Source organism: Stenella coeruleoalba, assembly GCF_951394435.1.
Source record: "Stenella coeruleoalba genome assembly, contig: scaffold_77, whole genome shotgun sequence".
Taxonomy (NCBI): Eukaryota; Metazoa; Chordata; class Mammalia; order Artiodactyla; family Delphinidae; genus Stenella; species Stenella coeruleoalba.
In genome coordinates, this window is record NW_027646156.1 from 400,148 (window position 1) to 467,437 (window position 67,290).

Genomic DNA, 67,290 nt, shown 5'->3' on the forward strand with positions numbered 1-67,290 from the left:
GGGGACGGGTGAGGGTCTGGCTTCGGGGAAGGGTTAGGGTTATGTTTCGGGCTAGGGTTAGGGTTAGGGGACGGGGACGGTTTAGGGTCCAGGTGAGGGTACGGCAACGCTTTAGGGGGAGCGTGCGTGTGAGGGCGCGAGTTAGTGTTAGCGTACGGGTTAGGATTAGGGGACGGGTGAGGGTCAGGCTTCGGGGAAGGGTTAGGGTTAGGGTTCGTGCTAGGGTTAGGGTTAGGGGACGGGGACGGTTTAGGGTCCAGGTGAGGGTACGGCAACGCTTTAGGGGGAGCGTGCGTGTGAGGGCACGGGTTAGTGTTAGCGTACGGGTTAGGATTAGGGGACGGGTGAGGGTCAGGCTTCGGGGAAGGGTTAGGGTTAGGGTTCGGGCTAGGGTTAGGGGACGGGGACGGGGACGGTTTAGGGTCCAGGTGAGGGTACGGCAACGCTTTAGGAGGAGCGTGCGTGTGAGGGCGCGGGTTAGTGTTAGCGTACGGGTTAGGATTAGGGGACGGGTGAGGGTCAGGCTTCGGGGAAGGGTTAGGGTTAGGGTTCGGGCTAGGGTTAGGGTTAGGGGACGGGGACGGTTTAGGGTCCAGGTGAGGGTACGGCAACGCTTTAGGGGGAGCGTGCGTGTGAGGGTGCGTGTTAGTGTTAGCGTACGGGTTAGGATTAGGGGACGGGTGAGGGTCAGGCTTCGGGGAAGGGTCAGGGTTAGGGTTCGGGCTAGGGTTAGGGTTAGGGGACGGGGACGGTTTAGGGTCCAGGTGAGGGTACGGCAACGCTTTAGGGGGAGCGTGCGTGTGAGGGCGTGGGTTAGTGTTAGTGTACGGGTTAGGATTAGGGGACGGGTGAGGGTCAGGCTTCGGGGAAGGGTCAGGGTTAGGGTTCGGGCTAGGGTTAGGGTTAGGGGACAGGGACGGTTTAGGGTCCAGGTGAGGGTACGGCAACGCTTTAGGGGGAGCGTGCGTGTGAGGGCGCGGGTTAGTGTTAGCGTACGGGTTAGGATTAGGGGACGGGTGAGGGTCAGGCTTCGGGGAAGTGTCAGGGTTAGGGTTCGGGCTAGGGTTAGGGTTAGGGGACGGGGACGGTTTAGGGTCCAGGTGAGGGTACGGCAACGCTTTAGGGGGAGCGTGCGTGTGAGGGCGCGGGTTAGTGTTAGCGTACTGGTTAGGATTAGGGGACGGGTGAGGGTCAGGCTTCGGGGAAATGTTAGGGTTAGGGTTCGGGGTAGGGTTAGGGTTAAGGGACGGGGACGGTTTAGGGTCCAGGTGAGGGTACGGCAACGCTTTAGGGGGAGCGTGCGTGTGAGGGCGCGGGTTAGTGTTAGCGTACGGGTTAGGATTAGGGGACGGGTGAGGGTCAGGCTTCGGGGAAGGGTTAGGGTTAGGGTTCGGGCTAGGGTTAGGGTTAGGGGACGGGGACGGTTTAGGGTCCAGGTGAGGGTACGGCAACGCTTTATGGGGAGCGTGCGTGTGTGGGCGCGGGTTAGTGTTAGCGTACGGGTTAGGATTAGGGGACGGGTAGGGTCAGGCTTCGGGGAAGGTTTAGGGATAGGGTTCGGGCTAGGGTTAGGGTTAAGGGACGGGGACGGTTTAGGGTCCAGGTGAGGGTACGGCAACGCTTTAGGGGGAGCGTGCGTGTGAGGACGCGGGTTTGTGTTAGCGTACGGGTTAGGATTAGGGGACGGGTGAGGGTCAGGCTTCGGGGAAAGGTTAGGGTTTGGGTTCGGGCTAGGGTTAGGGTTAGGGGACGGGGACGGTTTAGGGTCCAGGTGAGGGTACGGCAACGCTTTAGGGGGAGCGTGAGTGTGAGGGCCTGGGTTAGTGTTAGCGTACGGGTTAGGATTAGGGGACGCGTGAGGGTCAGGCTTCGGGGAAGGGTTAGGGTTAGGGTTTGGGCTAGGGTTAGGGTTAGGGGACGGGGACGGTTTAAGGTCCAGGTGAGGGTACGGCAACGCTTTAGGGGGAGCGTGCGTGTGAGGGCGCGGCTTAGTGTTAGCGTACGGGTTAGGATTAGGGGACGTGTGAGGGTCAGGCTTCGGGGAAGGGTTAGGGTTAGGGTTCGGGCTAGGGTTAGGGTTAGGGGACGGGGACGGTTTAGGGTCCAGGTGAGGGTACGGCAATGCTTTAGGGGGAGCGTGCGTGTCTGGGCGCGGGTTAGTGTTAGCGTACATGTTAGGATTAGGGGACGGGTGAGGGTCAGGCTTCGGGGAAGGGTTAGGGTTAGGGTTCGGGCTAGGGTTAGGGTTAGGGGACGGGGACGGTTTAGGGTCCAGGTGAGGGTACGGCAACGCTTTAGGGGGAGCGTGCGTGTGAGGGCGCGGGTTAGTGTTAGCGTACGGGTTAGGATTTGGCGACGGTTGAGGGTCAGGCTTCGGGGAAGGGTTAGGGTTAGGGTTCGGGCTAGGGTTAGGGTTAGGAGACGGGGACGGTTTAGGGTCCAGGTGAGGGTACGGCAACGCTTTAGGGGGAGCGTGCGTGTGAGGGCGCGGGTTAGTGTTAGCGTACGGGTTAGGATTAGGGGACGCGTGAGCGTCAGGCTTCGGGGAAATGTTAGGGTTAGGGTACAGGCTAGGGTTAGGGTTAGGGGACAGGGACGGTTTAGGGTCCAGGTGAGTGTACGGCAACGCTTTAGGGGGAGCGTGCGTGTGAGGACGCGGCTTAGTGTTAGCGTACGGGTTAGGATTAGGGGACGGGTGAGGGTCAGGCTTCGGGGAAGGGTCAGGGTTAGGGTTCGGGCTAGGGTTAGGGTTAGGTGACGGGGACGGTTTAGGGTCCAGGTGAGGGTACGGCAACGCTTTAGGGGGAGCGTGCGTGTGAGGGCGCAGGTTAGTGTTAGCGTACGTGTTAGGATTAGGGGACGGGTGAGGGTCAGGCTTCGGGGAAGGGTTAGGGTTAGGGTTCGGGCTAGGGTTAGGGTTAGGGGACGGGGACGGTTTAGGGTCCAGGTGAGGGTACGGCAACGCTTTAGGGGGAGCGTGCGTGTGAGGGCGCGGGTTAGTGTTAGCATACGGGTTAGGATTAGGGGACGGGTGAGGGTCAGGCTTCGGGGAAGGGTTAGGTTTAGGGTTCGGGCTAGGGTTAGGGTTAGGGGACGGGGACGGTTTAGGGTCCAGGTGAGGGTACGGCAACCCTTTAGGGGGAGCGTGCGTGTGAGGGCGCGGGTTAGTGTTAGCGTACGGGTTAGGATTAGGGGACGGGTGAGGGTCAGGCTTCGGGGAAAGGTTAGGTTTAGGGTTCGGGCTAGGGTTAGGGTTAGGGGACGGGGACGGTTTAGGGTCCAGGTGAGGGTACGACAACGCTTTAGGGGGAGCGTGCGTGTGAGGGCGCGGGTTAGTGTTAGCGTACGGGTTAGGATTAGGGGACGCGTGAGGGTCAGGCTTCGGGGAAAGTTTAGGGTTAGGGTTCAGGCTAGGGTTAGGGTTAGGGGACGGGGACGGTTTAGGGTCCAGGTGAGCGTACGGCAACGCTTTAGGGGCAGCGTGCGTGTGAGGACGCGGGTTAGTGTTAGCGTACGGGTTAGGATTAGGGGACGGGTGAGGGTCAGGCTTCGGGGAAGGGTCAGGGTTAGGGTTCGGGCTACGGTTAGGGTTAGGGGACGGGGACGGTTTAGGGTCCAGGTGAGGGTACGGCAACGCTTTAGGGGGAGCGTGCGTGTGAGGGCGCGGTTTAGTGTTAGCGTACGGGTTAGGATTAGGGGACGGGTGAGGGTCAGGCTTCGGGGAAGGGTCAGGGTTAGGGTTCGGGCTAGGGTTAGGGTTAGGGGACGGGGACGGTTTAGGGTCCAGGTGAGGGTACGGCAACGCTTTAGGGGGAGCGTGCGTGTGAGGGCGCGGGTTAGTGTTAGCGTACGGGTTAGGATTAGGGGACGGGTGAGGGTCAGGCTTCGGGGAAGGGTCAGGGTTAGGGTTCGGGCTAGGGTTAGGGTTAGGTGACGGGGACGGTTTAGGGTCCAGGTGAGGGTACGGCAACGCTTTAGGGGGAGCGTGCGTGTGAGGGCGCTGGTTAGTGTTAGCGTACGGGTTAGGATTAGGGGACGGGTGAGGGTCAGGCTTCGGGGAAGGGTTAGGGTTAGGGTTCGGGCTAGGGTTAGGGTTAGGGGACGGGGATGGTTTAGGGTCCAGGTGAGGGTACGGCAACGCTTTAGGGGGAGCGTGCGTGTGAGGACGCGGGTTTGTGTTAGCGTACGGGTTAGGATTAGGGGACGGGTGAGGGTCAGGCTTCGGGGAAAGGTTAGGGTTAGGGTTCGGGCTAAGGTTAGGGTTAGGGGACGGGGATGGTTTAGGGTCCAGGTGAGGGTACGGCAACGCTTTAGGGGGAGCGTGCGTGTGAGGGCGTGGGTTAGTGTTAGCGTGCGGGTTAGGATTAGGGGACGGGTGAGGGTCAGGCTTCGGGGAAGGGTCAGGGTTAGGGTTCGGGCTAGGGTTAGGGTTAGGGGACGGGGACGGTTTAGGGTCCAGGTGAGGGTACGGCAACGCTTTAGGGGGAGCGTGCGTGTGAGGGCGCGGGTTAGTGTTAGCGTACGGGTTAGGATTAGGGGACGGGTGAGGGTCAGGCTTCGGGGAAGTGTTAGGGTTAGGGTTCGGGCTAGGGTTAGGGGACGGGGACGGGGACGGTTTAGGGTCCAGGTGAGGGTACGGCAACGCTTTAGGGGGAGCGTGCGTGTGAGGGCACGGGTTAGTGTTAGCGTACGGGTTAGGATTACGGGACGGGTGAGGGTCAGGCTTCGGGGAAGGGTCAGGGTTAGGGTTCGGGCTAGGGTTAGGGTTAGGGGACGGGGACGGTTTAGGGTCCAGGTGAGGGTACGGAAACGCTTTAGGGGGAGCGTGCGTGTGAGGGCGCGGGTTAGTGTTAGCGTACGGGTTAGGATTAGGGGACGGGTGAGGGTCAGGCTTCGGGGAAGGGTTAGGGTTAGGGTTCGGGCTAGGGTTAGGGTTAGGGGACGGGGACAGTTTAGGGTCCAGGTGAGGGTACGGCAACGCTTTAGGGGGAGCGTGCGTGTGAGGACGCAGGTTTGTGTTAGCGTACGGGTTAGGATTAGGGGACGGGTGAGGGTCAGGCTTCGGGGAAAGGTTAGGGTTAGGGTTCGGGCTAAGGTTAGGGTTAGGGGACGGGGACGGTTTAGGGTCCAGGTGAGGGTACGGCAACGCTTTAGGGGGAGCGTGCGTGTGAGGGCGTGGGTTAGTGTTAGCGTACGGGTTAGGATTAGGGGACGGGTGAGGGTCAGGCTTCGGGGAAGTGTCAGGGTTAGGGTTCGGGCTAGGGTTAGGGTTAGGGGACGGGGACGGTTTAGGGTCCAGGTGAGGGTACGGCAACGCTTTAGGGGGAGCGTGCGTGTGAGGGCGCTGGTTAGTGTTAGCGTACGGGTTAGGATTAGGGGACGGGTGAGGGTCAGGCTTCGGGGAAGTGTTAGGGTTAGGGTTCGGGCTAGGGTTAGGGGACGGGGACGGGGACGGTTTAGGGTCCAGGTGAGGGTACGGCAACGCTTTAGGGGGAGCGTGCGTGTGAGGGCGCGGGTTAGTGTTAGTGTACGGATTAGGATTAGGGGACGGGTGAGGGTCAGGCTTCGGGGAAGGGTTAGGGTTAGGGTTCGGTCTAGGGTTAGGGTTAGGGGACGGGGACGGTTTAGGGTCGAGGTGAGGGTACGGCAACGCTTTAGGGGGAGCGTGCGTGTGAGGGTGCGGGTTAGTGTTAGCGTACGGGTTAGGATTAGGGGACGGGTGAGGGTCAGGCTTCGGGGAAGGGTCAGGGTTAGGGTTCGGGCTAGGGTTAGGGTTAGGGGACGGGGACGGTTTAGGGTCCAGGTGAGGGTACGGCAACGCTTTAGGGGGAGCGTGCGTGTGAGGGCGCGGGTTAGTGTTAGCGTACGGGTTAGGATTAGGGGACGGGTGAGGGTCAGGCTTCGGGGAAGGGTCAGGGTTAGGGTTCGGGCTACGGTTAGGGTAAGGGGACGGGGACGGTTTAGGGTCCAGGTGAGGGTACGGCAACGCTTTAGGGGGAGCGTGCGTGTGAGGGCGCGGGTTAGTGTTAGCGTACGGGTTAGGATTAGGGGACGGGTGAGGGTCAGGCTTCGGGGAAGGGTCAGGGTTAGGGTTCGGGCTACGGTTAGGGTTAGGGGACGGGGACGGTTTAGGGTCCAGGTGAGTGTACGGCAACGCTTTAGGGGGAGCGTGTGTGTGAGGGCGCGGGTTAGTGTTAGCGTACGGGTTAGGATTAGGGGACGGGTGAGGGTCAGGCTTCGGGGAAGGGTCAGGGTTAGGGTTCGGGCTAGGGTTAGGGTTAGGGGACGGGGACGGTTTAGGGTCCAGGTGAGGGTACGGCAACGCTTTAGGGGGAGCGTGCGTGTGAGGGCGCTGGTTAGTGTTAGTGTACGGGTTAGGATTAGGGGACGGGTGAGGGTCAGGCTTCGGCGAAGGGTCAGGTTTAGGGTTCGGGCTAGGGTTAGGGTTAGGTGACGGGGACGGTTTAGGGTCCAGGTGAGGGTACGGCAACGCTTTAGGGGGAGCGTGCGTGTGAGGGCGCGGGTTAGTGTTAGCGTACGTGTTAGGATTAGGGCACGGGTGAGGGTCAGGCTTCGGGGAAGGGTTAGGGTTAGGGTTCGGGCTAGGGATAGGGTTAGGGGACGGGGACGGTTTAGGGTCCAGGTGAGGGTACGGCAACGCTTTAGGGGGAGCGTGCGTGTGAGGGCGCGGGTTAGTGTTAGCGTACGGGTTAGGATTAGGGGACGGATGAGGGTCAGGCTACGGGGAAGGGTTAGGGTTAGGGTTCGGGCTAGGGTTAGGGGACGGGGACGGGGACGGTTTAGGGTCCAGGTGAGGGTACGGCAACGCTTTAGGTGGAGCGTGCGTGTGAGGGCGCGGGTTAGTGTTAGCGTACGGGTTAGGATTAGGGGACGGGTGAGGGTCAGGCTTCGGGGAAGGGTTAGGGTTAGGGTTCGGGCTAGGGTTAGGGTTAGGGGACGGGGACGGTTTAGGGTCCAGGTGAGGGTACGGCAACGCTTTAGGGGGAGCGTGCGTGTGAGGGTGCGGGTTAGTGTTAGCGTATGGGTTAGGATTAGGGGACGGGTGAGGGTCAGGCTTCGGGGAAGGGTCAGGGTTAGGGTTCGGGCTACGGTTAGGGTAAGGGGACGGGGACGGTTTAGGGTCCAGGTGAGGGTACGGCAACGCTTTAGGGGGAGCGTGCGTGTGAGGGCGCGGGTTAGTGTTAGCGTACGGGTTAGGATTAGGGGACGGGTGAGGGTCAGGCTTCGGGGAAGGGTCAGGGTTAGGGTTCGGGCTAGGGTTAGGGTTAGGTGACGGGGACGGTTTAGGGTCCAGGTGAGGGTACGGCAACGCTTTAGGGGGAGCGTGCGTGTGAGGGCGCGGGTTAGTGTTAGCGTACGGGTTAGGATTAGGGGACGGGTGAGGGTCAGGCTTCGGGGAAAGGTTAGGGTTAGGGTTCGGGCTAGGGTTAGGGTTAGGGGACGGGGACGGTTTAGGGTCCAGGTGAGGGTACGGCAACGCTTTAGGGGGAGCGTGCGTGTGAGGGCGCGGGTTAGTGTTAGCGTACGGGTTAGGATTAGGGGACGGGTGAGGGTCAGGCTTCGGGGAAGGGTTAGGGTTAGGGTTCGGGCTAGGGTTAGGGTTAGGGGACGGGGACGGTTTAGGGTCCAGGTGAGGGTACGGCAACGCTTTATGGGGAGCGTGCGTGTGAGGGCGCGGGTTAGTGTTAGCGTCCGGGTTAGGATTAGGGGATGCGTGAGGGTCAGGCTTCGGGGAAAGATTAGGGTTAGGGTTCAGGCTAGTGTTAGGGTTAGGGGACGGGGACGGTTTAGGGTCCAGGTGAGGGTACGGCAACGCTTTAGGGGGAGCGTGCGTGTGAGGACGTGGGTTAGTGTTAGCGTACGGGTTAGGATTAGGGGACGGGTGAGGGTCAGGCTTCGGGGAAGGGTCAGGGTTAGGGTTCGGGCTAGGGTTAGGGTTAGGGGACAGGGACGGTTTAGGGTCCAGGTGAGGGTACGGCAACGCTTTAGGGGGAACGTGCGTGTGAGGGCGCGGGTTAGTGTTAGCATACGTGTTAGGATTAGGGGACGGGTGAGGGTCAGGCTTCGGGGAAGGGTCAGGGTTAGGGTTCGGGTTAGAGTTAGGGTTAGGGGACGGGGACGGTTTAGGGTCCAGGTGAGGGTACGGCAACGATTGAGGGGGAGCGTGCGTGTGAGGGCGCGGGTTAGTGTTAGCGTACGGGTTAGGATTAGGCGACGGTTGAGGGTCAGGCTTCGGGGAAGGGTCAGGGTTAGGGTTCGGGCTAGGGTTAGGGTTAGGGGACGGGGACGGTTTAGGGTCCAGGTGAGGGTACGGCAACGCTTTAGGGGGAGCGTGCGTGTGAGGGCGCGGGTTAGTGTTAGCGTCCGGGTTAGGATTAGGGGACGCGTGAGGGTCAGGCTTCGGGGAAAGATTAGGGTTAGGGTTCGGGCTAGGGTTAGGCTTAGGGGACGGGGACGGTTTAGGGACAAGGTGAGGGTACGGCAACGCTTTAGGGGGAGCGTGCGTGTGAGGGCGCGGGTTAGTGTTAGCGTACGGGTTAGGATTAGGGGACGGGTGAGGGTCAGGCTTCGGGGAAAGGTTAGGGTTAGGGTTCGGGCTAGGGTTAGGGTTAGGGGACGGGAACGGTTTAGGGTTCAGGTGAGGGTACGGCAACGCTTTAGGGGGAGCGTGCGTGTGAGGGCGTGGGTTAGTGTTAGCGTACGGGTTAGGATTAGGGGACGGGTGAGGGTCAGGCTTCGGGGAAGGGTCAGGGTTAGGGTTCGGGCTAGGGTTAGGGTTAGGGGACGGGGATGGTTTAGGGTCCAGGTGAGGGTACGGCAACGCTTTAGGGGGAGCGTGCGTGTGAGGGCGCGGGTTAGTGTTAGCGTACGGGTTAGGATTAGGGGACGGTTGAGGGTCAGGCTTTGGGGAAGTGTCAGGGTTAGGGTTCGGGCTAGGGTTAGGGTTAGGGGACGGGGACGGTTTAGGGTCCAGGTGAGGGTACGGCAACGCTTTAGGGGGAGCGTGCGTGTGAGGGCGCGGGTTAGTGTTAGCGTACGGGTTAGGATTAGGGGACGGGTGAGGGTCAGGTTTCGGGGAAGGGTCAGGGTTAGGGTTCGGGCTAGGGTTAGGGTTAGGGGACGGGGACGGTTTAGGGACCAGGTGAGGGTACGGCAACGCTTTAGGGGGAGCGTGCGTGTGAGGACGTGGGTTAGTGTTAGCGTACGGGTTAGGATTAGGGGACGGGTGAGGGTCAGGCTTCGGGGAACGGTCAGGGTTAGGGTTCGGGCTAGGGTTAGGGTTAGGTGACGGGGACGGTTTAGGGTCCAGGTGAGGGTACGGCAACGCTTTAGGGGGAGCGTGCGTGTGAGGGTGCGGGTTAGTGTTAGCGTACGGGTTAGGATTAGGGCACGGGTGAGGGTCAGGCTTCGGGGAAGGGTCAGGGTTAGGGTTCGGGGTAGGGTTAGGGTTAGGGGACGGGGACGGTTTAGGGTCTAGGTGAGGGTACGGCAACTCTTTAGGGGTGGCGTGCGTGTGAGGGCGCGGGTTAGTGTTAGCGTACGGGTTAGGATTAAGGGACGGGTGAGGGTCAGGCTTCGGGGAAGGGTCAGGGTTAGGGTTCGGGCTAGGGTTAGGGTTAGGGGACGGGGACGGTTTAGGGTCCAGGTGAGGGTACGGCAACGCTTTAGGGGGAGCGTGCATGTGAGGGCGCGGGTTAGTGTTAGCGTACGGGTTAGGATTAGGGGACGGGTGAGGGTCAGGCTTCGGGGAAGGGTCAGGGTTAGGGTTCGGGCTAGGGTTAAGGTTAGGTGACGGGGACGGTTTAGGGTCCAGGTGAGGGTACGGCAACGCTTTAGGGGGAGCGTGCGTGTGAGGGTGCGGGTTAGTGTTAGCGTACGGGTTAGGATTAGGGCACGGGTGAGGGTCAGGCTTCGGGGAAGGTTCAGGTTTAGGGTTCGGGCTAGGGTTAGGGTTAGGTGACGGGGACGGTTTAGGGTCCAGGTGAGGGTACGGCAACACTTTAGGGGGAGCGTGCGTGTGAGGGCACGGGTTAGTGTTAGCGTACGGGTTAGGATTAGGGGACGGGTGAGGGTCAGGCTTCGGGGAAGGGTCAGGGTTAGGGTTCGGGCTAGGGTTAGGGTTAGGGGAAGGGGACGGTTTAGGGTCCAGGTGAGGGTACGGCAACGCTTTAGGGGGAGCGTGCGTGTGAGGGCGCGGGTTAGTGTTAGCGTACGGGTTAGGATTAGGGGACGGGTGAGGGTCAGGCTTCGGGGAAGGGTCAGGGTTAGGGTTCGGGCTAGGGTTAGGGTTAGGGGACGGGGACGGTTTAGGGTCCAGGTGAGGGTACGGCAACGCTTTAGGGGGAGCGTGCGTGTGAGGGCGCGGGTTAGTGTTAGCGTACGGGTTAGGATTATCGGACAGGTGAGGGTCAGGCTTCGGGGAAGGGTCAGGTTTAGGGTTCGGGCTAGGGTTAGGGTTAGGGGACGGGGACGGTTTAGGGTCCAGGTGAGGGTACGGCAACGCTTTAGGGGGAGCGTGCGTGTGAGGGCGCATGTTAGTGTTAGCGTACGGGTTAGGATTAGGGGACGGGTGAGGGTCAGGCTTCGGGGAAGGGTTAGGGTTAGGGTTTGGGCTAGGGTTAGGGTTAGGGGACGGGGACGGTTTAAGGTCCAGGTGAGGGTACGGCAATGCTTTAGGGGGAGCGTGCGTGTGAGGGCGCGGGTTATTGTTAGCGTACGGGTTAGGATTAGGGGACGTGTGAGGGTCAGGCTTCGGGGAAGGGTTAGGGTTAGGGTTCGGGCTAGGGTTAGGGTTAGGGGACGGGGACGGTTTAGGGTCCAGGTGAGGGTACGGCAACGCTTTAGGGGGAGCGTGCGTGTGAGGGCGCGGGTAAGTGTTAGCGTACGGGTTAGGATTAGGCGACTGTTGAGGGTCAGGCTTCGGGGAAGGGTTAGGGTTAGGGTTCGGGCTAGGGTTAGGGTTAGGGGACGGGGACGGTTTAGGGTCTAGGTGAGGGTACGGCAACTCTTTAGGGGTGGCGTGCGTGTGAGGGCGCGGGTTAGTGTTAGCGTACGGGTTAGGATTAGGGGACGGGTGAGGGTCAGGCTTCGGGGAAGGTTCAGGGTTAGGGTTCGGGATAGGGTTAGGGTTAGGTGACGGGGACGGTTTACGGTCCAGGTGAGGGTACGGCAACGCTTTAGGGGGAGCGTGCGTGTGAGGGTGCGGGTTAGTGTTAGCGTACGGGTTAGGATTAGGGCACGTGTGAGTGTCAGGCTTCGGGGAAGGGTCAGGGTTAGGGTTCGGGCTAGGGTTAGGGTTAGGTGACGGGGACAGTTTAGGGTCCAGGTGAGGGTACGGCAACGCTTTAGGGGGAGCGTGCGTGTGAGAGCACGGGTTAGTGTTAGCGTACGGGTTAGGATTAGGGGACGGGTGAGGGTCAGGCTTCGGGGAAGGGTCAGGGTTACGGTTCGGGCTAGGGTTAGGGTTAGGGGAAGGGGACGGTTTAGGGTCCAGGTGAGGGTACGGCAACGCTTTAGGGGGAGCGTGCGTGTGAGGGCGCGGGTTAGTGTTAGCGTACGGGTTAGGATTAAGGGACGGGTGAGGGTCAGGCTTCGGGGAAGGGTTAGGGTTAGAGTTCGGGCTAGGGTTAGGGTTAGGGGACGGGGACGGTTTAGGGTCCAGGTGAGGGTACGGCAACGCTTTAGGGGGAGCGTGCGTGTGAGGGCGCGGCTTAGTGTTAGCGTAGGGGTTAGGATTAGGGGACGGGTGAGGGTCAGGCTTCGGGGAAGGGTTAGGGTTAGGGTTCGGGCTAGGGTTAGGGTTAGGGGACGGGGACGGTTTAGGGTCCAGGTGAGGGTACGGCAACGCTTTAGGGGGAGCGTGCGTGTGAGGGCGCGGGTTAGTGTTAGCGTCCGGGTTAGGATTAGGGGACGCGTGAGGGTCAGGCTTCGGGGAAAGGTTAGGGCTAGGGTTCAGGCTAGGGTTAGGGTTAGGGGACGGGGACGGTTTAAGGTCCAGGTGAGGGTACGGCAACGCTTTAGGGGGAGCGTGCGTGTGAGGACGTGGGTTAGTGTTAGCGTACGGGTTAGGATTAGGGGACGGGTGAGGGTCAGGCTTCGGGGAAGGGTCAGGGTTAGGGTTCGGGCTAGGGTTAGGGTTAGGGGACAGGGACGGTTTAGGGTCCAGGTGAGGGTACGGCAACGCTTTAGGGGGAGCGTGCGTGTGAGGGCGCGTGTTAGTGTTAGCATACGTGTTAGGATTAGGGGACGGGAGAGGGTCAGGCTTCGGGGAAGGGTTAGGGTTAGGGTTCGGGCTAGGGTTAGGGTTAGGGGACGGGGACGCTTTAGGGTCCAGGTGAGGGTACGGCAACGATTTAGGGGGAGCGTGCGTGTGAGGGCACGGGTTAGTGTTAGCGTACGGGTTAGGATTAGGGGACGGGTGAGGGTCAGGCTTCGGGGAAGGGTTAGGGTTAGGGTTCGGGCTAGGGTTAGGGTTAGGGGACGGGGACGGTTTAGGGTCCAGGTGAGGGTACGGCAACGCTTTAGGGGGAGCGTGCGTGTGAGGGCGCGGGTTAGTGTTAGCGTACGTGTTAGGATTAGGGGACGGGTGAGGGTCAGGCTTCGGGGAAGGGTCAGGGTTAGGGTTCGGGCTAGGGTTAGGGTTAGGGGACGGGGACGGTTTAGGGTCCAGGTGAGGGTACGGCAACGCTTTAGGGGGAGCGTGCGTGTGAGGGCGCGGGTTAGTGTTAGCGTACGGGTTAGGATTAGGGGACGGGTGAGGGTCAGGCTTCGGGGAAGGGTTAGGGTTAGGGTTCGGCCTAGGGTTAGGGTTAGGGGACGGGGATGGTTTAGGGTCCAGGTGAGGGTACGGCAACGCTTTAGGGGGAGCGTGCGTGTGAGGACGCAGGTTAGTGTTAGCGTACGGGTTAGGATTAGGGGACGGGTGAGGGTCAGGCTTCGGGGAAGGTTCAGGGTTAGGGTTCGGGCTACGGTTAGGGTTAGGGGACGGGGAATGTTTAGGGTCCAGGTGAGGGTACGGCAACGCTTTAGGGGGAGCGTGCGTGTGAGGGCGCGGGTTAGTGTTAGCGTACGTGTTAGGATTAGGGGACGGGTGAGGGTCAGGCTTCGGGGAAGGTTCAGGGTTAGGGTTCGGGCTAGGGTTAGGGTTAGGTGACGTGGACGGTTTAGGGTCCAGGTGAGGGTACGGCAACGCTTTAGGGGGAGCGTGCGTGTGAGGGCGCGGGTTAGTGTTAGCGTACGGGTTAGGATTAGGGGACGGGTGAGGGTCAGGCTTCGGGGAAGGGTCAGGGTTAGGGTTCGGGCTAGGGTTAGGGTTAGGGGACGGGGACGGTTTAGGGTCCAGGTGAGGGTACGGCAACGCTTTAGGGGGAGCGTGCGTGTGAGGGCGCGGGTTAGTGTTAGCGTACGGGTTAGGATTAGGGGACGGGTGAGGGTCAGGCTTCGGGGAAGGGTTAGGGTTAGGGTTCGGGCTAGGGTTAGGGTTAGGGGACGGGGACGGTTTAGGGTCCAGGTGAGGGTACGGCAACGCTTTAGGGGGAGCGTGCGTGTGAGGGCGCGGGTTACTGTTAGCGTACGGGTTAGGATTAGGGGACGGGTGAGGGTCAGGCTTCGGGGAAGGGTTAGGGTTAGGGTTCGGGCTAGGGTTAGGGTTAGGGGACGGGGACGGTTTAGGGTCCAGGTGAGGGTACGGCAACACTTTAGGGGGAGCGTGCGTGTGAGGGCGCGGGTTAGTGTTAGCGTACGGGTTAGGATCAGGGGACGGGTGAGGGTCAGGCTTCGGGGAAGGGTTAGGGTTAGGGTTCGGGCTAGGGTTAGGGTTAGGGGACGGGGACGGTTTAGGGTCCAGGTGAGGGTACGGCAACGCTTTAGGGGGAGCGTGCGTGTGAGGGCGCGGGTTAGTGTTAGCGTCCGAGTTAGGATTAGGGGACGCGTGAGGGTCAGGCTTCGGGGAAAGGTTAGGGTTAGGGTTCAGGCTAGGGTTAGGGTTAGGGGACGGGGACGGTTTAAGGTCCAGGTGAGGGTACGGCAACGCTTTAGGGGGAGCGTGCGTGTGAGGACGTGGGTTAGTGTTAGCGTACGGGTTAGGATTAGGGGACGGGTGAGGGTCAGGCTTCGGGGAAGGGTTACGGTTAGGGTTCGGGCTAGGGTTAGGGTTAGGGGACGGGGAAGGTTTAGGGTCCAGGTGAGGGTACGGCAACGCTTTAGGGGGAGCGTGCGTGTGAAGGCGTGGGTTACTGTTAGCGTACGGGTTAGGATTAGGGGACGGGTGAGGGTCAGGCTTCGGGGAAGGGTTAGGGTTAGGGTTCGGGCTAGGGTTAGGGTTAGGGGACGGGGACGGTTTAGGGTCCAGGTGAGGGTACGGCAACGCTTTAGGGGGAGCGTGCGTGTGAGGGCGCGGGTTAGTGTCAGCGTCCGGGTTAGGATTAGGGGACGCGTGAGGGTCAGGCTTCGGGGAAAGGTTAGGGTTAGGGTTCAGGCTAGGGTTAGGGTTAGGGGACGGGGACGGTTTAGGGTCCAGGTGAGGGTACGGCAACGCTTTAGGGGGAGCGTGCGTGTGAGGACGTTGGTTAGTGTTAGCGTACGGGTTAGGATTAGGGGACGGGTGAGGGTCAGGCTTCGGGGAAGGGTCAGGGTTAGGGTTCGGGCTAGGGTTAGGGTTAGGGGACAGGGACGGTTTAGGGTCCAGGTGAGGGTACGGCAACGCTTTAGGGGGAGCGTGCGTGTGAGGGTGCGGGTTAGTGTTAGCATACGTGTTAGGATTAGGGGACGGGTGAGGGTCAGGCTTCGGGGAAGGGTTAGGGTTAGGGTTCGGGCTAGGGTTAGGGTTAGGGGACGGGGACGGTTTCGGGTCCAGGTGAGGGTACGGCAACGATTTAGGGGGAGCGTGCGTGTGAGGGCGCGGGTTAGTGTTAGCGTACGGGTTAGGATTAGGGGACGGGTGAGGGTCAGGCTTCGGGGAAGGGTCAGGGTTATTGTTCGGGCAAGGGTTAGGGTTAGGTGAAGGGGACGGTTTAGGGTCCAGGTGAGGGAACGGCAACGCTTTAGGGGGAGCGTGCGTGTGAGGGTGCGGGTTAGTGTTAGCGCACGGGTTAGGATTAGGGCACGGTTGAGGGTCAGGCTTCGGGGAAGGGTCAGGGTTAGGGTTCGGGCTAGGGTTAGGGTTAGGTGACGGGGACGGTTTAGGGTCCAGTTGAGGGTACGGCAACGCTTTAGGGGGAGCGTGCGTGTGAGGGCACGGGTTAGTGTTAGCGTACGGGTTAGGATTAGGGGACGGGTGAGGGTCAGGCTTCGGGGAAGGGTCAGGGTTAGGGTTCGGGCTAGGGTTAGGGTTAGGGTTAGGGGACGGTTTAGGGTCCAGGTGAGGGTACGGCAACGCTTTAGGGGGAGCGTGCGTGTGAGGGCGCGGGTTAGTGTTAGCGTACGGGTTAGGATTAGGGGACGGGTGAGGGTCAGGCTTCGGGGAGGGGTCAGGGTTAGGGTTCGGGCTAGGGTTAGGCTTAGGGGACGGGGACGGTTTAGGGTCCAGGTGAGGGTACGGCAACGCTTTAGGGGGAGCGTGCGTGTGAGGGCGCGGGTTAGTGTTAGCGTCCGGGTTAGGATTAGGGGACGCGTGAGGGTCAGGCTTCGGGGAAGGGTCAGGGTTAGGGTTCGGACTAGGGTTAGTGTTAGGGGACGGGGACAGTTTAGGGACCAGGTGAGGGTACGGCAACGCTTTAGGGGGAGCGTGCGTGTGAGGGCGCGGGTTAGTGTTAGCGTACGGGTTAGGATTAGGGGACGGGTGAGGGTCAGGCTTCGGGGAAGTGTCAGGGTTAGGGTTCGGGCTAGGGTTAGGGTTAGGTGACGGGGACGGTTTAGGGTCCAGTTGAGGGTACGGAAACGCTTTAGGGGGAGCGTGCGTGTGAGGGCGCGGGTTAGTGTTAGCGTACGGGTTAGGATTAGGGCACGGGTGAGGGTCAGGCTTCGGGGAAGGGTCAAGGCTAGGGTTCGGGCTAGGGTTAGGGTTAGGTGACGGGGACGGTATAGGGTCCAGGTGAGGGTACGGCAACGGTTTAGGGGGAGCGTGCGTGTGAGGGCACGGGTTAGTGTTAGCGTACGGGTTAGGATTAGGGGACGGGTGAGGGTCAGGTTTCGGGGAAGGGTCAGGGTTAGGGTTCGGGCTAGGGTTAGGGTTAGGGGACGGGGACGGTTTAGGGTCCAGGTGAGGGTACGGCAACGCTTTAGGGGGAGCGTGCGTGTGAGGGCGCGGGTTAGTGTTAGCGTACGGGTTAGGATTAGGGGACGGGTGAGGGTCAGGCTTCGGGGAAGGGTTAGGGTTAGGGTTCGGGCTAGGGTTAGGGTTAGGGGACGGGGACGGTTTAGGGTCCAGGTGAGGGTACGGCAACGCTTTAGGGGGAGCGTGCGTGTGAGGGCGCGGGTTAGTGTTAGCGTACGGGTTAGGATTAGGGGACGGGTGAGGGTCAGGCTTCGGGGAAGTGTCAGGGTTAGGGTTCGGGCTAGGGTTAGGGTTAGGGGACGGGGACGGTTTAGGGTCCAGGTGAGGGTACGGCAACGCTTTAGGGGGAGCGTGCGTGTGAGGGCGCGGGTTAGTGTTAGCGTACGGGTTAGGATTAGGGGACGGGTGAGGGTCAGGCTTCGGGGAAGGGTCAGGGTTAGGGTTCGGGCTAGGATTAGGGTTAGGGGACGGGGACGATTTAGGGTCCAGGTGAGGGTACGGCAACGCTTTAGGGGGAGCGTGCGTGTGAGGGCGCGGGTTAGTGTTAGCGTACGGGTTAGGATTAGGGGACGGGTGAGGGTCAGGCTTCGGGGAAGTGTCAGGGTTAGGGTTCTGGCTACGGTTAGGGTAAGGGGACGGGGACGGTTTAGGGTCCAGGTGAGGGTACGGCAACGCTTTAGGGGGAGTGTGCGTGTGAGGACGCGGGTTAGTGTTAGCGTACGGGTTAGGATTAGGGGACGGGTGAGGGTCAGGCTTCGGGGAAGTGTCAGGGTTAGGGTTCGGGCTTCGGTTAGGGTTGGGGGACTGGGACGGTTTAGGGTCCAGGTGAGGGTACGGCAACGCTTTAGGGGGAGCGTGCGTGTGAGGGCGTGGGTTAGTGTTAGCGTACGGGTTAGGATTAGGGGACGGGTGAGGGTCAGGCTTCGGGGAAGGGTCAGGGTTAGGGTTCGGGCTAGGGTTAGAGTTAGGTGACGGGGACGGTTTAGGGTCCAGGTGAGGGTACGGCAACGCTTTAGGGGGAGCGTGCGTGTGAGGGCGCGGGTTAGTGTTAGCGTACGGGTTAGGATTAGGGGACGGGTGAGGGTCAGGCTTCGGGGAAGGGTTACGGTTAGGGTTCGGGCTAGGGTGAGGGTTAGGGGACGGGGAAGGTTTAGGGTCCAGGTGAGGGTACGGCAACGCTTTAGGGGGAGCGTGCGTGTGAGGGCGCGGGTTAGTGTTAGCGTACGGGTTAGGATTAGGGGACGGGTGAGGGTCAGGCTTCGGGGAAGGGTTAGGGTTAGGGTTCGGGCTAGGGTTAGGGTTAGGGGACGGGGACGGTTTAGGGTCCAGGTGAGGGTACGGCAACGCTTTAGGGGAAGCGTGCGTGTGAGGGCGCGGGTTAGTGTCAGCGTCCGGGTTAGGATTAGGGGACGCGTGAGGGTCAGGCTTCGGGGAAAGGTTAGGGTTAGGGTTCAGGCTAGGGTTAGGGTTAGGGGACGGGGACGGTTTAGGGTCCAGGTGAGGGTACGGCAACGCTTTAGGGGGAGCGTGCGTGTGAGGACGTGGGTTAGTGTTAGCGTACGGGTTAGGATTAGGGGACGGGTGAGGGTCAGGCTTCGGGTAAGGGTCAGGGTTAGGGTTCGGGCTAGGGTTAGGGTTAGGGGACAGGGACGGTTTAGGGTCCAGGTGAGGGTACGGCAACGCTTTAGGGGGAGCGTGCGTGTGAGGGCGCGGGTTAGTGTTAGCATACGTGTTAGGATTAGGGGACGGGTGAGGGTCAGGCTTCGGGGAAGGGTTAGGGTTAGGGTTCGGGCTAGGGTTAGGGTTAGGGGACGGGGACGGTTTAGGGTCCAGGTGAGGGTACGGCAACGCTTTAGGGGGAGCGTGCGTGTGAGGGCGTGGGTTAGTGTTAGCGTACGGGTTAGGATTAGGGGACGGGTGAGGGTCAGGCTTCGGGGAAGGGTCAGGGTTAGGGTTCGGGCTAGGGTTAGGGTTAGGGGACGGGGACGGTTTAGGGTCCAGGTGAGGGTACGGCAACGCTTTAGGGGGAGCGTGCATGTGAGGGCGCGGGTTAGTGTTAGCGTACGGGTTAGGAATAGGGGACGGGTGAGGGTCAGGCTTCGGGGAAGGGTTAGGGTTAGGGTTCGGGCTAGGGTTAGGGTTAGGGGACGGGGACGGTTTAGGGTCCAGGTGAGGGTACGGCAACGCTTTATGGGGAGCGTGCGTGTGAGGGCGCGGGTTAGTGTTAGCGTACGGGTTAGGATTAGGGGACGGGTAGGGTCAGGCTTCGGGGAAGGGTTAGGGTTAGGGTTCGGGCTAGGGTTAGGGTTAGGGGACGGGGACGGTTTAGGGTCCAGGTGAGGGTACGGCAACGCTTTAGGGGGAGCGTGCGTGTGAGGACGCGGGTTTGTGTTAGCGTACGGGTTAGGATTAGGGGACGGGTGAGGGTCAGGCTTCGGGGAAATGTTAGGTTTAGGTTCGGGCTAGGGTTAGGGTTAGGGGACGGGGACGGTTTAGGGTCCAGGTGAGGGTACGGCAACGCTTTAGGGGGAGCGTGAGTGTGAGGGCGTGGGTTAGTGTTAGCATACGGGTTAGGATTAGGGGACGGGTGAGGGTCAGGCTTCGGGGAAGGGTTATGGTTAGGGTTCGGGCTAGGGTTAGGGTTAGGGGACGGGGACGGTTTAGGGTCCAGGTGAGGGTACGGCAACGCTTTAGGGGGAGCGTGCGTGTGAGGGCGTGGGTTAGTGTTAGCGTACGGGTTAGGATTAGGGGACGGGTGAGGGTCAGGCTTCGGGGAAGGGTCAGGTTTAGGGTTCGGGCTAGGGTTAGGGTTAGGGGACGGGGACGGTTTAGGGTCCAGGTGAGGGTACGGCAACGCTTTAGGGGGAGCGTGCGTGTGAGGGCGCGGGTTAGTGTTAGCGTACGGGTTAGGATTAGGGGACGGGTGAGGGTCAGGCTTCGGGGAAGGGTTAGGGTTAGGGTTTGGGCTAGGGTTAGGGTTAGGGGACGGGGACGGTTTAGGGTCCAGGTGAGGGTACGGCAATGCTTTAAGTGGAGCGTGCATGTGAGGGCGCGGGTTAGTGTTAGCGTACGGGTTAGGAATAGGGGACGGGTGAGGGTCAGGCTTCGGGGAAGGGTTAGGGTTAGGGTTCGGGCTAGGGTTAGGGTTAGGGGACGGGGACGGTTTAGGGTCCAGGTGAGGGTACGGCAACGCTTTATGGGGAGCGTGCGTGTGAGGGCGCGGGTTAGTGTTAGCGTACGGGTTAGGATTAGGGGATGGGTAGGGTCAGGTTTCGGGGAAGGGTTAGGTTTAGGGTTCGGGCTAGGGTTAGGGTTAGGGGACGGGGACGGTTTAGGGTCCAGGTGAGGGTACGGCAACGCTTTAGGGGGAGCGTGCGTGTGAGGACGCGGGTTTGTGTTAGCGTACGGGTTAGGATTAGGGGACGGGTGAGGGTCAGGCTTCGGGGAAAGGTTAGGTTTAGGTTCGGGCTAGGGTTAGGGTTAGGGGACGGGGACAGTTTAGGGACCAGGTGAGGGTACGGCAACGCTTTAGGGGGAGCGTGCGTGTGAGGGCGCGGTTAGTGTTAGCGTACGGGTTAGGATTAGGGGACGGGTGAGGGTCAGGCTTCGGGGAAGGGTTAGGGTTATTGTTCGGGCAAGGGTTAGGGTTAGGTGACGGGGACGGTTTAGGGTCCAGGTGAGGGTACGGCAACGCTTTAGGGGGAGCGTGCGTGTGAGGGTGCGGGTTAGTGTTAGCGCACGGGTTAGGATTAGGGGACGGGTGAGGGTCAGGCTTCGGGGAAGGGTCAGGGTTAGGGTTCGGGCTAGGGTTAGGGTTAGGTGACGGGGACGGTTTAGGGTCCAGGTGAGGGTACGGCAACGCTTTAGGGGGAGCGTGCGTGTGAGGGCACGGGTTAGTGTTAGCGTACGGGTTAGGATTAGGGGACGGGTGAGGGTCAGGCTTCGGGGAAGGGTCAGGGTTAGGGTTCGGGCTAGGGTTAGGGTTAGGGGACGGGGACGGTTTAGGGTCCAGGTGAGGGTACGGCAACGCTTTAGGGGGAGCGTGCGTGTGAGGGCACGGGTTAGTGTTAGCGTACGGGTTAGGATTAGGGGACGGGTGAGGGTCAGGTTTCGGGGAAAGGTTAGGGTTAGGGTTCGGGCTAGGGTTAGGGTTAGGGGACGGGGACGGTTTAGGGTCCAGGTGAGGGTACGGCAACGCTTTAGGGGGAGCGTGCGTGTGAGGGCGTGGGTTAGTGTTAGCGTACGGGTTAGGATTAGGGGACGGGTGAGGGTCAGGCTTCGGGGAAGGGTCAGGGTTAGGGTTCGGGCTAGGGTTAGGGTTAGGGGACAGGGACGGTTTAGGGTCCAGGTGAGGGTACGGCAACGCTTTAGGGGGAGCGTGCATGTGAGGGCGCGGGTTAGTGTTAGCGTACGGGTTAGGAATAGGGGACGGGTGAGGGTCAGGCTTCGGGGAAGGGTTAGGGTTAGGGTTCGGGCTAGGGTTAGGGTTAGGGGACGGGGACGGTTTAGGGACCAGGTGAGGGTACGGCAACGCTTTAGGGGGAGCGTGCGTGTGAGGGCGCGGGTTAGTGTTAGCGTACGGGTTAGGATTAGGGGACGGGTAGGGTCAGGCTTCGGGGAAGGGTTAGGGTTAGGGTTCGGGCTAGGGTTAGGGTTAGGGGACGGGGACGGTTTAGGGTCCAGGTGAGGGTACGGCAACGCTTTAGGGGGAGCGTGCGTGTGAGGACGCGGGTTTGTGTTAGCGTACGGGTTAGGATTAGGGGACGGGTGAGGGTCAGGCTTCGGGGAAAGGTTAGGTTTAGGTTCGGGCTAGGGTTAGGGTTAGGGGACGGGGACGGTTTAGGGTCCAGGTGAGGGTACGGCAACGCTTTAGGGGGAGCGTGAGTGTGAGGGCGTGGGTTAGTGTTAGCATACGGGTTAGGATTAGGGGACGGGTGAGGGTCAGGCTTCGGGGAAGGGTCAGGGTTAGGGTTCGGGCTAGGGTTAGGGTTAGGGGACGGGGACGGTTTAGGGTCCAGGTGAGGGTACGGCAACGCTTTAGGGGGAGCGTGCGTGTGAGGGCGTGGGTTAGTGTTAGCGTACGGGTTAGGATTAGGGGACGGGTGAGGGTCAGGCTTCGGGGAAGGGTCAGGTTTAGGGTTCGGGCTAGGGTTAGGGTTAGGGGACGGGGACGGTTTAGGGTCCAGGTGAGGGTACGGCAACGCTTTAGGGGGAGCGTGCGTGTGAGGGCGCGGGTTAGTGTTAGCGTACGGGTTAGGATTAGGGGACGGGTGAGGGTCAGGCTTCGGGGAAGGCTTAGGGTTAGGGTTTGGGCTAGGGTTAGGGTTAGGGGACGGGGACGGTTTAGGGTCCAGGTGAGGGTACGGCAACGCTTTAGGGGGAGCGTGCATGTGAGGGCGCGGGTTAGTGTTAGCGTACGGGTTAGGAATAGGGGACGGGTGAGGGTCAGGCTTCGGGGAAGGGTTAGGGTTAGGGTTCGGGCTAGGGTTAGGGTTAGGGGACGGGGACGGTTTAGGGTCCAGGTGAGGGTACGGCAACGCTTTATGGGGAGCGTGCGTGTGAGGGCGCGGGTTAGTGTTAGCGTACGGGTTAGGATTAGGGGACGGGTAGGGTCAGGTTTCGGGGAAGGGTTAGGTTTAGGGTTCGGGCTAGGGTTAGGGTTAGGGGACGGGGACGGTTTAGGGTCCAGGTGAGGGTACGGCAACGCTTTAGGGGGAGCGTGCGTGTGAGGACGCGGGTTTGTGTTAGCGTACGGGTTAGGATTAGGGGACGGGTGAGGGTCAGGCTTCGGGGAAAGGTTAGGTTTAGGTTCGGCCTAGGGTTAGGGTTAGGGGACGGGGACGGTTTAGGGTCCAGGTGAGGGTACGGCAACGCTTTAGGGGGAGCGTGAGTGTGAGGGCGTGGGTTAGTGTTAGCATACGGGTTAGGATTAGGGGACGGGTGAGGGTCAGGCTTCGGGGAAGGGTCAGGGTTAGGGTTCGGGCTAGGGTTAGGGTTAGGGGACGGGGACGGTTTAGGGTCCAGGTGAGGGTACGGCAACGCTTTAGGGGGAGCGTGCGTGTGAGGGCGCGGGTTAGTGTTAGCGTACGGGTTAGGACTAGGGGACGGGTGAGGGTCAGGCTTCGGGGTAGGTTCAGGGTTAGGGTTCGGGCTAGGGTTAGGGTTAGGTGACGGGGACGGTTTAGGGTCCAGGTGAGGGTACGGCAACGCTTTAGGGGGAGCGTGCGTGTGAGGGCGCGGGTTAGTGTTAGCGTACTGGTTAGGATTAGGGGACGGGTGAGGGTCAGGCTTCGGGGAAGGGTCAGGGTTAGGGTTCGGGCTAGGGTTAGGGTTAGGTGACGGGGACGGTTTAGGGTCCAGGTGAGGGTACGGCAACGCTTTAGGGGGAGCGTGCATGTGAGGGCGCGGGTTAGTGTTAGCGTACGGGTTAGGATTAGGGGACGGGTGAGGGTCAGGCTTCGGGGAAGGGTTAGGGTTAGGGTTCGGGCTACGGTTAGGGTTAGGGGACGGGGACGGTTTAGGGTCCAGGTGAGGGTACGGCAACGCTTTAGGGGGAGCGTGCATGTGAGGGCGCGGGTTAGTGTTAGCGTCCGGGTTAGGATTAGGGGACGCGTGAGGGTCAGGCTTCGGGGAAAGATTAGGGTTAGGGTTCGGGCTAGGGTTAGGCTTAGGGGACGGGGACGGTTTAGGGACCAGGTGAGGGTACGGCAACGCTTTAGGGGGAGCGTGCGTGTGAGGGCGCGGGTTAGTGTTAGCGTACGGGTTAGGATTAGGGGACGGGTGAGGGTCAGGCTTCGGGGAAAGGTTAGGGTTAGGGTTCGGGCTAGGGTTAGGGTTAGGGGACGGGAACGGTTTAGGGTTCAGGTGAGGGTACGGCAACGCTTTAGGGGGAGCGTGCGTGTGAGGGCGTGGGTTAGTGTTAGCGTACAGGTTAGGATTAGGGGACGGGTGAGGGTCAGGCTTCGGGGAAGGGTCAGGGTTAGGGTTCGGGCTAGGGTTAGGGTTAGGGGACGGGGACGGTTTAGGGTCCAGGTGAGGGTACGGCAACGCTTTAGGGGGAGCGTGCGTGTGAGGGCGCGGGTTAGTGTTAGCGTACGGGTTAGGATTAGGGGACGGGTGAGGGTCAGGCTTCGGGGAAGTGTCAGGGTTAGGGTTCGGGCTAGGGTTAGGGTTAGGGGACGGGGACGGTTTAGGGTCCAGGTGAGGGTACGGCAACGCTTTAGGGGGAGCGTGCGTGTGAGGGCGCGGGTTAGTGTTAGCGTACGGGTTAGGATTAGGGGACGGGTGAGGGTCAGGTTTCGGGGAAGGGTCAGGGTTAGGGTTCGGGCTAGGGTTAGGGTTAGGGGACGGGGACGGTTTAGGGACCAGGTGAGGGTACGGCAACGCTTTAGGGGGAGCGTGCGTGTGAGGACGTGGGTTAGTGTTAGTGTACGGGTTAGGATTAGGGGACGGGTGAGGGTCAGGCTTCGGGGAAGGGTCAGGGTTAGGGTTCGGGCTAGGGTTAGGGTTAGGTGACGGGGACGGTTTAGGGTCCAGGTGAGGGTACGGCAACGCTTTAGGGGGAGCGTGCGTGTGAGGGTGCGGGTTAGTGTTAGCGTACGGGTTAGGATTAGGGCACGGGTGAGGGTCAGGCTTCGGGGAAGGGTCAGGGTTAGGGTTCGGGCTAGGGTTAGGGTTAGGTGACGGGGACGGTTTAGGGTCCAGGTGAGGGTACGGCAACGCTTTAGGGGGAGCGTGCGTGTGAGGGCACGGGTTAGTGTTAGAGTACGGGTTAGGATTAGGGGACGGGTGAGGGTCAGGCTTCGGGGAAGGGTCAGGGTTAGGGTTCGGGATAGGGTTAGGGTTAGGGGACGGGGACGGTTTAGGGTCCAGGTGAGGGTACGGCAACGCTTTAGGGGGAGCGTGCGTGTGAGGGCGCGGGTTAGTGTTAGCGTACGGGTTAGGATTAGGGGACGGGTGAGGGTCAGGCTTCGGGGAAAGGTTAGGGTTAGGGTTCGGGCTAGGGTTAGGGTTAGGGGACGGGAACGGTTTAGGGTTCAGGTGAGGGTACGGCAACGCTTTAAGGGGAGCGTGCGTGTGAGGGCGTGGGTTAGTGTTAGCGTACGGGTTAGGATTAGGGGACGGGTGAGGGTCAGGCTTCGGGGAAGGGTCAGGGTTAGGGTTCGGGCTAGGGTTAGTGTTAGGGGACGGGGACGGTTTAGGGTCCAGGTGAGGGTACGGCAACGCTTTAGGGGGAGCGTGCGTGTGAGGGCGCGGGTTAGTGTTAGCGTACGGGTTAGGATTAGGGGACGGGTGAGGGTCAGGCTTCGGGGAAGGGTCAGGGTTAGGGTTCGGGCTAGGGTTAGGGTTAGGGGATGGGGACGGTTTAGGGTCCAGGTGAGGGTACGGCAACGCTTTAGGGGGAGCGTGCGTGTGAGGGCGCGGGTTAGTGTTAGCGTACGGGTTAGGATTAGGCGACGGTTGAGGGTCAGGCTTCGGGGAAGGGTTAGGGTTAGGGTTCGGGGTAGGGTTAGGGTTAGGGGACGGGGACGGTTTAGGGTCTAGGTGAGGGTACGGCAACTCTTTAGGGGTGGCGTGCGTGTGAGGGCGCGGGTTAGTGTTAGCGTACGGGTTAGGATTAAGGGACGGGTGAGGGTCAGGCTTCGGGGAAGGGTCAGGGTTAGGGTTCGGGCTAGGTTTAGGGTTAGGGGACGGGGACGGTTTAGGGTCCAGGTGAGGGTACGGCAACGCTTTAGGGGGAGCGTGCATGTGAGGGCGCGGGTTAGTGTTAGCGTACGGGTTAGGATTAGGGGACGGGTGAGGGTCAGGCTTCGGGGAAGGGTCAGGGTTAGGGTTCGGGCTAGGGTTAAGGTTAGGTGACGGGGACGGTTTAGGGTCCAGGTGAGGGTACGGCAACGCTTTAGGGGGAGCGTGCGTGTGAAGGTGCGGGTTAGTGTTAGCGTACGGGTTAGGATTAGGGCACGGGTGAGGGTCAGGCTTCGGGGAAGGTTCAGGGTTAGGGTTCGGGCTAGGGTTAGGGTTAGGTGACGGGGACGGTTTAGGGTCCAGGTGAGGGTACGGCAACACTTTAGGGGGAGCGTGCGTGTGAGGGCACGGGTTAGTGTTAGCGTACGGGTTAGGATTAGGGGACGGGTGAGGGTCAGGCTTCGGGGAAGGGTCAGGGTTAGGGTTCGGGCTAGGGTTAGGGTTAGGGGAAGGGGACGGTTTAGGGTCCAGGTGAGGGTACGGCAACGCTTTAGGGGGAGCGTGCGTGTGAGGGCGCGGGTTAGTGTTAGCGTACGGGTTAGGATTAGGGGACGGGTGAGGGTCAGGCTTCGGGGAAGGGTCAGGGTTAGGGTTCGGGCTAGGGTTAGGGTTAGGGGACGGGGACGGTTTAGGGTCCAGGTGAGGGTACGGCAACGCTTTAGGGGGAGCGTGCGTGTGAGGGCGCGGGTTAGTGTTAGCGTACGGGTTAGGATTATCGGACAGGTGAGGGTCAGGCTTCGGGGAAGGGTCAGGTTTAGGGTTCGGGCTAGGGTTAGGGTTAGGGGACGGGGACGGTTTAGGGTCCAGGTGAGGGTACAGCAACGCTTTAGGGGGAGCGTGCGTGTGAGGGCGCATGTTAGTGTTAGCGTACGGGTTAGGATTAGGGGACGGGTGAGGGTCAGGCTTCGGGGAAGGGTTAGGGTTAGGGTTTGGGCTAGGGTTAGGGTTAGGGGACGGGGACGGTTTAAGGTCCAGGTGAGGGTACGGCAATGCTTTAGGGGGAGCGTGCGTGTGAGGGCGCGGGTTATTGTTAGCGTACGGGTTAGGATTAGGGGACGTGTGAGGATCAGGCTTCGGGGAAGGGTTAGGGTTAGGGTTCGGGCTAGGGTTAGGGTTAGGGGACGGGGACGGTTTAGGGTCCAGGTGAGGGTACGGCAACGCTTTAGGGGGAGCGTGCGTGTGAGGGCGCGGGTTAGTGTTAGCGTACGGGTTAGGATTAGGCGACGGTTGAGGGTCAGGCTTCGGGGAAGGGTTAGGGTTAGGGTTCGGGCTAGGGTTAGGGTTAGGGGACGGGGACGGTTTAGGGTCTAGGTGAGGGTACGGCAACTCTTTAGGGGTGGCGTGCGTGTGAGGGCGCGGGTTAGTGTTAGCGTACGGGTTAGGATTAGGGGACGTGTGAGGGTCAGGCTTCGGGGAAGGTTCAGGGTTAGGGTTCGGGATAGGGTTAGGGTTAGGGGACGGGGACGGTTTAGGGTCCAGGTGAGGGTACGGCAACGCTTTAGGGGGAGCGTGCATTTGAGGGCGCGGGTTAGTGTTAGCGTACGGGTTAGGATTAGGGGACGGGTGAGGGTCAGGCTTCGGGGAAGGGTCAGGGTTAGGGTTCGGGCTAGGGTTAAGGTTAGGTGACGGGGACGGTTTAGGGTCCAGGTGAGGGTACGGCAACGCTTTAGGGGGAGCGTGCGTGTGAGGGTGCGGGTTAGTGTTAGCGTACGGGTTAGGATTAGGGCACGTGTGAGGGTCAGGCTTCGGGGAAGGGTCAGGGTTAGGGTTCGGGCTAGGGTTAGGGTTAGGTGACGGGGACAGTTTAGGGTCCAGGTGAGGGTACGGCAACGCTTTAGGGGGAGCGTGTGTGTGACGGCACGGGTTAGTGTTAGCGTACGGGTTAGGATTAGGGGACGGGTGAGGGTCAGGCTTCGGGGAAGGGTCAGGGTTACGGTTCGGGCTAGGGTTAGGGTTAGGGGAAGGGGACGGTTTAGGGTCCAGGTGAGGGTACGGCAACGCTTTAGGGGGAGCGTGCGTGTGAGGGCGCGGGTTAGTGTTAGCGTACGGGTTAGGATTAGGGGACGGGTGAGGGTCAGGCTTCGGGGAAGGGTTAGGGTTAGGGTTCGGGCTAGGGTTAGGGTTAGGGGACGGGGACGGTTTAGGGTCCAGGTGAGGGTACGGCAACGCTTTAGGGGGAGCGTGCGTGTGAGGGCGTGGCTTAGTGTTAGCGTAGGGGTTAGGATTAGGGGACGGGTGAGGGTCAGGCTTCGGGGAAGTGTTAGGGTTAGGGTTCGGGCTAGGGTTAGGGTTAGGGGACGGGGAAGGTTTAGGGTCCAGGTGAGGGTACGGCAACGCTTTAGGGGGAGCGTGCGTGTGAGGGCGCGGGTTAGTGTTAGCGTCCGGGTTAGGATTAGGGGACGCGTGAGGGTCAGGCTTCGGGGAAAGGTTAGGGCTAGGGTTCAGGCTAGGGTTAGGGTTAGGGGACGGGGACGGTTTAAGGTCCAGGTGAGGGTACGGCAACGCTTTAGGGGGAGCGTGCGTGTGAGGACGTGGGTTAGTGTTAGCGTACGGGTTAGGATTAGGGGACGGGTGAGGGTCAGGCTTCGGGGAAGGGTCAGGGTTAGGGTTCGGGCTAGGGTTAGGGTTAGGGGACAGGGACGGTTTAGGGTCCAGGTGAGGGTACGGCAACGCTTTAGGGGGAGCGTGCGTGTGAGGGCGCGTGTTAGTGTTAGCATACGTGTTAGGATTAGGGGACGGGAGAGGGTCAGGCTTCGGGGAAGGGTTAGGGTTAGGGTTCGGGCTAGGGTTAGGGTTAGGGGACGGGGACGGTTTAGGGTCCAGGTGAGGGTACGGCAACGATTTAGGGGGAGCGTGCGTGTGAGGGCACGGGTTAGTGTTAGCGTACGGGTTAGGATTAGGGGACGGGTGAGGGTCAGGCTTCGGGGAAGGGTTAGGGTTAGGGTTCGGGCTAGGGTTAGGGTTAGGGGACGGGGACGGTTTAGGGTCCAGGTGAGGGTACGGCAACGCTTTAGGGGGAGCGTGCGTGTGAGGGCGCGGGTTAGTGTTAGCGTACGTGTTAGGATTAGGGGACGGGTGAGGGTCAGGCTTCGGGGAAGGGTCAGGGTTAGGGTTCGGGCTAGGGTTAGGGTTAGGGGACGGGGACGGTTTAGGGTCCAGGTGAGGGTACGGCAACGCTTTAGGGGGAGCGTGCGTGTGAGGGCGCGGGTTAGTGTTAGCGTACGGGTTAGGATTAGGGGACGGGTGAGGGTCAGGCTTCGGGGAAGGGTTAGGGTTAGGGTTCGGGCTAGGGTTAGGGTTAGGGGACGGGGATGGTTTAGGGTCCAGGTGAGGGTACGGCAACGCTTTAGGGGGAGCGTGCGTGTGAGGACGCAGGTTAGTGTTAGCGTACGGGTTAGGATTAGGGGACGGGTGAGGGTCAGGCTTCGGGGAAGGTTCAGGGTTAGGGTTCGGGCTACGGTTAGGGTTAGGGGACGGGGAATGTTTAGGGTCCAGGTGAGGGTACGGCAACGCTTTAGGGGGAGCGTGCGTGTGAGGGCGCGGGTTAGTGTTAGCGTACGTGTTAGGATTAGGGGACGGGTGAGGGTCAGGCTTCGGGGAAGGTTCAGGGTTAGGGTTCGGGCTAGGGTTAGGGTTAGGTGACGTGGACGGTTTAGGGTCCAGGTGAGGGTACGGCAACGCTTTAGGGGGAGCGTGCGTGTGAGGGCGCGGGTTAGTGTTAGCGTACGGGTTAGGATTAGGGGACGGGTGAGGGTCAGGCTTCGGGGAAGGGTCAGGGTTAGGGTTCGGGCTAGGGTTAGGGTTAGGGGACGGGGACGGTTTAGGGTCCAGGTGAGGGTACGGCAACGCTTTAGGGGGAGCGTGCGTGTGAGGGCGCGGGTTAGTGTTAGCGTACGGGTTAGGATTAGGGGACGGGTGAGGGTCAGGCTTCGGGGAAGGGTTAGGGTTAGGGTTCGGGCTAGGGTTAGGGTTAGGGGACGGGGACGGTTTAGGGTCCAGGTGAGGGTACGGTAACGCTTTAGGGGGAGCGTGCGTGTGAGGGCGCGGGTTACTGTTAGCGTACGGGTTAGGATTAGGGGACGGGTGAGGGTCAGGCTTCGGGGAAGGGTTAGGGTTAGGGTTCGGGCTAGGGTTAGGGTTAGGGGACGGGGACGGTTTAGGGTCCAGGTGAGGGTACGGCAACACTTTAGGGGGAGCGTGCGTGTGAGGGCGCGGGTTAGTGTTAGCGTACGGGTTAGGATTAGGGGACGGGTGAGGGTCAGGCTTCGGGGAAGGGTTAGGGTTAGGGTTCGGGCTAGGGTTAGGGTTAGGGGACGGGGACGGTTTAGGGTCCAGGTGAGGGTACGGCAACGCTTTAGGGGGAGCGTGCGTGTGAGGGCGCGGGTTAGTGTTAGCGTCCGAGTTAGGATTAGGGGACGCGTGAGGGTCAGGCTTCGGGGAAAGGTTAGGGTTAGGGTTCAGGCTAGGGTTAGGGTTAGGGGACGGGGACGGTTTAAGGTCCAGGTGAGGGTACGGCAACGCTTTAGGGGGAGCGTGCGTGTGAGGACGTGGGTTAGTGTTAGCGTACGGGTTAGGATTAGGGGACGGGTGAGGGTCAGGCTTCGGGGAAGGGTTACGGTTAGGGTTCGGGCTAGGGTTAGGGTTAGGGGACGGGGAAGGTTTAGGGTCCAGGTGAGGGTACGGCAACGCTTTAGGGGGAGCGTGCGTGTGAAGGCGTGGGTTAGTGTTAGCGTACGGGTTAGGATTAGGGGACGGGTGAGGGTCAGGCTTCGGGGAAGGGTTAGGGTTAGGGTTCGGGCTAGGGTTAGGGTTAGGGGACGGGGACGGTTTAGGGTCCAGGTGAGGGTACGGCAACGCTTTAGGGGGAGCGTGCGTGTGAGGGCGCGGGTTAGTGTCAGCGTCCGGGTTAGGATTAGGGGACGCGTGAGGGTCAGGCTTCGGGGAAAGGTTAGGGTTAGGGTTCAGGCTAGGGTTAGGGTTAGGGGACGGGGACGGTTTAGGGTCCAGGTGAGGGTACGGCAACGCTTTAGGGGGAGCGTGCGTGTGAGGACGTTGGTTAGTGTTAGCGTACGGGTTAGGATTAGGGGACGGGTGAGGGTCAGACTTCGGGGAAGGGTCAGGGTTAGGGTTCGGGCTAGGGTTAGGGTTAGGGGACAGGGACGGTTTAGGGTCCAGGTGAGGGTACGGCAACGCTTTAGGGGGAGCGTGCGTGTGAGGGCGCGGGTTAGTGTTAGCATACGTGTTAGGATTAGGGGACGGGTGAGGGTCAGGCTTCGGGGAAGGGTTAGGGTTAGGGTTCGGGCTAGGGTTAGGGTTAGGGGACGGGGACGGTTTAGGGTCCAGGTGAGGGTACGGCAACGATTTAGGGGGAGCGTGCGTGTGAGGGCGCGGGTTAGTGTTAGCGTACGGGTTAGGATTAGGGGACGGGTGAGGGTCAGGCTTCGGGGAAGGGTCAGGGTTAGGGTTCGGGCTAGGGTTAGGCTTAGGGGACGGGGACGGTTTAGGGTCCAGGTGAGGGTACGGCAACGCTTTAGGGGGAGCGTGCGTGTGAGGGCGCGGGTTAGTGTTAGCGTACGGGTTAGGATTAGGGGACGGGTGAGGGTCAGGCTTCGGGTAAGGGTCAGGGTTAGGGTTCGGACTAGGGTTAGTGTTAGGGGACGGGGACAGTTTAGGGACCAGGTGAGGGTACGGCAACGCTTTAGGGGGAGCGTGCGTGTGAGGGCGCGGGTTAGTGTTAGCGTACGGGTTAGGATTAGGGGACGGGTGAGGGTCAGGCTTCGGGGAAGGGTCAGGGTTAGGGTTCGGGCTAGGGTTAGGGTTAGGTGACGGGGACGGTTTAGGGTCCAGTTGAGGGTACGGAAACGCTTTAGGGGGAGCGTGCGTGTGAGGGCGCGGGTTAGTGTTAGCGTACGGGTTAGGATTAGGGCACGGGTGAGGGTCAGGCTTCGGGGAAGGGTCAGGGCTAGGGTTCGGGCTAGGGTTAGGGTTAGGTGACGGGGACGGTATAGGGTCCAGGTGAGGGTACGGCAACGGTTTAGGGGGAGCGTGCGTGTGAGGGCACGGGTTAGTGTTAGCGTACGGGTTAGGATTAGGGGACGGGTGAGGGTCAGGTTTCGGGGAAGGGTCAGGGTTAGGGTTCGGGCTAGGGTTAGGGTTAGGGGACGGGGACGGTTTAGGGTCCAGGTGAGGGTACGGCAACGCTTTAGGGGGAGCGTGCGTGTGAGGGCGCGGGTTAGTGTTAGCGTACGGGTTAGGATTAGGGGACGGGTGAGGGTCAGGCTTCGGGGAAGGGTTAGGGTTAGGGTTCGGGCTAGGGTTAGGGTTAGGGGACGGGGACGGTTTAGGGTCCAGGTGAGGGTACGGCAACGCTTTAGGGGGAGCGTGCGTGTGAGGGCGCGGGTTAGTGTTAGCGTACGGGTTAGGATTAGGGGACGGGTGAGGGTCAGGCTTCGGGGAAGTGTTAGGGTTAGGGTTCGGGCTAGGGTTAGGGTTAGGGGACGGGGACGGTTTAGGGTCCAGGTGAGGGTACGGCAACGCTTTAGGGGGAGCGTGCGTGTGAGGGCGCGGGTTAGTGTTAGCGTACGGGTTAGGATTAGGGGACGGGTGAGGGTCAGGCTTCGGGGAAGGGTCAGGGTTAGGGTTCGGGCTAGGATTAGGGTTAGGGGACGGGGACGATTTAGGGTCCAGGTGAGGGTACGGCAACGCTTTAGGGGGAGCGTGCGTGTGAGGGCGCGGGTTAGTGTTAGCGTACGGGTTAGGATTAGGGGACGGGTGAGGGTCAGGCTTCGGGGAAGTGTCAGGGTTAGGGTTCGGGCTACGGTTAGGGTAAGGGGACGGGGACGGTTTAGGGTCCAGGTGAGGGTACGGCAACGCTTTAAGGGGAGCGTGCGTGTGAGGACGCGGGTTAGTGTTAGCGTACGGGTTAGGATTAGGGGACGGGTGAGGGTCAGGCTTCGGGGAAGTGTCAGGGTTAGGGTTCGGGCTTCGGTTAGGGTTGGGGGACTGGGACGGTTTAGGGTCCAGGTGAGGGTACGGCAACGCTTTAGGGGGAGCGTGCGTGTGAGGGCGTGGGTTAGTGTTAGCGTACGGGTTAGGATTAGGGGACGGGTGAGGGTCAGGCTTCGGGGAAGGGTCAGGGTTAGGGTTCGGGCTAGGGTTAGAGTTAGGTGACGGGGACGGTTTAGGGTCCAGGTGAGGGTACGGCAACGCTTTAGGGGGAGCGTGCGTGTGAGGGCGCGGGTTAGTGTTAGCGTACGGGTTAGGATTAGGGGACGGGTGAGGGTCAGGCTTCGGGGAAGGGTTACGGTTAGGGTTCGGGCTAGGGTTAGGGTTAGGGGACGGGGAAGGTTTAGGGTCCAGGTGAGGGTACGGCAACGCTTTAGGGGGAGCGTGCGTGTGAGGGCGCGGGTTAGTGTTAGCGTACGGGTTAGGATTAGGGGACGGGTGAGGGTCAGGCTTCGGGGAAGGGTTAGGGTTAGGGTTCGGGCTAGGGTTAGGGTTAGGGGACGGGGACGTTTTAGGGTCCAGGTGAGGGTACGGCAACGCTTTAGGGGGAGCGTGCGTGTGAGGGCGCGGGTTAGTGTCAGCGTCCGGGTTAGGATTAGGGGACGCGTGAGGGTCAGGCTTCGGGGAAAGGTTAGGGTTAGGGTTCAGGCTAGGGTTAGGGTTAGGGGACGGGGACGGTTTAGGGTCCAGGTGAGGGTACGGCAACGCTTTAGGGGGAGCGTGCGTGTGAGGACGTGGGTTAGTGTTAGCGTACGGGTTAGGATTAGGGGACGGGTAAGGGTCAGGCTTCGGGGAAGGGTCAGGGTTAGGGTTCGGGCTAGGGTTAGGGTTAGGGGACAGGGACGGTTTAGGGTCCAGGTGAGGGTACGGCAACGCTTTAGGGGGAGCGTGCGTGTGAGGGCTCGGGTTAGTGTTAGCATACGTGTTAGGATTAGGGGACGGGTGAGGGTCAGGCTTCGGGGAAGGGTTAGGGTTAGGGTTCGGGCTAGGGTTAGGGTTAGGGGACGGGGACGGTTTAGGGTCCAGGTGAGGGTACGGCAACGCTTTAGGGGGAGCGTGCGTGTGAGGGCGCGGGTTAGTGTTAGCGTACGGGTTAGGATTAGGGGACGGGTGATGGTCAGGCTTCGGGGAAGGGTTAGGGTTAGGGTTCGGGCTAGGGTTAGGGTTAGGGGACGGGGACAGTTTAGGGACCAGGTGAGGGTACGGCAACGCTTTAGGGGGAGCGTGCGTGTGAGGGCGCGGGTTAGTGTTAGCGTACGGGTTAGGATTAGGGGACGGGTGAGGGTCAGGCTTCGGGGAAGGGTCAGGGTTATTGTTCGGGCAAGGATTAGGGTTAGGTGACGGGGACGGTTTAGGGTCCAGGTGAGGGTACGGCAACGCTTTAGGGGGAGCGTGCGTGTGAGGGTGCGGGTTAGTGTTAGCGCACGGGTTAGGATTAGGGGACGGGTGAGGGTCAGGCTTCGGGGAAGTGTCAGGGTTAGGGTTCGGGCTAGGGTTAGGGTTAGGTGACGGGGACGGTTTAGGGTCCAGGTGAGGGTACGGCAACGCTTTAGGGGGAGCGTGCGTGTGAGGGCACGGGTTAGTGTTAGCGTACGGGTTAGGATTAGGGGACGGGTGAGGGTCAGGCTTCGGGGAAGGGTCAGGGTTAGGGTTCGGGCTAGGGTTAGGGTTAGGGGACGGGGACGGTTTAGGGTCCAGGTGAGGGTACGGCAACGCTTTAGGGGGAGCGTGCGTGTGAGGGCGCGGGTTAGTGTTAGCGTACGGGTTAGGATTAGGGGACGGGTGAGGGTCAGGCTTCGGGGAAAGGTTAGGGTTAGGGTTCGGGCTAGGGTTAGGGTTAGGGGACGGGGACGGTTTAGGGTCCAGGTGAGGGTACGGCAACGCTTTAGGGGGAGCGTGCGTGTGAGGGCGTGGGTTAGTGTTAGCGTACGGGTTAGGATTAGGGGACGGGTGAGGGTCAGGCTTCGGGGAAGGGTCAGGGTTAGGGTTCGGGCTAGGGTTAGGGTTAGGGGACGGGGACGGTTTAGGGTCCAGGTGAGGGTACGGCAACGCTTTAGGGGGAGCGTGCATGTGAGGGCGCGGGTTAGTGTTAGCGTACGGGTTAGGAATAGGGGACGGGTGAGGGTCAGGCTTCGGGGAAGGGTTAGGGTTAGGGTTCGGGCTAGGGTTAGGGTTAGGGGACGGGGACGGTTTAGGGTCCAGGTGAGGGTACGGCAACGCTTTATGGGGAGCGTGCGTGTGAGGGCGCGGGTTAGTGTTAGCGTACGGGTTAGGATTAGGGGACGGGTAGGGTCAGGCTTCGGGGAAGGGTTAGGGTTAGGGTTCGGGCTAGGGTTAGGGTTAGGGGACGGGGACGGTTTAGGGTCCAGGTGAGGGTACGGCAACGCTTTAGGGGGAGCGTGCGTGTGAGGACGCGGGTTTGTGTTAGCGTACGGGTTAGGATTAGGGGACGGGTGAGGGTCAGGCTTCGGGGAAGGGTCAGGTTTAGGGTTCGGGCTAGGGTTAGGGTTAGGGGACGGGGACGGTTTAGGGTCCAGGTGAGGGTACGGCAACGCTTTAGGGGGAGCGTGCGTGTGAGGGCGTGGGTTAGTGTTAGCGTACGGGTTAGGATTAGGGGACGGGTGAGGGTCAGGCTTCGGGGAAGGGTCAGGTTTAGGGTTCGGGCTAGGGTTAGGGTTAGGGGACGGGGACGGTTTAGGGTCCAGGTGAGGGTACGGCAACGCTTTAGGGGGAGCGTGCGTGTGAGGGCGCGGGTTAGTGTTAGCGTACGGGTTAGGATTAGGGGACGGGTGAGGGTCAGGCTTCGGGGAAGGGTTAGGGTTAGGGTTTGGGCTAGGGTTAGGGTTAGGGGACGGGGACGGTTTAGGGTCCAGGTGAGGGTACGGCAATGCTTTAGGTGGAGCGTGCATGTGAGGGCGCGGGTTAGTGTTAGCGTACGGGTTAGGAATAGGGGACGGGTGAGGGTCAGGCTTCGGGGAAGGGTTAGGGTTAGGGTTCGGGCTAGGGTTAGGGTTAGGGGACGGGGACGGTTTAGGGTCCAGGTGAGGGTACGGCAACGCTTTATGGGGAGCGTGCGTGTGAGGGCGCGGGTTAGTGTTAGCATACGGGTTAGGATTAGGGGACGGGTAGGGTCAGGTTTCGGGGAAGGGTTAGGTTTAGGGTTCGGGCTAGGGTTAGGGTTAGGGGACGGGGACGGTTTAGGGTCCAGGTGAGGGTACGGCAACGCTTTAGGGGGAGCGTGCGTGTGAGGACGCGGGTTTGTGTTAGCGTACGGGTTAGGATTAGGGGACGGGTGAGGGTCAGGCTTCGGGGAAAGGTTAGGTTTAGGTTCGGGCTAGGGTTAGGGTTAGGGGACGGGGACGGTTTAGGGTCCAGGTGAGGGTACGGCAACGCTTTAGGGGGAGCGTGAGTGTGAGGGCGTGGGTTAGTGTTAGCATACGGGTTAGGATTAGGGGACGGGTGAGGGTCAGGCTTCGGGGAAGGGTCAGGGTTAGGGTTCGGGCTAGGGTTAGGGTTAGGGGACGGGGACAGTTTAGGGACCAGCTGAGGGTACGGCAACGCTTTAGGGGGAGCGTGCGTGTGAGGGCGCGGGTTAGTGTTAGCGTACGGGTTAGGATTAGGGGACGGGTGAGGGTCAGGCTTCGGGGAAGGGTCAGGGTTATTGTTCGGGCAAGGGTTAGGGTTAGGTGACGGGGACGGTTTAGGGTCCAGGTGAGGGTACGGCAACGCTTTAGGGGGAGCGTGCGTGTGAGGGTGCGGGTTAGTGTTAGCGCACGGGTTAGGATTAGGGGACGGGTGAGGGTCAGGCTTCGGGGAAGGGTCAGGGTTAGGGTTCGGGCTAGGGTTAGGGTTAGGTGACGGGGACGGTTTAGGGTCCAGGTGAGGGTACGGCAACGCTTTAGGGGGAGCGTGCGTGTGAGGGCACGGGTTAGTGTTAGCGTACGGGTTAGGATTAGGGGACGTGTGAGGGTCAGGCTTCTGGGAAGGGTCAGGGTTAGGGTTCGGGCTAGGGTTAGGGTTAGGTGACGGGGACGGTTTAGGGTCCAGGTGAGGGTACGGCAACGCTTTAGGGGGAGCGTGCGTGTGAGGGCGCGGGTTAGTGTTAGCGTACGGGTTAGGATTAGGGGACGGGTGAGGGTCAGGCTTCGGGGAAAGGTTAGGGTTAGGGTTCGGGCTAGGGTTAGGGTTAGGGGACGGGGACGGTTTAGGGTCCAGGTGAGGGTACGGCAACGCTTTAGGGGGAGCGTGCGTGTGAGGGCGTGGGTTAGTGTTAGCGTACGGGTTAGGATTAGGGGACGTTTGAGGGTCAGGCTTCGGGGAAGGGTCAGGGTTAGGGTTCGGGCTAGGGTTAGGGTTAGGGGACGGGGACGGTTTAGGGTCCAGGTGAGGGTACGGCAACGCTTTAGGGGGAGCGTGCATGTGAGGGCGCGGGTTAGTGTTAGCGTACGGGTTAGGAATAGGGGACGGGTGAGGGTCAGGCTTCGGGGAAGGGTTAGGGTTAGGGTTCGGGCTAGGGTTAGGGTTAGGGGACGGGGACGGTTTAGGGTCCAGGTGAGGGTACGGCAACGCTTTATGGGGAGCGTGCGTGTGAGGGCGCGGGTTAGTGTTAGCGTACGGGTTAGGATTAGGGGACGGGTAGGGTCAGGCTTCGGGGAAGGGTTAGGGTTAGGGTTCGGGCTAGGGTTAGGGTTAGGGGACGGGGACGGTTTAGGATCCAGGTGAGGGTACGGCAACGCTTTAGGGGGAGCGTGCGTGTGAGGACGCGGGTTTGTGTTAGCGTACGGGTTAGGATTAGGGGACGGGTGAGGGTCAGGCTTCGGGGAAAGGTTAGGTTTAGGTTCGGGCTAGGGTTAGGGTTAGGGGACGGGGACGGTTTAGGGTCCAGGTGAGGGTACGGCAACGCTTTAGGGGGAGCGTGAGTGTGAGGGCGTGGGTTAGTGTTAGCATACGGGTTAGGATTAGGGGACGGGTGAGGGTCAGGCTTCGGGGAAGGGTCAGGGTTAGGGTTCGGGCTAGGGTTAGGGTTAGGGGACGGGGACGGTTTAGGGTCCAGGTGAGGGTACGGCAACGCTTTAGGGGGAGCGTGCGTGTGAGGGCGTGGGTTAGTGTTAGCGTACGGGTTAGGATTAGGGGACGGGTGAGGGTCAGGCTTCGGGGAAGGGTTAGGTTTAGGGTTCGGGCTAGGGTTAGGGTTAGGGGACGGGGACGGTTTAGGGTCCAGGTGAGGGTACGGCAACGCTTTAGGGGGAGCGTGCGTGTGAGGGCGCGGGTTAGTGTTAGCGTACGGGTTAGGATTAGGGGACGGGTGAGGGTCAGGCTTCGGGGAAGGGTTAGGGTTAGGGTTTGGGCTAGGGTTAGGGTTAGGGGACGGGGACGGTTTAGGGTCCAGGTGAGGGTACGGCAACGCTTTAGGGGGAGCGTGCATGTGAGGGCGCGGGTTAGTGTTAGCGTACGGGTTAGGAATAGGGGACGGGTGAGGGTCAGGCTTCGGGGAAGGGTTAGGGTTAGGGTTCGGGCTAGGGTTAGGGTTAGGGGACGGGGACGGTTTAGGGTCCAGGTGAGGGTACGGCAACGCTTTATGGGGAGCGTGCGTGTGAGGGCGCGGGTTAGTGTTAGCGTACGGGTTAGGATTAGGGGACGGGTAGGGTCAGGTTTCGGGGAAGGGTTAGGTTTAGGGTTCGGGCTAGGGTTAGGGTTAGTGGACGGGGACGGTTTAGGGTCCAGGTGAGGGTACGGCAACGCTTTAGGGGGAGCGTGCGTGTGAGGACGCGGGTTTGTGTTAGCGTACGGGTTAGGATTAGGGGACGGGTGAGGGTCAGGCTTCGGGGAAAGGTTAGGTTTAGGTTCGGCCTAGGGTTAGGGTTAGGGGACGGGGACGGTTTAGGGTCCAGGTGAGGGTACGGCAACGCTTTAGGGGGAGCGTGCGTGTGAGGGCGCGGGTTAGTGTTAGCGTACGGGTTAGGATTAGGGGACGGGTGAGGGTCAGGCTTCGGGGAAGGGTCAGTGTTAGGGTTCGGGCTAGGGTTAGGGTTAGGGTACGGGGACGGTTTAGGGACCAGGTGAGGGTACGGCAACGCTTTAGGGGGAGCGTGCGTGTGAGGGCGCGGGTTAGTGTTAGCGTACGGGTTAGGATTAGGGGACGGGTGAGGGTCAGGCTTCGGGGAAGGGTCAGGGTTAGAGTTCGGGCTAGGATTAGGGTTAGGGGACGGGGACGGTTTAGGGTCCAGGTGAGGGTACGGCAACGCTTTAGGGGGAGCGTGCGTGTGAGGGCGCGGGTTAGTGTTAGCGTACGGGTTAGGATTAGGGGACGGGTGAGGGTCAGGCTTCGGGGAAGGGTCAGGGTTAGGGTTCGGGCTTCGGTTAGGGTTGGGGGACGGGGACGGTTTAGGGTCCAGGTGAGGGTACGGCAACGCTTTAGGGGGAGCGTGCGTGTGAGGGCGCGGGTTAGTGTTAGCGTACGGGTTAGGATTAGGGGACGGGTGAGGGTCAGGCTTCGGGGAAGGTTCAGGTTTAGGGTTCGGGCTAGGGTTAGGGTTAGGTGACGGGGACGGTTTAGGGTCCAGGTGAGGGTACGGCAACGCTTTAGGGGGAGCGTGCGTGTGAGGGCGCGGGTTAGTGTTAGCGTACGGGTTAGGATTAGGGGACGGGTGAGGGTCAGGCTTCGGGGAAGGGTCAGGGTTAGGGTTCGGGCTAGGGTTAGGGATAGGTGACGGGGACGGTTTAGGGTCCAGGTGAGGGTACGGCAACGCTTTAGGGGGAGCGTGCGTGTGAGGGCGCGGGTTAGTGTTAGCGTACGGGTTAGGATTAGGGGACGGGTGAGGGTCAGGCTTCGGGGAAGGGTTACGGTTAGGGTTCGGGCTAGGGTTAGGGTTAGGGGACGGGGAAGGTTTAGGGTCCAGGTGAGGGTACGGCAACGCTTTAGGGGGAGCGTGCGTGTGAGGGCGCGGGTTAGTGTTAGCGTACGGGTTAGGATTAGGGGACGGGTGAGGGTCAGGCTTCGGGGAAGGGTTAGGGTTAGGGTTCGGGTTAGGGTTAGGGTTAGGGGACGGGGACGGTTTAGGGTCCAGGTGAGGGTACGGCAACGCTTTAGGGGGAGCGTGCGTGTGAGGGCGCGGGTTAGTGTCAGCGTCCGGGTTAGGATTAGGGGACGCGTGAGGGTCAGGCTTCGGGGAAAGGTTAGGGTTAGGGTTCAGGCTAGGGTTAGGGTTAGGGGACGGGGACGGTTTAGGGTCCAGGTGAGGGTACGGCAACGCTTTAGGGGGAGCGTGCGTGTGAGGACGTGGGTTAGTGTTAGCGTACGGGTTAGGATTAGGGGACGGGTGAGGGTCAGGCTTCGGGGAAGGGTCAGGGTTAGGGTTCGGGCTAGGGTTAGGGTTAGGGGACAGGGACGGTTTAGGGTCCAGGTGAGGGTACGGCAACGATTTAGGGGGAGCGTGCCTGTGAGGGCGCGGGTTAGTGTTAGCGTACGGGTTAGGATTAGGGGACGGGTGAGGGTCAGGCTTCGGGGAAGGGTTAGGGTTAGGGTTCGGGCTAGGGTTAGGGTTAGGGGACGGGGACGGTTTAGGGTCCAGGTGAGGGTACGGCAACGCTTTAGGGGGAGCGTGCGTGTGAGGGCGCGGGTTAGTGTTAGCGTACGGGTTAGGATTAGGGGACGGGTGAGGGTCAGGCTTCGGGGAAGGGTCAGGGTTAGGGTTCGGGCTAGGGTTAGGGTTAGGGGACGGGGACGGTTTAGGGTCCAGGTGAGGGTACGGCAACGCTTTAGGGAGAGCGTGCGTGTGAGGGTGCGGGTTAGTGTTAGCGTACGGGTTAGGATTAGGGGACGGGTGAGGGTCAGGCTTCGGGGAAGGGTCAGGGTTAGGGTTCGGGCTAGGGTTAGGGTTAGGGGACGGGGACGGTTTAGGGTCCAGGTGAGGGTACGGCAACGCTTTAGGGGGAGCGTGCGTGTGAGGACGCGGGTTAGTGTTAGCGTACGGGTTAGGATTAGGGGACGGGTGAGGGTCAGGCTTCGGGGAAGGGTCAGGGTTAGGGTTCGGGCTTCGGTCAGGGTTGGGGGACGGGGACGGTTTAGGGTCCAGGTGAGGGTACGGCAACGCTTTAGGGGGAGCGTGCGTGTGAGGGCGCGGGTTAGTGTTAGCGTACAGGTTAGGATTAGGGGACGGGTGAGGGTCAGGCTTCGGGGAAGGTTCAGGGTTAGGGTTCGGGCTAGGGTTAGGGTTAGGTGACGGGGACGGTTTAGGGTCGAGGTGAGGGTACGGCAACGCTTTAGGGGGAGCGTGCGTGTGAGGGCGCGGGTTAGTGTTAGCGTACGGGTTAGGATTAGGGGACGGGTGAGGGTCAGGCTTCGGGGAAGGGTCAGGGTTAGGGTTCGGGCTAGGGTTAGGGTTAGGTGACGGGGAAGGTTTAGGGTCCAGGTGAGGGTACGGCAACGCTTTAGGGGGAGCGTGCGTGTGAGGGCGCGGGTTAGTGTTAGCGTACGGGTTAGGATTAGGGGACGGGTGAGGGTCAGGCTTCGGGGAAGGGTTACGGTTAGGGTTCGGGCTAGGGTTAGGGTTAGGGGACGGGGAAGGTTTAGGGTCCAGGTGAGGGTACGGCAACGCTTTAGGGGGAGCGTGCATGTGAGGGCGCGGGTTAGTGTTAGCGTACGGGTTAGGATTAGGGGACGGGTGAGGGTCAGGCTTCGGGGAAGGGTTAGGGTTAGGGTTCGGGCTAGGGTTAGGGTTAGGGGACGGGGACGGTTTAGGGTCCAGGTGAGGGTACGGCAACGCTTTAGGGGGAGCGTGCGTGTGAGGGCGCGGGTTAGTGTCAGCGTCCGGGTTAGGATTAGGGGACGCGTGAGGGTCAGGCTTCGGGGAAAGGTCAGGGTTAGGGTTCAGGCTAGGGTTAGGGTTAGGGGACGGGGACGGTTTAGGGTCCAGGTGAGGGTACGGCAACGCTTTAGGGGGAGCGTGCGTGTGAGGACGTGGGTTAGTGTTAGCGTACGGGTTAGGATTAGGGGACGGGTGAGGGTCAGGCTTCGGGGAAGGGTCAGGGTTAGGGTTCGGGCTAGGGTTAGGGTTAGGGGACAGGGACGGTTTAGGGTCCAGGTGAGGGTACGGCAACGCTTTAGGGGGAGCGTGCGTGTGAGGGCGCGGGTTAGTGTTAGCATACGTGTTAGGATTAGGGGACGGGTGAGGGTCAGGCTTCGGGGAAGGGTTAGGGTTAGGGTTCGGGCTAGGGTTAGGGTTAGGGGACGGGGACGGTTTAGGGTCCAGGTGAGGGTACGGCAACGATTTAGGGGGAGCGTGCGTGTTAGGGCGCAGGTTAGTGTTAGCGTACGGGTTAGGATTAGGGGACGGGTGAGGGTCAGGCTTCGGGGAAGGGTTAGGGTTAGGGTTCGGGCTAGGGTTAGGGTTAGGGGACGGGGACGGTTTAGGGTCCAGGTGAGGGTACGGCAACGCTTTAGGGGGAGCGTGCGTGTGAGGGCGCGGGTTAGTGTTAGCGTACGGGTTAGGATTAAGGGACGGGTGAGGGTCAGGCTTCGGGGAAGGGTTAGGGTTAGGGTTCGGGCTAGGGTTAGGGTTAGGGGACGGGGACGGTTTAGGGTCCAGGTGAGGGTACGGCAACGCTTTAGGGGGAGCGTGCGTGTGAGGGCGCGGGTTAGTGTTAGCGTACGGGTTAGGATTAGGGGACGGGTGAGGGTCAGGCTTCGGGGAAGGGTCAGGGTTAGGGTTCGGGCTAGGGTTAGGGTTAGGGGACGGGGACGGTTTAGGGTCCAGGTGAGGGTACGGCAACGCTTTAGGGGTAGCGTGCGTGTGAGGGCGCGGGTTAGTGTTAGCGTACGGGTTAGGAATAGGGGACGGGTGAGGGTCAGGCTTCGGGGAAGGGTTAGGGTTAGGGTTCGGGCTAGGGTTAGGGTTAGGGGACGGGGACGGTTTAGGGTCCAGGTGAGGGTACGGCAACGCTTTATGGGGAGCGTGCGTGTGAGGACGCGGGTTAGTGTTAGCGTACGTGTTAGGATTAGGGGACGGGTAGGGTCAGGCTTCGGGGAAGGGTTAGGGTTAGGGTTCGGGCTAGGGTTAGGGTTAGGGGACGGGGACGGTTTAGGGTCCAGGTGAGGGTACGGCAACGCTTTAGGGGGAGCGTGCGTGTGAGGACGCGGGTTTGTGTTAGCGTACGGGTTAGGATTAGGGGACGGGTGAGGGTCAGGCTTCGGGGAAAGGTTAGGTTTAGGTTCGGGCTAGGGTTAGGGTTAGGGGACGGGGACGGTTTAGGTTCCAGGTGAGGGTACGGCAACGCTCTAGGGGGAGCGTGAGTGTGAGGGCGTGGGTTAGTGTTAGCATACGGGTTAGGATTAGGGGACGGGTGAGGGTCAGGCTTCGGGGAAGGGTCAGGGTTAGGGTTCGGGCTAGGGTTAGGGTTAGGGGACGGGGACGGTTTAGGGTCCAGGTGAGGGTACGGCAACGCTTTAGGGGGAGCGTGCGTGTGAGGGCGCGGGTTAGTGTTAGCGTACGAGTTAGGATTAGGGGACGGGTGAGGGTCAGGCTTCGGGGAAGGGTCAGGTTTAGGGTTCGGGCTAGGGTTAGAGTTAGGGGACGGGGACGGTTTAGGGTCCAGGTGAGGGTACGGCAACGTTTTAGGGGGAGCGTGCGTGTGAGGGCGCGGGTTAGTGTTAGCGTACGGGTTAGGATTAGGGGACGGGTGAGGGTCAGGCTTCGGGGAAGGGTTAGGGTTAGGGTTTGGGCTAGGGTTAGGGTTAGGGGACGGGGACGGTTTAGGGTCCAGGTGAGGGTACGGCAACGCTTTAGGGGGAGCGTGCGTGTGAGGGCGTGGGTTAGTGTTAGCGTACGGGTTAGGATTAGGGGACGGGTGAGGGTCAGGCTTCGGGGAAGGGTTAGGGTTAGGGTTCGGGCTAGGGTTAGGGTTAGGGGACGGGGACGGTTTAGGGTCCAGGTGAGGGTACGGCAACGCTTTAGGGGCAGCGTGCGTGTGAGGGCGCGGGTTAGTGTTAGCGTACGGGTTAGGATTAGGCGACGGTTGAGGGTCAGGCTTCGGGGAAGGGTTAGGGTTAGGGTTCGGGCTAGGGTTAGGGTTAGGGGACGGGGACGGTTTAGGGTCCAGGTGAGGGTATGGCAATGCTTTAGGGGGAGCGTGCGTGTGAGGGCGCGGGTTAGTGTTAGCGTACGTGTTAGGATTAGGGGACGGGTGAGGGTCAGGCTTCGGGGAAGGGTTAGGGTTAGGGTTCGGGCTAGGGTTAGGGTTAGGGGACGGGGACGGTTTAGGGTCCAGGTGAGGGTACGGCAACGCTTTAGGGGGAGCGTGCGTGTGAGGGCGTGGGTTAGTGTTAGCGTACGGGTTAGGATTAGGGGACGGGTGAGGGTCAGGCTTCGGGGAAGGTTTAGGGTTAGGGTTCGGGCTAGGGTTAGGGTTAGGGGACGGGGACGGTTTAGGGTCCAGGTGAGGGTACGGCAACGCTTTAGGGGGAGCGTGGGTGTGAGAGCGCGGGTTAGTGTTAGCGTACGGGTTAGGATTAGGGGACGGGTGAGGGTCAGGCTTCGGGGAAGGGTTAGGGTTAGGGTTCGGGCTAGGGTTAGGGTTAGGAGACGGGGACGGTTTAGGGTCCAGGTGAGGGTACGGCAACGCTTTAGGGGGAGCGTGCGTGTGAGGGCGCGGGTTAGTGTTAGCGTACGGGTTAGGATTAGGGGACGCGTGAGGGTCAGCCTTCGGGGAAAGGTTAGGGTTAGGGTTCAGGCTAGGGTTAGGGTTAGGGGACGGGGACGGTTTAGGGTCCAGGTGAGGGTACGGCAACGCTTTAGGGGGAGCGTGCGTGTGAGGACGTGGGTTAGTGTTAGCGTACGGGTTAGGATTAGGGGACGGGTGAGGGTAAGGCTTCGGGGAAGGGTCAGGGTTAGGGTTCGGGCTACGGTTAGGGTTAGGGGATGGGGAAGGTTTAGGGTACAGGTGAGGGTACGGCAACGCTTTAGGGGGAGCGTGCGTGTGAGGGCGCGGGTTAGTGTTAGCGTACGGGTTAGGACTAGGGGACGGGTGAGGGTCAGGCTTCGGGGAAGGGTCAGGGTTAGGGTTCGGGCTAGGGTTAGGGTTAGGGGACGGGGACGGTTTAGGGACCAGGTGAGGGTACGGCAACGCTTTAGGGGGAGCGTGCGTGTGAGGGCGCGGGTTAGTGTTAGCGTACGGGTTAGGATTAGGGGACGGGTGAGGGTCAGGCTTCGGGGAAGGGTCAGGGTTAGGGTTCGGGCTAGGGTTAGGGTTAGGTGACGGGGACGGTTTAGGGTCCAGGTGAGGGTACGGTAACGCTTTAGGGGGAGCGTGCGTGTGAGGGTGCGGGTTAGTGTTAGCGTACGGGTTAGGATTAGGGCACGGGTGAGGGTCAGGCTTCGGGGAAGGGTCAGGGTTAGGGTTCGGGCTAGGGTTAGGGTTAGGTGACGGGGACGGTTTAGGGTCCAGGTGAGGGTACGGCAACGCTTTAGGGGGAGCGTGCGTCTGAGGGCACGGGTTAGTGTTAGCGTACGGGTTAGGATTAGGGGACGGGTGAGGGTCAGGCTTCAGGGAAGGGTTAGGGTTAGGGTTCGGGCTTGGGTTAGGGTTAGGGGACGGGGACGGTTTAGGGTCCAGGTGAGGGTACGGCAACGCTTTAGGGGGAGCGTGCGTGTGAGGGCGCGGGTTAGTGTTAGCGTACGGGTTAGGATTAGGGGAAGGGTGAGGGTCAGGCTTCGCGGAAGGGTTAGGGTTAGGGTTCGGGCTAGGGTTAGGGTTAGGGGACGGGGACGGTTTAGGGTCCAGGTGAGGGTACGGCAACGCTTTAGGGGGAGCGTGCGTGTGAGGGCGCGGGTTAGTGTTAGCGTACGGGTTAGGATTAGGGGACGCGTGAGGGTCAGGCTTCGGGGAAGGGTTAGGGTTAGGGTTCCGGCTAGGGTTAGGGTTAGGGGACGGGGACGGTTTAGGGTCCAGGTGAGGGTACGGCAACGCTTTAGGGGGAGCGTGCGTGTGAGGACGTGTGTTAGTGTTAGCGTACGGGTTAGGATTAGGGGACGGGTGAGGGTCAGGCTTCGGGGAAGGGTCAGGGTTAGGGTTCGGGCTAGGGTTAGGGTTAGGGGACGGGGACGGTTTAGGGTCCAGCTGAGGGTACGGCAACGCTTTGGGGGGAGCGTGCGTGTGAGGGCGCGGGTTAGTGTTAGCGTACGGGTTAGGATTAGGGGACGGGTGAGGGTCAGGCTTCGGGGAAGGGTTAGTGTTAGGGTTCGGGCTAGGGTTAGGGTTAGGGTACGGGGACGGTTTAGGGTCCAGGTGAGGGTACGGCAACGCTTTAGGGGGAGCGTGCGTGTGAGGGCGCGGGTTAGTGTTAGCGTACGTGTTAGGATTAGGGGACGGGTGAGGGTCAGGCTTCGGGGAAGGGTTAGGGTTAGGGTTCGGGCTAGGGTTAGGGTTAGGGGACGGGGACGGTTTAGGGTCCAGGTGAGGGTACGGCAATGCTTTAGGGGGAGCGTGCGTGTGAGGACGCGGGTTTGTGTTAGCTTACGGGTTAGGATTAAGGGACGGGTGAGGGTCAGGCTTCGGGGAAAGGTCAGAGTTAGGGTTCGGGCTAAGGTTAGGGTTAGGGGACGGGGACGGTTTAGGGTCCAGGTGAGGGTACGGCAACGCTTTAGGGGGAGCGTGCGTGTGAGGGCGCGGGTTAGTGTTAGCGTACCGGTTAGGAATCGGGGACGGGTGAGGGTCAGGCTTCGGAGAAGTGTTAGGGTTAGGGTTTGGGCTAGGGTTAGGGTTAGGGGACGGGGACGGTTTAGGGTCCAGGTGAGGGTACGGCAATGCTTTAGGGGGAGCGTGCGTGTGAGGGCGCGGGTTAGTGTTAGCGTACGGGTTAGGATTAGGGGACGGGTGAGGGTCAGGCTTCGGGGAAGGGTTAGGGTTAGAGTTTGGGCTAGGGTTAGGGTTAGGGGACGGGGACGGTTTAGGGTCCAGGTGAGGGTACGGCAACGCTTAAGGGGGAGCGTGCGTGTGAGGGCGCGGGTTAGTGTTAGCGTACGGGTTAGGATTAGGCGACGGTTGAGGGTCAGGCTTCGGGGGTTAGGGTTAGGGTTCGGGCGAGGGTTAGGGTTAGGGGACGGGGACGGTTTAGGGTCCAGGTGAGGGTACGGCAACGCTTTAGGGGGAGCGTGCGTGTGAGGGCGCGGGTTAGTGTTAGCGTACGGGTTAGGATTAGGGGACGGGTGAGGGTCAGGCTTCGGGGAAGGGTTAGGGTTAGGGTTCGGGCTAGGGTTAGGGTTAGGGGACGGGGACGGTTTAGGGTCCAGGTGAGGGTACGGCAACGCTTTAGGGGGAGCGTCCGTGTGAGGGCGCGGGTTAGTGTTAGCGTACGGGTTAGGATTAGGGGACGGGTGAGGGTCAGGCTTCGGGGAAGGGTTAGGGTTAGGGTTCGGGCTAGGGTTAGGGTTAGGGGACGGGGACGGTTTAGGGTCCAGGTGAGGGTACGGCAACGCTTTAGGGGGAGTGTGCGTGTGAGGGCGCGGGTTAGTGTTAGTGTACGGGTTAGGATTAGGGGACGGGTGAGGGTCAGGCTTCGGGGAAGGGTTAGGGTTAGGGTTCGGGCTAGGGTTAGGGTTAGGGGACGGGGACGGTTTAGGGCCCAGGTGAGGGTACGGCAACGCTTTAGGGGAAGCGTGCGTGTGAGGGCGCGGGTTAGTGTTAGCGTACGGGTTAGGATTAGGGGACGGGTGAGAGTCAGGCTTCGGGGATGGGTTAGGGTTAGGGTTCGGGCTAGGGTTAGGGTTAGGGGACGGGGACGGTTTAGGGTCCAGGTGAGGGTACGGCAACGCTTTAGGGGGAGCGTGCGTGTGAGGGCGCGGGTTAGTGTTAGCGTACGGGTTAGGATTAGGGGACAGGTGAGGGTCAGGCTTCGGGGAAGGGTCAGGATTAGGGTTCGGGCTAGGGTTAGGGTTAGGGGACGGGGATGGTTTAGTGTCCAGGTGAGGGTACGGCAACGCTTTAGGGGGAGCGTGCGTGTGAGGACGCGGGTTAGTGTTAGCGTACGGGTTAGGATTAGGGGACGGGTGAGGGTCAGGCTTCGGGGAAGGGTTAGGGTTAGGGTTCGGGCTAGGGTTAGGGTTAGGGGACGGGGACGGTTTAGGGTCCAGGTGAGGGTACGGCAACGCTTTAGGGGGAGCGTGCGTGTGAGGGCGCGGGTTAGTGTTAGCGTACGGGTTAGGATTGGGGACGGGTGAGGGTCAGGCTTCGCGGAAGGGTTAGGGTTAGGGTTCGGGCTAGGGTTAGGGATAGGGGACGGGGACCGTTTAGGGTCCAGGTGAGGGTACGGCAACGCTTTAGGGGGAGCGTGTGTGTGAGGGCGCGGGTTAGTGTTAGCGTACGGGTTAGGATTAGGGGACGCGTGAGGGTCAGGCTTCGGGGAAGGGTTAGGGTTAGGGTTCAGGCTAGAAGGGTCAGGGTTAGGGTTCGGGCTAGGGTTAGGGTTAGGGGACGGGGACGGTTTAGGGACCAGGTGAGGGTACGGCAACGCTTTAGGGGGAGCGTGCGTGTGAGGGCGCGGGTTAGTGTTAGCGTACGGGTTAGGATTAGGGGACGGGTGAGTGTCAGGCTTCGGGGACGGGTCAGGGTTAGGGGTCGGGCTAGGGTTAGGGTTAGGTGACGGGGACGGTTTAGGGTCCAGGTGAGGGTACGGCAACGCTTTAGGGGGAGCGTGCGTGTGAGGGTGCGGGTTAGTGTTAGCGTACGGGTTAGGATTAGGGCACGGGTGAGGGTCAGGCTTCGGAGAAGGGTCAGGGTTAGGGTTCGGGCTAGGGTTAGGGTTAGGTGACAGGGACGTTTTAGGGTCCAGGTGAGGGTACGGCAACGCTTTAGGGGGAGCGTGCGTGTGAGGGCGCGGGTTAGTGTTAGCGTACGGGTTAGGATTAGGGGACGGGTGAGGGTCAGGCTTCGGGGAAGGGTTAGGGTTAGAGTTTGGGCTAGGGTTAGGGTTAGGGGACGGGGACGGTTTAGGGTCCAGGTGAGGGTACGGCAACGCTTTAGGGGGAGCGTGCGTGTGAGGGCGCGGGTTAGTGTTAGCGTACGGGTTAGGATTAAGCGACGGTTGAGGGTCAGGCTTCGGGGGTTAGGGTTAGGGTTCGGGCGAGGGTTAGGGTTAGGCGACGGGGACGGTTTAGGGTCCAGGTGAGGGTACGGCAACGCTTTAGGGGGAGCGTGCGTGTGAGGGCGCGGGTTAGTGTTAGCGTACGGGTTAGGATTAGGGGACGGGTGAGGGTCAGGCTTCGGGGAAGGGTTAGGGTTAGGGTTCGGGCTAGGGTTAGGGTTAGGGGACGGGGACGGTTTAGGGTCCAGGTGAGGGTACGGCAACGCTTTAGGGGGAGCGTGCGTGTGAGGGCGCGGGTTAGTGTTAGCGTACGGGTTAGGATTAGGGGACGGGTGAGGGTCAGGCTTCGGGGAAGGGTTAGGGTTAGGGTTCGGGCTAGGGTTAGGGTTAGGGGACGGGGACGGTTTAGGGTCCAGGTGAGGGTACGGCAACGCTTTAGGGGGAGTGTGCGTGTGAGGGCGCGGGTTAGTGTTAGTGTACGGGTTAGGATTAGGGGACGGGTGAGGGTCAGGCTTCGGGGAAGGGTTAGGGTTAGGGTTCGGGCTAGGGTTAGGGTTAGGGGACGGGGACGGTTTAGGGTCCAGGTGAGGGTACGGCAACGCTTTAGGGGAAGCGTGCGTGTGAGGGCGCGGGTTAGTGTTAGCGTACGGGTTAGGATTAGGGGACGGTTGAGAGTCAGGCTTCGGGGATGGGTTAGGGTTAGGGTTCGGGCTAGGGTTAGGGTTAGGGGACGGGGACGGTTTAGGGTCCAGGTGAGGGTACGGCAACGCTTTAGGGGGAGCGTGCGTGTGAGGGCGCGGGTTAGTGTTAGCGTACGGGTTAGGATTAGGGGACAGGTGAGGGTCAGGCTTCGGGGAAGGGTCAGGATTAGGGTTCGGGCTAGGGTTAGGGTTAGGGGAAGGGGATGGTTTAGTGTCCAGGTGAGGGTACGGCAACGCTTTAGGGGGAGCGTGCGTGTGAGGACGCGGGTTAGTGTTAGCGTACGGGTTAGGATTAGGGGACGGGTGAGGGTCAGGCTTCGGGGAAGGGTTAGGGTTAGGGTTCGGGCTAGGGTTAGGGTTAGGGGACGGGGACGGTTTAGGGTCCAGGTGAGGGTACGGCAACGCTTTAGGGGGAGCGTGCGTGTGAGGGCGCGGGTTAGTGTTAGCGTACGGGTTAGGATTGGGGACGGGTGAGGGTCAGGCTTCGCGGAAGGGTTAGGGTTAGGGTTCGGGCTAGGGTTAGGGTTAGGGGACGGGGACGGTTTAGGGTCCAGGTGAGGGTACGGCAACGCTTTAGGGGGAGCGTGTGTGTGAGGGCGCGGGTTAGTGTTAGCGTACGGGTTAGGATTAGGGGACGCGTGAGGGTCAGGCTTCGGGGAAGGGTTAGGGTTAGGGTTCAGGCTAGAAGGGTCAGGGTTAGGGTTCGGGCTAGGGTTAGGGTTAGGGGACGGGGACGGTTTAGGGACCAGGTGAGGGTACGGCAACGCTTTAGGGGGAGCGTGCGTGTGAGGGCGCGGGTTAGTGTTAGCGTACGGGTTAGGATTAGGGGACGGGTGAGTGTCAGGCTTCGGGGACGGGTCAGGGTTAGGGGTCGGGCTAGGGTTAGGGTTAGGTGACGGGGACGGTTTAGGGTCCAGGTGAGGGTACGGCAACGCTTTAGGGGGAGCGTGCATGTGAGGGTGCGGGTTAGTGTTAGCGTACGGGTTAGGATTAGGGCACGGGTGAGGGTCAGGCTTCGGAGAAGGGTCAGGGTTAGGGTTCGGGCTAGGGTTAGGGTTAGGTGACAGGGACGTTTTAGGGTCCAGGTGAGGGTACGGCAACGCTTTAGGGGGAGCGTGCGTGTGAGAGCACGGGTTAGTGTTAGCGTACGGGTTAGGATTAGGGGACGGGTGAGGGTCAGGCTTCGGGGAAGGGTCAGGGTTAGGGTTCGGGCTAGGGTTAGGGTTAGGGGACGGGGACGGTTTAGGGTCCAGGTGAGGGTACGGCAACGCTTTAGGGGGAGCGTGCGTGTGAGGGCGCGAGTTAGTGTTAGCGTACGGGTTAGGATTAGGGGACGGGTGAGGGTCAGGCTTCGGGGAAGGGTTAGGGTTAGGGTTCGGGCTAGGGTTAGGGTTAGGGGACGGGGACGGTTTAGGGTCCAGGTGAGGGTACGGCAACGCTTTAGGGGGAGCGTGCGTGTGAGGGTGCGGGTTAGTGTTAGCGTACGGGTTAGGATTAGGGGACGGGTGAGGGTCAGGCTTCGCGGAAGGGTTAGGGTTAGGGTTCGGGCTAGGGTTAGGGTTAGGGGACGGGGACGGTTTAGGGTCCAGGTGAGGGTACGGCAACGCTTTAGGGGGAGCGTGCGTGTGAGGGCGCGGGTTAGTGTTAGCGTACGGGTTAGGATTAGGGGACGCGTGAGGGTCAGGCTTCGGGGAAGGGTTAGGGTTAGGGTTCCGGCTAGGGTTAGGGTTAGGGGACGGGGACGGTTTAGGGTCCAGGTGAGGGTACGGCAACGCTTTAGGGGGAGCGTGCGTGTGAGGACGTGTGTTAGTGTTAGCGTACGGGTTAGGATTAGGGGACGGGTGAGGGTCAGGCTTCGGGGAAGGGTCAGGGTTAGGGTTCGGGCTACGGTTAGGGTTAGGGGACGGGGACGGTTTAGGGTCCAGGTGAGGGTACGGCAACGCTTTAGGGGGAGCGTGCGTGTGAGGGCGTGGGTTAGTGTTAGCGTACGGGTTAGGATTAGGGGACGGGTGAGGGTCAGGTTTCTGGGAAGGGTCAGGGTTCGGGTTCGGGCTAGGGTTAGGGTTAGGTGACGGGGACGGTTTAGGGACCAGGTGAGGGTATGGCATCGCTTTAGGGGGAGCGTGCGTGTGAGGGCGCGGGTTAGTGTTAGCGTACGGGTTAGGATTAGGGGACGGGTGAGGGTCAGGCTTCGGGGACGGGTCAGGGTTAGGGGTCGGGCTAGGGTTAGGGTTAGGTGACGGGGACGGTTTAGGGTCCAGGTGAGGGTACGGCAACGCTTTAGGGGGAGCGTGCGTGTGAGGGTGCGGGTTAGTGTTAGCGTACGGGTTAGGATTAGGGCACGGGTGAGGGTCAGGCTTCGGAGAAGGGTCAGGGTTAGGGTTCGGGCTAGGGTTAGGGTTAGGGGACGGGGACGGTTTAGGGTCCAGGTGAGGGTACGGCAACGCTTTAGGGGGAGCGTGCGTGTGAGAGCACGGGTTAGTGTTAGCGTACGGGTTAGGATTAGGGGACGGGTGAGGGTCAGGCTTCGGGGAAGGGTCAGGGTTAGGGTTCGGGCTAGGGTTAGGGTTAGGGGACGGGGACGGTTTAGGGTCCAGCTGAGGGTACGGCAACGCTTTGGGGGGAGCGTGCGTGTGAGGGCGCGGGTTAGTGTTAGCGTACGGGTTAGGATTAGGGGACGGGTGAGGGTCAGGCTTCGGGGAAGGGTTAGTGTTAGGGTTCGGGCTAGGGTTAGGGTTAGGGTACGGGGACGGTTTAGGGTCCAGGTGAGGGTACGGCAACGCTTTAGGGGGAGCGTGCGTGTGAGGGCGCGGGTTAGTGTTAGCGTACGTGTTAGGATTAGGGGACGGGTGAGGGTCAGGCTTCGGGGAAGGGTTAGGGTTAGGGTTCGGGCTAGGGTTAGGGTTAGGGGACGGGGACGGTTTAGGGTCCAGGTGAGGGTACGGCAACGCTTTAGGGGGAGCGTGCGTGTGAGGACGCGGGTTTGTGTTAGCGTACGGGTTAGGATTAAGGGACGGGTGAGGGTCAGGCTTCGGGGAAAGGTCAGAGTTAGGGTTCGGGCTAAGGTTAGGGTTAGGGGACGGGGACGGTTTAGGGTCCAGGTGAGGGTACGGCAACGCTTTAGGGGGAGCGTGCGTGTGAGGGCGCGGGTTAGTGTTAGCGTACCGGTTAGGATTCGGGGACGGGTGAGGGTCAGGCTTCGGAGAAGTGTTAGGGTTAGGGTTTGGGCTAGGGTTAGGGTTAGGGGACGGGGACGGTTTAGGGTCCAGGTGAGGGTACGGCAACGCTTTAGGGGGAGCGTGCGTGTGAGGGCGCGGGTTAGTGTTAGCGTACGGGTTAGGATTAGGGGACGGGTGAGGGTCAGGCTTCGGGGAAGGGTTAGGGTTAGAGTTTGGGCTAGGGTTAGGGTTAGGGGACGGGGACGGTTTAGGGTCCAGGTGAGGGTACGGCAACGCTTAAGGGGGAGCGTGCGTGTGAGGGCGCGGGTTAGTGTTAGCGTACGGGTTAGGATTAGGCGACGGTTGAGGGTCAGGCTTCGGGGGTTAGGGTTAGGGTTCGGGCGAGGGTTAGGGTTAGGGGACGGGGACGGTTTAGGGTCCAGGTGAGGGTACGGCAACGCTTTAGGGGGAGCGTGCGTGTGAGGGCGCGGGTTAGTGTTAGCGTACGGGTTAGGATTAGGGGACGGGTGAGGGTCAGGCTTCGGGGAAGGGTTAGGGTTAGGGTTCGGGCTAGGGTTAGGGTTAGGGGACGGGGACGGTTTAGGGTCCAGGTGAGGGTACGGCAACGCTTTAGGGGGAGCGTCCGTGTGAGGGCGCGGGTTAGTGTTAGCGTACGGGTTAGGATTAGGGGACGGGTGAGGGTCAGGCTTCGGGGAAGGGTTAGGGTTAGGGTTCGGGCTAGGGTTAGGGTTAGGGGACGGGGACGGTTTAGGGTCCAGGTGAGGGTACGGCAACGCTTTAGGGGGAGTGTGCGTGTGAGGGCGCGGGTTAGTGTTAGTGTACGGGTTAGGATTAGGGGACGGGTGAGGGTCAGGCTTCGGGGAAGGGTTAGGGTTAGGGTTCGGGCTAGGGTTAGGGTTAGGGGACGGGGACGGTTTAGGGCCCAGGTGAGGGTACGGCAACGCTTTAGGGGAAGCGTGCGTGTGAGGGCGCGGGTTAGTGTTAGCGTACGGGTTAGGATTAGGGGACGGGTGAGAGTCAGGCTTCGGGGATGGGTTAGGGTTAGGGTTCGGGCTAGGGTTAGGGTTAGGGGACGGGGACGGTTTAGGGTCCAGGTGAGGGTACGGCAACGCTTTAGGGGGAGCGTGCGTGTGAGGGCGCGGGTTAGTGTTAGCGTACGGGTTAGGATTAGGGGACAGGTGAGGGTCAGGCTTCGGGGAAGGGTCAGGATTAGGGTTCGGGCTAGGGTTAGGGTTAGGGGACGGGGATGGTTTAGTGTCCAGGTGAGGGTACGGCAACGCTTTAGGGGGAGCGTGCGTGTGAGGGCGCGGGTTAGTGTTAGCGTACGGGTTAGGATTAGGGGACGGGTGAGGGTCAGGCTTCGGGGAAGGGTTAGGGTTAGGGTTCGGGCTAGGGTTAGGGTTAGGGGACGGGGACGGTTTAGGGTCCAGGTGAGGGTACGGCAACGCTTTAGGGGGAGCATGCGTGTGAGGGCGCGGGTTAGTGTTAGCGTACGGGTTAGGATTGGGGACGGGTGAGGGTCAGGCTTCGCGGAAGGGTTAGGGTTAGGGTTCGGGCTAGGGTTAGGGTTAGGGGACGGGGACCGTTTAGGGTCCAGGTGAGGGTACGGCAACGCTTTAGGGGGAGCGTGCGTGTGAGGGCGCGGGTTAGTGTTAGCGTACGGGTTAGGATTAGGGGACGCGTGAGGGTCAGGCTTCGGGGAAGGGTTAGGGTTAGGGTTCAGGCTAGAAGGGTCAGGGTTAGGGTTCGGGCTAGGGTTAGGGTTAGGGGACGGGGACGGTTTAGGGACCAGGTGAGGGTACGGCAACGCTTTAGGGGGAGCGTGCGTGTGAGGGCGCGGGTTAGTGTTAGCGTACGGGTTAGGATTAGGGGACGGGTGAGTGTCAGGCTTCGGGGACGGGTCAGGGTTAGGGGTCGGGCTAGGGTTAGGGTTAGGTGACGGGGACGGTTTAGGGTCCAGGTGAGGGTACGGCAACGCTTTAAGGGGAGCGTGCGTGTGAGGGTGCGGGTTAGTGTTAGCATACGGGTTAGGATTAGGGCACGGGTGAGGGTCAGGCTTCGGAGAAGGGTCAGGGTTAGGGTTCGGGCTAGGGTTAGGGTTAGGTGACAGGGACGTTTTAGGGTCCAGGTGAGGGTACGGCAACGCTTTAGGGGGAGCGTGCGTGTGAGGGCGCGGGTTAGTGTTAGCGTACGGGTTAGGATTAGGGGACGGGTGAGGGTCAGGCTTCGGGGAAGGGTTAGGGTTAGGGTTCGGGCTAGGGTTAGGGTTAGGGGACGGGGACGGTTTAGGGTCCAGGTGAGGGTACGGCAACGCTTTAGGGGGAGCGTGCGTGTGAGGGCGCGGGTTAGTGTTAGCGTACGGGTTAGGATTAGGGGACGGGTGAGGGTCAGGCTTCGGGGAAGGGTTAGGGTTAGGGTTCGGGCTAGGGTTAGGGTTAGGGGACGGGGACGGTTTAGGGTCCAGGTGAGGGTACGGCAACGCTTTAGGGGGAGTGTGCGTGTGAGGGCGCGGGTTAGTGTTAGCGTACGGGTTAGGATTAGGGGACGGGTGAGGGTCAGGCTTCGGGGAAGGGTTAGGGTTAGGGTTCGGGCTAGGGTTAGGGTTAGGGGACGGGGACGGTTTAGGGTCCAGGTGAGGGTACGGCAACGCTTTAGGGGAAGCGTGCGTGTGAGGGCGCGGGTTAGTGTTAGCGTACGGGTTAGGATTAGGGGACGGTTGAGAGTCAGGCTTCGGGGATGGGTTAGGGTTAGGGTTCGGGCTAGGGTTAGGGTTAGGGGACGGGGACGGTTTAGGGTCCAGGTGAGGGTACGGCAACGCTTTAGGGGGAGCGTGCGTGTGAGGGCGCGGGTTAGTGTTAGCGTACGGGTTAGGATTAGGGGACAGGTGAGGGTCAGGCTTCGGGGAAGGGTCAGGATTAGGGTTCGGGCTAGGGTTAGGGTTAGGGGAAGGGGATGGTTTAGTGTCCAGGTGAGGGTACGGCAACGCTTTAGGGGGAGCGTGCGTGTGAGGACGCGGGTTAGTGTTAGCGTACGGGTTAGGATTAGGGGACGGGTGAGGGTCAGGCTTCGGGGAAGGGTTAGGGTTAGGGTTCGGGCTAGGGTTAGGGTTAGGGGACGGGGACGGTTTAGGGTCCAGGTGAGGGTACGGCAACGCTTTAGGGGGAGCGTGCGTGTGAGGGCGCGGGTTAGTGTTAGCGTACGGGTTAGGATTGGGGACGGGTGAGGGTCAGGCTTCGCGGAAGGGTTAGGGTTAGGGTTCGGGCTAGGGTTAGGGTTAGGCGACGGGGACGGTTTAGGGTCCAGGTGAGGGTACGGCAACGCTTTAGGGGGAGCGTGTGTGTGAGGGCGCGGGTTAGTGTTAGCGTACGGGTTAGGATTAGGGGACGCGTGAGGGTCAGGCTTCGGGGAAGGGTTAGGGTTAGGGTTCAGGCTAGAAGGGTCAGGGTTAGGGTTCGGGCTAGAGTTAGGGTTAGGGGACGGGGACGGTTTAGGGACCAGGTGAGGGTACGGCAACGCTTTAGGGGGAGCGTGCGTGTGAGGGCGCGGGTTAGTGTTAGCGTACGGGTTAGGATTAGGGGACGGGTGAGTGTCAGGCTTCGGGGACGGGTCAGGGTTAGGGGTCGGGCTAGGGTTAGGGTTAGGTGACGGGGACGGTTTAGGGTCCAGGTGAGGGTACCGCAACGCTTTAGGGGGAGCGTGCATGTGAGGGTGCGGGTTAGTGTTAGCGTACGGGTTAGGATTAGGGCACGGGTGAGGGTCAGGCTTCGGAGAAGGGTCAGGGTTAGGGTTCGGGCTAGGGTTAGGGTTAGGTGACAGGGACGTTTTAGGGTCCAGGTGAGGGTACGGCAACGCTTTAGGGGGAGCGTGCGTGTGAGAGCACGAGTTAGTGTTAGCGTACGGTTTAGGATTAGGGGACGGGTGAGGGTCAGGCTTCGGGGAAGGGTCAGGGTTAGGGTTCGGGCTAGGGTTAGGGTTAGGGGACGGGGACGGTTTAGGGTCCAGGTGAGGGTACGGCAACGCTTTAGGGGGAGCGTGCGTGTGAGGACGCGGGTTTGTGTTAGCGTACGGGTTAGGATTAAGGGACGGGTGAGGGTCAGGCTTCGGGGAAAGGTCAGAGTTAGGGTTCGGGCTAAGGTTAGGGTTAGGGGACGGGGACGGTTTAGGGTCCAGGTGAGGGTACGGCAACGCTTTAGGGGGAGCGTGCGTGTGAGGGCGTGGGTTAGTGTTAGCGTACGGGTTAGGATTAGGGGACGGGTGAGGGTCAGGCTTCGGGGAAGGGTCAGGGTTAGGGTTCGGGCTAGGGTTAGGGTTAGGGGACGGGGACGGTTTAGGGTCCAGGTGAGGGTACGGCAACGCTTTAGGGGGAGCGTGCGTGTGAGGGCGCGGGTTAGTGTTAGCGTACGGGTTAGGATTAGGGGACGGGTGAGGGTCAGGCTTCGGGGAAGGGTTAGGGTTAGAGTTTGGGCTAGGGTTAGGGTTAGGGGACGGGGACGGTTTAGGGTCCAGGTGAGGGTACGGCAACGCTTTAGGGGGAGCGTGCGTGTAAGGACGCGGGTTTGTGTTAGCGTACGGGTTAGGATTAAGGGACGGGTGAGGGTCAGGCTTCGGGGAAAGGTCAGAGTTAGGGTTCGGGCTAAGGTTAGGGTTAGGGAACGGGGACGGTTTAGGGTCCAGGTGAGGGTACGGCAACGCTTTAGGGGGAGCGTGCATGTGAGGGCGTGGGTTAGTGTTAGCGTACGGGTTAGGATTAGGGGACGGGTGAGGGTCAGGCTTCGGGGAAGGGTCAGGGTTAGGGTTCGGGCTAGGGTTAGGGTTAGGGGACGGGGACGGTTTAGGGTCCAGGTGAGGGTACGGCAACGCTTTAGGGGTAGCGTGCGTGTGAGGGCGCGGGTTAGTGTTAGCGTACGGGTTAGGATTAGGGGACGGGTGAGTGTCAGGCTTTGGGGAAGGGTTAGGGTTAGGGTTCGGGCTAGGGTTAGGGTTAGGGGACGGGGACGGTTTAGGGTCCAGGTGAGGGTACGGCAACGCTTTAGGGGGAGCGTGCGTGTGAGGGCGCGGGTTAGTGTTAGCGTACGGGTTAGGATTGGGGACGGGTGAGGGTCAGGCTTCGCGGAAGGGTTAGGTTTAGGGTTCGGGCTAGGGTTAGGGTTAGGGGACGGGGACGGTTTAGGGTCCAGGTGAGGGTACGGCAACGCTTTAGGGGGAGCGTGTGTGTGAGGGCGCGGGTTAGTGTTAGCGTACGGGTTAGGATTAGGGGACGCGTGAGGGTCAGGCTTCGGGGAAGGGTTAGGGTTAGGGTTCAGGCTAGAAGGGTCAGGGTTAGGGTTCGGGCTAGGGTTAGGGTTAGGGGACGGGGACGGTTTAGGGACCAGGTGAGGGTACGGCAACGCTTTAGGGGGAGCGTGCGTGTGAGGGCGCGGGTTAGTGTTAGCGTACGGGTTAGGATTAGGGGACGGGTGAGTGTCAGGCTTCGGTGACGGGTCAGGGTTAGGGGTCGGGCTAGGGTTAGGGTTAGGTGACGGGGACGGTTTAGGGTCCAGGTGAGGGTACGGCAACGCTTTAGGGGGAGCGTGCGTGTGAGGGTGCGGGTTAGTGTTAGCGTACGGGTTAGGATTAGGGCACGGGTGAGGGTCAGGCTTCGGAGAAGGGTCAGGGTTAGGGTTCGGGCTAGGGTTAGGTTTAGGGGACGGGGACGTTTTAGGGTCCAGGTGAGGGTACGGCAACGCTTTAGGGGGAGCGTGCGTGTGAGAGCACGGGTTAGTGTTAGCGTACGGGTTAGGATTAGGGGACGGGTGAGGGTCAGGCTTCGGGGAAGGGTCAGGGTTAGGGTTCGGGCTAGGGTTAGGGTTAGGGGACGGGGACGGTTTAGGGTCCAGGTGAGGGTACGGCAACACTTTAGGGGGAGCGTGCGTGTGAGGACGCGGGTTTGTGTTAGCGTACGGGTTAGGATTAAGGGACGGGTGAGGGTCAGGCTTCGGGGAAAGGTCAGAGTTAGGGTTCGGGCTAAGGTTAGGGTTAGGGGACGGGGACGGTTTAGGGTCCAGGTGAGGGTACGGCAACGCTTTAGGGGGAGCGTGCGTGTGAGGGCGTGGGTTAGTGTTAGCGTACGGGTTAGGATTAGGGGACGGGTGAGGGTCAGGCTTCGGGGAAGGGTCAGGGTTAGGGTTCGGGCTAGGGTTAGGGTTAGGGGACGGGGACGGTTTAGGGTCCAGGTGAGGGTACGGCAACGCTTTAGGGGTAGCGTGCGTGTGAGGGCGCGGGTTAGTGTTAGCGTACGGGTTAGGATTATGGGACGGGTGAGGGTCAGGCTTCGGGGAAGGGTCAGGGTTAAGGTTCGGGCTAGGGTTAGGGTTAGGGGACGGGGACGGTTTAGGGTCCAGGTGAGGGTACGGCAACACTTTAGGGGGAGCGTGCGTGTGAGGGCGCGGGTTAGTGTTAGCGTACGGGTTAGGATTAGGGGAAGGGTGAGGGTCAGGCTTCGGGGAAGGGTTAGGGTTAGGGTTCGGGCTAGGGTTAGGGTTAGGGGACGGGGACGGTTTAGGGTCCAGGTGAGGGTACGGCAACGCTTTAGGGGGAGCGTGCGTGTGAGGGCGCAGGTTAGTGTTAGCGTACGGGTTAGGATTAGGGGACGGGTGAGGGTCAGGCTTCGGGGAAGGGTTAGGGTTAGGGTTCAGGCTAGGGTTAGGGTTAGGGGACGGGGACGGTTTAGGGTCCAGGTGAGGGTACGGCAACGCTTTAGGGGGAGCGTGCGTGTGAGGGCGCGGGTTAGTGTTAGCGTACGGGTTAGGATTAGGGGACGGGTGAGGGTCAGGCTTCGGGGAAGGGTTAGGGTTAGGGTTCGGGCTAGGGTTAGGGTTAGGGGACGGGGACGGTTTAGGGTCCAGGTGAGGGTACGGCAACGCTTTAGGGGGAGCGTGCGTGTGAGGGCGCGGGTTAGTGTTAGCGTACGGGTTAGGATTAGGGGACGGGTGAGGGTCAGGCTTCGGGGAAGGGTTAGGGTTAGGGTTCGGGCTAGGACTAGGGTTAGGGGACGGGGACGGTTTAGGGTCCAGGTGAGGGTACGGCAACGCTTTGGGGGAGCGTGCGTGTGAGGGCGCGGGTTAGTGTTAGCGTGCGGGTTAGGATTAGGGGACGGGTGAGGGTCAGGCTTCGGGGAAGGGTTAGGGTTAGGGTTCGGGCTAGGGTTAGGGTTAGGGGACGGGGACGGTTTAGGGTCCAGGTGAGGGTACGGCAACGCTTTAGGGGGAGCGTGCGTGTGAGGGCGCGGGTTAGTGTTAGTGTACGGGTTAGGATTGGGGACGGGTGAGGGTCAGGCTTCGCGGAAGGGTTAGGGTTAGGGTTCGGGCTAGGGTTAGGGTTAGGGGACGGGGACGGTTTAGGGTCCAGGTGAGGGTACGGCAACGCTTTAGGGGGAGCGTGTGTGTGAGGGCGCGGGTTAGTGTTAGCGTACGGGTTAGGATTAGGGGACGCGTGAGGGTCAGGCTTCGGGGAAGGGTTAGGGTTAGGGTTCAGGCTAGAAGAGTCAGGGTTAGGGTTCGGGCTAGGGTTAGGGTTAGGGGACGGGGACGGTTTAGGGACCAGGTGAGGGTACGGCAACGCTTTAGGGGTTGCGTGCGTGTGAGGGCGCGGGTTAGTGTTAGCGTACGGGTTAGGATTAGGGGACGGGTGAGTGTCAGGCTTCGGTGACGGGTCAGGGTTAGGGGTAGGGCTAGGGTTAGGGTTAGGTGACGGGGACGGTTTAGGGTCCAGGTGAGGGTACGGCAACGCTTTAGGGGGAGCGTGCGTGTGAGGACGCGGGTTTGTGTTAGCGTACGGGTTAGGATTAAGGGACGGGTGAGGGTCAGGCTTCGGGGAAAGGTCAGAGTTAGGGTTCGGGCTAAGGTTAGGGTTAGGGGACGGGGACGGTTTAGGGTCCAGGTGAGGGTACGGCAACGCTTTAGGGGGAGCGTGCGTGTGAGGGCGTGGGTTAGTGTTAGCGTACGGGTTAGGATTAGGGGACGGGTGAGGGTCAGGCTTCGGGGAAGGGTCAGGGTTAGGGTTCGGGCTAGGGTTAGGGTTAGGGGACGGGGACGGTTTAGGGTCCAGGTGAGGGTACGGCAACGCTTTAGGGGTAGCGTGCGTGTGAGGGCGCGGGTTAGTGTTAGCGTACGGGTTAGGATTATGGGACGGGTGAGGGTCAGGCTTCGGGGAAGGGTCAGGGTTAAGGCTCGGGCTAGGGTTAGGGTTAGGGGACGGGGACGGTTTAGGGTCCAGGTGAGGGTACGGCAACGCTTTAGGGGGAGCGTGCGTGTGAGGGCGCGGGTTAGTGTTAGCGTACGGGTTAGGATTAGGGGACGGGTGAGGGTCAGGCTTCGGGGAAGGGTTAGGGTTAGGGTTCGGGCTAGGGTTAGGGTTAGGGGACGGGGACGGTTTAGGGTCCAGGTGAGGGTACGGCAACGCTTTAGGGGGAGCGTGCGTGTGAGGGCGCAGGTTAGTGTTAGCGTACGGGTTAGGATTAGGGGACGGGTGAGGGTCAGGCTTCGGGGAAGGGTTAGGGTTAGGGTTCAGGCTAGGGTTAGGGTTAGGGGACGGGGACGGTTTAGGGTCCAGGTGAGGGTACGGCAACGCTTTAGGGGGAGCGTGCGTGTGAGGGCGCGGGTTAGTGTTAGCGTACGGGTTAGGATTAGGGGACGGGTGAGGGTCAGGCTTCGGGGAAGGGTTAGGGTTAGGGTTCGGGCTAGGGTTAGGGTTAGGGGACGGGGACGGTTTAGGGTCCAGGTGAGGGTACGGCAACGCTTTAGGGGGAGCGTGCGTGTGAGGGCGCGGGTTAGTGTTAGCGTACGGGTTAGGATTAGGGGACGGGTGAGGGTCAGGCTTCGGGGAAGGGTTAGGGTTAGGGTTCGGGCTAGGGTTAGGGTTAGGGGACGGGGACGGTTTAGGGTCCAGGTGAGGGTACGGCAACGCTTTGGGGGAGCGTGCGTGTGAGGGCGCGGGTTAGTGTTAGCGTGCGGGTTAGGATTAGGGGACGGGTGAGGGTCAGGCTTCGGGGAAGGGTTAGGGTTAGGGTTCGGGCTAGGGTTAGGGTTAGGGGACGGGGACGGTTTAGGGTCCAGGTGAGGGTACGGCAACGCTTTAGGGGGAGCGTGCGTGTGAGGGCGCGGGTTAGTGTTAGTGTACGGGTTAGGATTGGGGACGGGTGTGGGTCAGGCTTCGTGGAAGGGTTAGGGTTAGGGTTCGGGCTAGGGTTAGGGTTAGGGGACGCGGACGGTTTAGGGTCCAGGTGAGGGTACGGCAACGCTTTAGGGGGAGCGTGTGTGTGAGGGTGCGGGTTAGTGTTAGCGTACGGGTTAGGATTAGGGGACGCGTGAGGGTCAGGCTTCGGGGAAGGGTTAGGGTTAGGGTTCAGGCTAGAAGGGTCAGGGTTAGGGTTCGGGCTAGGGTTAGGGTTAGGGGACGGGGACGGTTTAGGGACCAGGTGAGGGTACGGCAACGCTTTAGGGGGAGCGTGCGTGTGAGGGCGCGGGTTAGTGTTAGCGTACGGGTTAGGATTAGGGGACGGGTGAGTGTCAGGCTTCGGGGACGGGTCAGGGTTAGGGGTCGGGCTAGGGTTAGGGTTAGGTGACGGGGACGGTTTAGGGTCCAGGTGAGGGTACGGCAACGCTTTAGGGGGAGCGTGCGTGTGAGGGTGCGGGTTAGTGTTAGCGTACGGGTTAGGATTAGGGCACGGGTGAGGGTCAGGCTTCGGAGAAGGGTCAGGGTTAGGGTTCGGGCTAGGGTTAGGGTTAGGTGACAGGGACGGTTTAGGGTCCAGGTGAGGGTACGGCAACGCTTTAGGGGGAGCGTGCGTGTGAGAGCACGGGTTAGTGTTAGCGTACGGGTTAGGATTAGGGGACGGGTGAGGGTCAGGCTTCGGGGAAGGGTCAGGGTTAGGGTTCGGGCTAGGGTTAGGGTTAGGGGATGGGGACGGTTTAGGGTCCAGGTGAGGGTACGGCAACGCTTTAAGGGGAGCGTGCGTGTGAGGGCGCGGGTTAGTGTTAGCGTACGGGTTAGGATTATGGGACGGGTGAGGGTCAGGCTTCGGGGAAGGGTCAGGGTTAAGGTTCGGGCTAGGGTTAGGGTTAGGGGACGGGGACGGTTTAGGGTCCAGGTGAGGGTACGGCAACGCTTTAGGGGGAGCGTGCGTGTGAGGGCGCGGGTTAGTGTTAGCGTACGGGTTAGGATTAGGGGACGGGTGAGGGTCAGGCTTCGGGGAAGGGTTACGGTTAGGGTTCGGGCTAGGGTTAGGGTTAGGGGACGGGGACGGTTTAGGGTCCAGGTGAGGGTACGGCAACGCTTTAGGGGGAGCGTGCGTGTGAGCGTGCGGGTTAGTGTTAGCGTACGGGTTAGGATTAGGCGACGGTTGAGGGTCAGGCTTCGGGGGTTAGGGTTAGGGTTCGGGAGAGGGTTAGGGTTAGGGGACGGGGACGGTTTAGGGTCCAGGTGAGGGTACGGCAACGCTTTAGGGGAAGCGTGCGTGTGAGGGCGCGGGTTAGTGTTAGCGTACGGGTTAGGATTAGGGGACGGGTGAGAGTCAGGCTTCGGGGATGGGTTAGGGTTAGGGTTCGGGCTAGGGTTAGGGTTAGGGGACGGGGTCGGTTTAGCGTCCAGGTGAGGGTACGGCAACGCTTTAGGGGGAGCGTGCGTGTGAGGGCGCGGGTTAGTGTTAGCGTACGGGTTAGGATTAGGGGACGGGTGAGGGTCAGGCTTCGGGGAAGGGTCAGGATTAGGGTTCGGGCTAGGGTTAGGGTTAGGGGACGGGGATGGTTTAGTGTCCAGGTGAGGCTACGGCAACGCTTTAGGGGGAGCGTGTGTGTGAGGACGCGGGTTAGTGTTAGCGTACGGGTTACGATTAGGGGACGGGTGAGGGTCAGGCTTCGGGGAAGGGTTAGGGTTAGGGTTCGGGCTAGGGTTAGGGTTAGGGGACGGGGACGGTTTAGGGTCCAGGTGAGGGTACGGCAACGCTTTAGGGGGAGCGTGCGTGTGAGGGCGCGGGTTAGTGTTAGCGTACGGGTTAGGATTAGGGGACGGGTGAGGGTCAGGCTTCGCGGAAGGGTTAGGGTTAGGGTTCGGGCTAGGGTTAGGGTTAGGGGACGGGGACGGTTTAGGGTCCAGGTGAGGGTACGGCAACGCTTTAAGGGGAGCGTGCGTGTGAGGGCGCGGGTTAGTGTTAGCGTACGGGTTAGGATTAGGGGACGCGTGAGGGTCAGGCTTCGGGGAAGGGTTAGGGTTAGGGTTCAGGCTAGGGTTAGGGTTAGGGGACGGGGACGGTTTAGGGTCCAGGTGAGGGTACGGCAACGCTTTAGGGGGAGCGTGCGTGTGAGGACGCGGGTTAGTGTTAGCGTACGGGTTAGGATTAGGGGACGGGTGAGGGTCAGGCTTCGGGGAAGGGTCAGGGTTAGGGTTAGGTCTACGGTTAGGGTTAGGGGACGGGGACGGTTTAGGGTCCAGGTGAGGGTACGGCAACGCTTTAGGGGGAGCGTGCGTGTGAGGGCGTGGGTTAGTGTTAGCGTACGGGTTAGGATTAGGGGACGGGTGAGGGTCAGGCTTCGGGGAAGGGTCAGGGTTAGGGTTCGGGCTAGGGTTAGGGTTAGGTGACGGGGACGGTTTAGGGTCCAGGTGAGGGTACGGCAACGCTTTAGGGGGAGCGTGCGTGTGAGGGTGCGGGTTAGTGTTAGCGTACGCGTTAGGATTAGGGCACGGGTGAGGGTCAGGCTTCGGAGAAGGGTCAGGGTTAGGGTTCGGGCTAGGGTTAGCGTTAGGTGACGGGGACGGTTTAGGGTCCAGGTGAGGGTACGGCAACGCTTTAGGGGCAGCGTGCGTGTGAGAGCACGGGTTAGTGTTAGCGTACAGGTTAGGATTAGGGGACGGGTGAGGGTCAGGCTTCGGGGAAGGGTCATGGTTAGGGTTCGGGCTAGGGTTAGGGTTAGGGGACGGGGACGGTTTAGGGTCCAGGTGAGGGTACGGCAACGCTTTAGGGGGAGCGTGCGTGTGAGGGCGCGGGTTAGTGTTAGCGTACGGGTTAGGATTAGGGGACGGGTGAGGGTCAGGCTTCGGGGAAGGGTTAGGGTTAGGGTTCGGGCTAGGGTTAGGGTTGGGGGACGGGGACGGTTTAGGGTCCAGGTGAGGGTACGACAACGCTTTAAGGGGAGCTTGCGTGTGAGGACGCGAGTTTGTGTTAGCGTACGGGTTAGGATTAGGGGACGGGTGAGGGTCAGGCTTCGGGGAAGGGTCAGGGTTAGGGTTCGGGCTAGGGTTAGGGTTAGGGGACGGGGACGGTTTAGGGTCCAGGTGAGGGTACGGCAACGCTTTAGGGGGAGCGTGCGTGTGAGGGCGTGGGTTAGTGTTAGCGTACAGGTTAGGATTAGGGGACGGGTGAGGGTCAGGGTTCGGGGAAGGGTCAGGGTTAGGGTTCGGGCTAGGGTTAGGGTTAGGGGACGGGGACGGTTTAGGGTCCAGGTGAGGGTACGGCAACGCTTTAGGGGGAGCGTGCGTGTGAGGGCGCGGATTAGTGTTAGCGTACGGGTTATGTTTAGGGGACGGGTGAGGGTCAGGCTTCGGGGAAGGGTTAGGGTTAGGGTTCGGGCTAGGGTTAGGGTTAGGGGACGGGGACGGTTTAGGGTCCAGGTGAGGGTACGGCAACGCTTTAGGGGGAGCGTGCGTGTGAGGGCGCGGGTTAGTGTTAGCGTACGGGTTAGGATTAGGCGACGGTTGAGGGTCAGGCTTCGGGGGTTAGGGTTAGGGTTCGGGCGAGGGTTAGGGTTAGGGGACGGGGACGGTTTAGGGTCCAGGTGAGGGTACGGCAATGCTTTAGGGGGAGCGTGCGTGTGAGGACGCGGGTTAATGTTAGCGTACGGGTTAGGATTAGGGGACGGGTGAGGGTAAGGCTTCGGGGAAGGGTCAGAGTTAGGGTTCGGGCTACGGTTAGGGTTAGGGGATGGGGAAGGTTTAGGGTACAGGTGAGGGTACGGCAACGCTTTAGGGGGAGCGTGCGTGTGAGGGCGCGGGTTAGTGTTAGCGTACGGGTTAGGATTAGGGGACGGGTGAGGGTCAGGCTTCGGGGAAGGGTCAGGGTTAGGGTTCGGGCTAGGGTTAGGGTTAGGGGACGGGGACGGTTTAGGGACCAGGTGAGGGTACGGCAACGCTTTAGGGGGAGCGTGCGTGTGAGGGCGCGGGTTAGTGTTAGCGTACGGGTTAGGATTAGGGGACGGGTGAGGGTCAGGCTTCGGGGAAGGGTCAGGGTTAGGGTTCGGGCTAGGGTTAGGGTTAGGTGACGGGGACGGTTTAGGGTCCAGGTGAGGGTACGGTAACGCTTTAGGGGGAGCGTGCGTGTGAGGGTGCGGGTTAGTGTTAGCGTACGGGTTAGGATTAGGGCACGGGTGAGGGTCAGGCTTCGGGGAAGGGTCAGGGTTAGGGTTCGGGCTAGGGTGAGGGTTAGGTGACGGGGACGGTTTAGGGTCCAGGTGAGGGTACGGCAACGCTTTAGGGGGAGCGTGCGTCTGAGGGCGCGGGTTAGTGTTAGCGTACGGGTTAGGATTAGGGGACGGGTGAGGGTCAGGCTTCGGGGAAGGGTTAGGGTTAGGGTTCGGGCTTGGGTTAGGGTTAGGGGACGGGGACGGTTTAGGGTCCAGGTGAGGGTACGGCAACGCTTTAGGGGGAGCGTGCGTGTGAGGGCGCGAGTTAGTGTTAGCGTACGGGTTAGGATTAGGGGACGGGTGAGGGTCAGGCTTCGGGGAAGTGTTAGGGTTAGGGTTCGGGCTAGGGTTAGGGTTAGGGGACGGGGACGGTTTAGGGTCCAGGTGAGGGTACGGCAACGCTTTAGGGGGAGCGTGCGTGTGAGGGCGTGGGTTAGTGTTAGCGTACGGGTTAGGATTAGGGGACGGGTGAGGGTCAGGTTTCTGGGAAGGGTCAGGGTTCGGGTTCGGGCTAGGGTTAGGGTTAGATGACGGGGACGGTTTAGGGACCAGGTGAGGGTACGGCATCGCTTTAGGGGGAGCGTGCGTGTGAGGGCGCGGGTTAGTGTTAGCGTACGGGTTAGGATTAGGGGACGGGTGAGGGTCAGGCTTCGGGGACGGGTCAGGTTTAGGGGTCGGGCTAGGGTTAGGGTTAGGTGACGGGGACGGTTTAGGGTCCAGGTGAGGGTACGGCAACGCTTTAGGGGGAGCGTGCGTGTGAGGGTGCGGGTTAGTGTTAGCGTACGGGTTAGGATTAGGGCACGGGTGAGGGTCAGGCTTCGGAGAAGGGTCAGGGTTAGGGTTCGGGCTAGGGTTAGGGTTAGGTGACGGGGACGGTTTAGGGTCCAGGTGAGGGTACGGCAACGCTTTAGGGGGAGCGTGCGTGTGAGAGCACGGGTTAGTGTTAGCGTACGGGTTAGGATTAGGGGACGGGTGAGGGTCAGGCTTCGGGGAACGGTCAGGGTTAGGGTTCAGGCTAGGGTTAGGGTTAGGGGACGGGGACGGTTTAGGGTCCAGGTGAGGGTACGGCAACGCTTTGGGGGGAGCGTGCGTGTGAGGGCGCGGGTTAGTGTTAGCGTACGGGTTAGGATTAGGGGACGGGTGAGGGTCAGGCTTCGGGGAAGTGTTAGTGTTAGGGTTCGGGCTAGGGTTAGGGTTAGGGTACGGGGACGGTTTAGGGTCCAGGTGAGGGTACGGCAACGCTTTAGGGGGAGCGTGCGTGTGAGGGCGCGGGTTAGTGTTAGCGTACGTGTTAGGATTAGGGGACGGGTGAGGGTCAGGCTTCGGGGAAGGGTTAGGGTTAGGGTTCGGGCCAGGGTTAGGGTTAGGGGACGGGGACGGTTTAGGGTCCAGGTGAGGGTACGGCAACGCTTTAGGGGGAGCGTGCGTGTGAGGGCGCGGGTTAGTGTTAGCGTACGGGTTAGGATTAGGCGACGGTTGAGGGTCAGGCTTCGGGGGTTAGGGTTAGGGTTCGGGCGAGGGTTAGGGTTAGGGGACGGGGACGGTTTAGGGTCCAGGTGAGGGTACGGCAACGCTTTAGGGGGAGCGTGCGTGTGAGGGCGCGGGTTAGTGTTAGCGTACGGGTTAGGATTAGGGGACGGGTGAGGGTCAGGCTTCGGGGAAGGGTTAGGGTTAGGGTTCGGGCTAGGGTTAGGGTTAGGGGACGGGGACGGTTTAGGGTCCAGGTGAGGGTACGGCAACGCTTTAGGGGGAGCGTGTGTGTGAGGGCGCGGGTTAGTGTTAGCGTACGGGTTAGGATTAGGGGACGCGTGAGGGTCAGGATTCGGGGAAGGGTTAGGGTTAGGGTTCAGGCTAGAAGGGTCAGGGTTAGGGTTCGGGCTAGGGTTAGGGTTAGGGGACGGGGACGGTTTAGGGACCAGGT